The 70,855-nt window shown below is 45.8% G+C and overlaps 2 protein-coding genes across 17 annotated transcripts in view; one reads left to right on the top strand and one right to left on the bottom strand.

Annotated features, from left to right (window-relative positions):
- AKAP13 (A-kinase anchoring protein 13) overlaps positions 1-28,359 on the top strand; it is a 252,720-nt gene extending 224,361 nt beyond the window's left edge. For all 15 annotated transcript variants that reach the window (XM_083586086.1, XM_083586079.1, XM_083586080.1 and 12 more), the window contains 18 exons: positions 45-180; positions 1,301-1,410; positions 4,447-4,593; positions 5,619-5,869; positions 7,324-7,449; positions 7,799-7,916; positions 8,625-8,873; positions 10,488-10,564; positions 12,008-12,189; positions 13,754-13,836; positions 14,718-14,897; positions 16,318-16,479; positions 17,308-17,378; positions 18,031-18,075; positions 18,660-18,710; positions 21,078-21,527; positions 22,384-22,684; positions 23,825-28,359. In XM_083586086.1, coding sequence (XP_083442212.1) covers positions 45-180; positions 1,301-1,410; positions 4,447-4,593; positions 5,619-5,869; positions 7,324-7,449; positions 7,799-7,916; positions 8,625-8,873; positions 10,488-10,564; positions 12,008-12,189; positions 13,754-13,836; positions 14,718-14,897; positions 16,318-16,479; positions 17,308-17,378; positions 18,031-18,075; positions 18,660-18,710; positions 21,078-21,527; positions 22,384-22,684; positions 23,825-23,874 — 2,789 coding nt within the window. In that variant the 3' untranslated portion in view covers positions 23,875-28,359. The remainder of the gene's footprint in view (positions 1-44; positions 181-1,300; positions 1,411-4,446; positions 4,594-5,618; positions 5,870-7,323; positions 7,450-7,798; positions 7,917-8,624; positions 8,874-10,487; positions 10,565-12,007; positions 12,190-13,753; positions 13,837-14,717; positions 14,898-16,317; positions 16,480-17,307; positions 17,379-18,030; positions 18,076-18,659; positions 18,711-21,077; positions 21,528-22,383; positions 22,685-23,824) is intronic.
- A 3,632-nt stretch (positions 28,360-31,991) lies between these two features.
- Positions 31,992-64,969, bottom strand: KLHL25 (kelch like family member 25). Of its 2 annotated transcripts, none has more exons than XR_014541660.1 (3): positions 64,782-64,968; positions 40,083-42,025; positions 31,992-32,519 (listed from the first exon to the last, which is right to left on the bottom strand). XR_014541660.1 is itself a non-coding variant. In XM_083586605.1 (3 exons), the coding sequence occupies exon 2, from the start codon at positions 42,006-42,008 to the stop codon at positions 40,239-40,241; it is 1,770 nt and encodes a 589-aa protein (XP_083442731.1). In that variant the 5' UTR covers positions 42,009-42,025; positions 64,782-64,969; the 3' UTR covers positions 31,992-32,519; positions 40,199-40,238. The 2 variants fall into 2 exon arrangements, 1 of the variants encoding a protein (XP_083442731.1); XM_083586605.1 differs by having other exon boundaries at positions 40,199-42,025; positions 64,782-64,969.
- Between the last annotated feature and the right edge of the window lie 5,886 nt (positions 64,970-70,855).

The raw sequence follows: 70,855 nt of genomic DNA, 5'->3' as shown, positions 1-70,855 counted from the left end.
TGACTGTAACTAAAGAGATGGTGACAATATGTCCCCCTTTGCAGCCTCTCAGCCAAAGGAGAGACCTCGATCTGCAATTCTAGCCCCTGATGAGAACACCGTGACCTCCATGTTCAATAGCAGGCGATCCCAGCATAACCCTTCCCTTTCGAAAAGTGTCTCCATCCAGAACATTGCTGGGTAAGGGTCATTCTTTCTGGGCATGGTTTGATGAGTTGAACAGTGAGTAGAGGCACAGCTCAAAGGAAGAGCCTGTGAAGAAAATCCCAGGCTTAGTTCCTGGTTATTATTATTTTGCAATTGGAAGGATTTTAAGTGGCAGGGCTGCAAGAGAACCCTGCCTGAAACTCTGGAGAACTGATGTGAATCAGAGTGGAGAGCAACTGCCTAAATAAATCAGTAGTTTTACTCCTCTGTATGTGGTTTCACTTTGGGGTGGAGAAGCTACAGGCTATGGGCCATATTTGGCCCAGCACAGATTCCACTCTGGCTCTTTCTGCCCAACCCTGTCTACCTGCTGCTATATGTCTCTGTGTGCCATTATACGTAGGCTGGATTGACTACACAAAATAATCGCCCATGGGGGAACTCTTGTTGCACTGCTGGTCCATGCAAAAAGCCTCTACTTCTGCTGGTCCTAAACATTGTGCAAAGGATGGGTAGGACAACCCAGCTATCAATCACTGGGTGTCATAATGTCAGGTGATCAACAGGAGGTTTGCCCTGCCCACCTGTCCAAGTTGGCCCATAAGGATGGGGACAGATAACAATCCGGCCCACCAAGCCAAAAAGCTTCCTCACCCTTGTAAGACAACCTGGTGTGTTGAGTGGAGGTTCACACCTTCGTATGGTGAGATGATTTAAAGTATGGATGGGGAACCTGTGCTCCTCCACCAGGGTTTACTAGAATCCATCTCTCATCAGCCCTAGCTAGCATGGTCAATGGTCAAGGACAATGGGAGTTGGGAGTTTTAGTCCATCAATATTTGCAGAATCACAGGTTTCCCATCCCTGGTTTTGGATACCATAACCACATCTGGGCATATATGCTGTCTCCTGCTAGCAGAAGGATGTTAATAGTCAATGTGTTTGAATAATTGGAGATTTCAAGCAATAGATAGAGGTAGGAATGCTATTGGAGGAATGGGGGTTGCAGGGGAGAAGAGGGAGGCAGCTGCCCCTTCCCCATCTCATATCGCACCCTGCATTCCTCAGCGGAGACCCAGGTTTCCTGAGTCAGCTGTCCAGCAAAGGTACAATTCTGAATGGCCTGTTCTTTTCTGCTTCTGTGTCCCTCCAGAGTTGGGAACGATGAAAACATACTTTCATGGAAGTTCCTGTCCCAGTCAACGGACTCCTTGAATAAAATAAGCCGGGTGAACGAATCCATGGAGTCATTAACAGATGAAGGTAAGTGGCAGCAGTAAAAGAGGCTCAAGTAGTGATCATAAGAAGAGCCTGCTGGATCAGGCCAATGGCCCATCTAGTCCAGCATCCTGTGCTCACAGTGGCTGAAATCAGAAAGCAAGATTCAACTGCAAGTGGTCATGGTTTGAAGCTTCCTATGTCCTTGAAAACATCCACAAAATCAAATTAGGTCTATTGTAAACTGTCTCCTGATGGACTAGTTTACTATGTGCAAATATATTATTGCAGGCACGTCCAACTCCCAAGAGACTGTGATCTACTCCCAGTGAGGGTGTGGGAGAATGGACTGGAGCTGTTGAGCTTTTTGGGGGGACAACTGACAAGGCTCATCAAGACTGATGGGCTTTGTAGCCAAATAGCATCCAGAGGTACAAACTCCTGTGCCTAGACACAAGATTATTGCCTCAGTTAGAACTAGGCTCCAAATTTAATTGCGGCTAGCAATTATGATTAGGGGTTGCACTTTTGTAACACAATTCTCACACTCTTATATACTGGTCTGGTTTGCATGTCATGGTGATCCAGTGCTCATTCCTGGAGAGGCATTGCACCCACTTTGCTCCTTCCTGGGTTTTTTTTTATCACAGCAAGGCAGCTAAGCCAAGGTTTGATTTACTGTATTTACTCAAATCTAACCCTCGCCTTTTTTTTGGCCAAATTACATCGAGGAAAATTAAGGTGCACATTAGATTTGATGGCATATTTATATTCACCAGCAAATACTTTTTTTGTTTCGTTTCAAGGTTCTGAAAACTGAGGTGTGCATTAGATTTGATGGCTCATTAGACTCGAGTGAATACAGTACTAAGTCACCTGAGCCCAGGATCATGGTTTAGCATTTTCCTTCTTAACCACAGCCTAAAAATCATAAACCAAACCTTCACTCCAGATTGTGGATAAGGGGGAGAGATCTTAGCCACAATCCCAGATTTGAAAAGTGTGCTAAACTAAACCTTGGTTTAGTTGCTGCAGCTTACTAAGCTAAAAGGATGAGGGAGAAGAGTGGCTACAATCTCCTCCTTGGGAGACCACACGTGGTTTGGGTTAGTATGTGACTGCTGCCACTATGTGGCCTCCTATCTTTTCATAGTTCCCAAAGCAAATGATTACTTTTTCTGTTCAATCTCTGCGTAGGTTGTTTTGGACCTGGAAAGCAAATTTCTTTGTGCGCCAGGACATAGCCCATCCGTTAATTCATTTTAGCTAGGCACAGCTAAGACACACAGAATGGTGTCCTTTCAAGCAGTGAGCAGTGACTGCTTTGGTAGCAGATAATTTTTTCTAAAATTGTATTCAGAGGACAAGTAAGCAGTTTCCTGCTCTCTCTCGCTGCGCGATGTGCTGCTATGCTGGATAATCCTCGGCTCCAGGCTCATCTGTTAATTGCTTTCATAGCTCGAATTTGCAGGCTTCGCAGAGCCCCTTTCAACCATTCTGTTAATTTCACCAGAGTAAACAAAGGCGGATAAATTGCACCTTAATTACAATGCAATTACATGTCATTACATAAATGGTTCGCTCTTGGAGATATACACTGTAATTGCGGATTTACTAAGCATTAACTACCAAGTAACTTATGGAAGACTTTTGAAAAACAAAAGGGGGGTAAAAGAATTACATGGTTACCCGAATGGAGTTTAATGGTTCTACAAACGATCATCTCAATGCTCGGTAATGTGATAAAGACATCAAAGCGACCTTTAGCCAGTCAGATTTTACTGTGCAACAGCATCATGAATTCAAACCACACTGGCTGTATTCCTTCTTGCCTGCACTCAGAATGGGATAAAAAGGACCCTTCCCCCAAAATTATTGCTTGGGTGGGTGTGATATTGCTTGGGGAGGGTCCCCTTGTCCTGTAAAATGCACCACCCTTCCTTCCTCTGTTCATCTCTACTAGTTACTTCTCCAGTCCAATTCACATAATCATGCTTCCCATATTGGTAACACATAAATGCAAATAATGGCTGTAAGCTCTCCTTGTTTGGTTAACTTCCAAGCCCCTGGGGTGTTAAGCTGAAGGAGAGTAAGCTTCAGTAGGAGCAATTCAACTGAAGAGGCTGAGTGCAGATTTTGGAGACCTAATAGAGGCCTGGACTCTGCCGGGAGAGTTCCCAGGGAAGTCGCAAAATGCTTGCTGACTCTGCTGAGTCCTCGGTTGAGTCCTTACAAACCTAGGCAGGGCCTGATGCCTCCCAAAGCCTTGCCTCTTGAACTGAAGTGCACTAAATTGTGAATGGCGCATTGGAATGGCCTCAGTGGTGCTCTTGTCTTCCCCAGTGGAAGATAAGCAAGCCACCGGCAGAAAGAACTTGCTGGGGTGGAGATGACAGAGCCTCAATGCTAGCTTCCTTGCAGATGGATCTCTGTTACTTACTAGGAGAGAGCAGGTCAAGGTGTTGAGAAGAGTGAGGTGAAAGCACTGACAGAGCCAACCTAGTACATTTTCATTGTGCTGAACCGCTTCTGGGTGGTGGGTGGAACAGGTTCATGTGCTTAAATCCTGGCTCAGTAAGCCAGAATATTCATGAGCTCTGTGCACCCATGTTACCCATTTGCTCCCACTTGGCTCTTCTGTTCATGGAAGTGGGGAAGCAAACTAGGGAGCTGCACTTTCCCTTTATGTGTGAACTGGCCTATGAAGCTGTGATCTAAAGCTGGCTTCCAGCTCTTGGTTTTTGTGTGTGTTTTTTTGAATCCTTGAACCATAGTTTCCAGCTTCCTCTCTTGCACGAAGGGGCTGTATGAGAAAGCACAGAGGGTCAAGCACATCCTGGCTTTTTAAGCCAGGATTTGATTGTCTGAAGCTCCCCACCCAAAAGGTCTGAGTTGCTCTTCCAAAGTTCAGGATCCGCTAACTCAGATTCTGACATGTCTTCAAGGAGGTTCTATGAATTCTGCGGTCCTTAGGCTTCCTGGACATGTCTTGATAAAAGCATCAACCCTGCAGCTCAGCAAACTTGGGGATAAAAATGCTAGGAGCATTTGTCATTCAGATTTCCTCTCTCCACTACCCAGGTGCAGATATGAATGAAGGCCAGCTCATGGGAGATTTCGAAACAGACTCAAAGCAGCTGGAAGCCCAGTCCTGGAGTCAAGTCGTAGACGCCAAGTTTCTCCGGCAACAAAAGAAGGATGTTGTGAAGCGGCAAGATGTCATTTATGGTGAGCGTCACAATTTAATGCTAAGGCGATCAAAATTCTGCAAGCACAGAGACAAGATTCTGCAACCTTCGTACATTAGCAAAAGTGTGTGATTTCTCTTTTTTACATTTATTTCTTCTGCTAATCCCAGGAAGGGATAAGGTGGTATAGAGACAACTGAAGCCCCTTTCCCCCAATCTCATTCATTATTTCAGAAGACAGTCTCCCCCTCAGTGTTTTCTTTTTCTTCTAGAATTCATCCTTTAAGATTCTGTTGTTTGTTTTGCTGTCCTGTTTTATCACATTGCTACTGTTTGATGTGTGTATTCTTTGTAGATTCTTGTTGCCTTTTATATTGTCTGTGAACTGCCTCAAGAAAGTTCTGATTTCAAGTATAGGAACGTCCTCAGTTACTAAACCAGAGCTGAGATGCTTGGAGAGCCGAGTTCTGTGACCCAGGGATGGGGAACCTCTAGCTATAGCGGCAGATGTGGCCCTCCAAGCCTTTTTTTATCTGGCCTTCAGGACTCTTCACACTCTGTGGACACACTCCTAACTAGCCCTGCTTTGCAATGCCTTTGAGTATTATCACCTATGTTGAATGCACCCTTAAACTCAGATGATTCTTCATTCTTGTTTGGATGGAGGGTAGAAAAAGGTATATTATAGAGGGGATACCAATGTGATGCCATTTGAACATTTCTAGACTACAACTCCCATCAGCCCCGGCCAGCATGGTCAGTGGTCAGGAATGATGGGAGTTGTAGTCGGACAACATCTGGAGGGCAACACCTTGGCTATCCTTGGTGTGTAGTTAACTAGTCTACTATATAAAGGCAAAATTAGCATGGGTTGCTCTTTTGCTTCTGGCCCATTGCTGTCATTTGGTCACTGGAAACTTGCCTAGAGGAGACTGTGGCCATCAGGCTGGAAAAAGTTGTAATGGCCAGTGCTACATTTTGTGGCTTTTCTCTGCTTTGCCAGGCCCTTCTCTGCTAACACCCCCTGTGTCTGTCTTGCCTTCACCCCTCTCTGTTCTTCTTCAGAACTGATGCAGACGGAAATGCACCATGTCCGCACCTTGAAGATCATGAGCGACGTGTACAGCAGAGGAATGGTGCAGGAATTGCAGTATGAGCAGCAGATGGTGGAAAAAGTCTTCCCTTGCCTGGACGACCTGCTAAACATCCACACCCAGTTCTTCCAGCGGATTCTGGAGAGGAAGAAGGAGTCACTGGCGGACAGAAGCGAGAAGAATTTTGTCATCAAGAGGATAGGGGACATCCTTGTGAACCAAGTAAGCACTGGGAAGTGTATCTGAGGGCAGCGCAGGGCACAGAGCCTGTGTTTCAGTCCGCCTAATCTGGGTTGCACATGCAGCAAACTAAAAGCCATGATTCTGTGTGAGGAATGGCAGAATTCTGCAGCCTCTGTTGGCAAATTAAGCGTCTGTTTTGCACAATTTATTCTGCCAGGTGTGAGCAGGAGCAAATAGCTATATCAGGTCCTAAAGCCCCCATGTCGCTGCAAATCCTTTTTTTTTTTTTTAAATATTTTTATTTTTCCATAAAACACAATACAACAAACATAAACATACAAAAACAAAAACAAAACAAAAAACATGTATCATTTCATATCCTAATTTCATATCCTATCTTCCCCGACTTCCTCATGCTTCCCCTTTCTGTATTCCAAATTCTTATCGATTGTTCAGCAAATCTTCCCTTGTTTTAATTTAAATTTAGACTAATCTTCCTTATTTTCCTTGTCTTAACCATTGCTACATGTCGCTGCAAATCCTGCTCAGTAGGCTTGAGGCAGGATCCAGCCGTTCTAGTGAAGTCAAAGGCAGTATTTGCTTTGGCAAGCAGACCTTTTCGATTCCTCGCAACATCTCTGTGGAGCGCCCCAAATGATGCTGTACCGTGATGCATAATGATTGACACTTACATTATTTATTTTGAGATTATTTTAAACAATCATGTGCTTGGAGTCAGATAGCCCTTTTAGTGAATCCAGTGGAAAAACACGCAGCAGCAAAACCACAATGGGAGCAGAACTGAAGCACAACAGAAGGAATGGCATGTTTACTGAAGAAGGGGCACAACCTCAGGGAAGTCAGATTGCATAATTCATAGCTCTCTGAGGTCCAGTTATGACCCTAAATGTGTAAAAGGGGCTTTAAAAAACAAAGCTGTAACCCTTAATATTATGCAAAATTGTCCCAAGTTGATCACTGACATCATCGGGGGGGGGCACTATTAGTGGTCTCCCATGGATCAGAAACACAGCTTTGCATCAATCAGAAGTGATTCGTTCAGTGCTGTGGGCCCAGTTCTGTCGAACTTCCTCCCACTAGAAGTCAGACAGGCCCTGTCCCTGCTAAGTTCCAGGTGTCTGGTTAAAACCATTTTATTTCGGAAGGCTTTTGCATCATGGATGTTCTTCCTTTAAATTTCCAAGAGATTAAATTTCTAGGGCTTAATTTATGGGATTTTTATAGTTGTAAGACACTCTGAGACATAAGATGGTGAAAAGTGGGATATAAGTAAACAACTGTAAATGAATAAAAGCATTAATACCACCGTGAGAGCCACCACTTTCATTTTCCCACAAGAAGTGCTGGGATGTTTAGCACAAACCACGGTCTGCTGTGATGTTTCAACTGAGCGAGTGGCTGATGATTAGGTCGCCTTACCCACTTGGGGAGACCGCCGGTGAACTCTTAACATATGTTTTAACTTCTGGCAGTTTTCTGGGGAGAACGCTGAGAGAATGAAGAAAACCTATGGCAAGTTCTGCGGGCACCACAATGAGGCGGTGAATTATTTTAAAGACCTTCATTCCAAGGAGAAACGGTTTCAAGCATTCATCAAGGTAACACCGGTGTTTTGCAAATGTACTCTTGTGTAGAGGTGGGGTAGGGAACAGGGGGAAGAAGCATGCAGGTGAAGTTTCTTGTGTATTGTGCTTCCTCCTTAAAAATCGTCCAGATTTTTTCACCAAAGTCAACCACGTATTGCAAGGATAGGGAGCCTGTGGCTCTCCAGATATTTAACCCTGGGCTTCTAGTATCCAGTTTCTAGGCAGAATATGTGTGTGTGATCAAAGTGGGGTGAGGTAGGGATAGTTTGCAAGGAATAACTGCTCAGTAGCAGCAGCAGCAGCAGTAGGCTAATGGTGAGGAGTGTACCCTTTATCTTTCATTTCATTCTTCTTTCTCTAGAAAAAGATGAGCAGCTCTGTGGTGAGGCGTCTGGGCATTCCTGAGTGCATCTTGCTAGTAACACAGAGGATCACCAAATATCCTGTGCTGCTACAAAGAATACTGCAGCATACCAAAGGTAGGAGAAAAGCTGCCATTTTCCACCTTGGTGAGCAAATGGCGATATGGACCTCAGAAACCTTGGCATTTTATAATTGGGCTTGTGGCATAAAAAGCATCCATTGCAAAACATTTTAGCATCCCTTTGTGCTTGCTTGCTGAGAGACTGTTGTCTTCAGATATATTCTAGGTGAAAGAAAGCTGTCTCTACAGCAGCCTCCATTTCATGGAAATGGTCCTGCGGCTTCTGAAACCCTCATTCTTCTAAGTTGTTTCTGTTTAGTTCAATTGCACAAGTGTAGGTTTGTGTGGGTCTGCTGATTCTTCATGCTGCTTCTGGCAATGATCCCTGTTTAGGCACTTGTACTGTATCACGATGCTAATTTTACCTCCATACAGTTAGCTTGTCTCTCCACACCCCTACAAGCAAGGCAAGCAAGAGCCAAAAAACACTCTGGGTGTGAAGAAGGGTCAGTTGAACGGTTTAGCCAGGGGAGAGTTTGAAGGCCAGAGAGGGTTGGAGGGCTCCATTCGACCCCAAGCCCCAAGGTTCCCCACCTCAACTCTACACGAATTGAGAGAGATCTAAGTGTCACTGTCAAATGTGTGCTCAGCAAATAGCTGGGAGGGTCAGGGAAAGGGAACGTAAAAGAAGTTAGCTAAAGCTCAAGAGCTGGGTGATAAGAATTAAGCGAGAACTGAAAGATGGGTCTCCTTGTGTTTTAAGAAAACGACGAAGAACATCAAGATTTGGTGCTGTCCCTAAACCTGGTGAAGGAAGTAATCACAGCTGTGAACAGCAAAGTCAGCAACTACGAGAAGAAGATGCGCCTCAATGAAATCTACACCCGGACGGACAGCAAGTCTATCATGAGAATGAAGAGCGGGCAGATGTTCGCCAGAGAGGACCTGCGGCGCAGGAAGTTTGTCAGGGACGGGCCCATCTCCCTGAGAAATGCAGCCAGCAAACTGAAAGGTAAGTGAGCCCTGCCGTCTGTATTCCCTTCCTGTCCCTGCATATTGGATAAAGGTGTAATTTGTTGGACCCTCCACGCTGTCCACATTGGGACAGTCTTTTAAATTCCTAGATTGCATAAGCACAGCTGCTTATTTAAAAATGTGTGCCCTGCATTTGCCCCAGTGGATTTCCAAAGGCCTACAGTACTTTAAAACTGTTGTGTTGTAAAGAGAGGGAAAAGTCAGGACCATAATAACAGCCAATAAAGCCAGCAATATTGGCATAAGACTGCAGCAGCAGTGACCATCACTTAGCAGTGAAGCCCCATTAGCCTTTTGCAACTGCAATGCTTTAATGTGCTCTCCAAACCCCAGCCAAGATGAAGCAAGGTGAATCTCTCTAGGGTGGGAGATTGGATGTCACTGTTGCAAAGGTCCCATCCTGAGTAGCTGCCCACCAACAGGGCCTTGGGGGATGACCTTCATGCAGGGTTAACCCCCCAGGTGTTGCTGGACCCCAGCTCTTGTCATCCCTGACTATTTCCCCTATTAGCTGGGGTTGATGGGAGTCGGAGCCCAACAGTATTTGGAGGGTCACAGTTTCCCCCATCCCTGCATAGTAAGCTGCCTTATACCAAGTCAAACCATTGACCCACCTAGCTCAGTATTGTCTACTCTGACTGGCAGTGGCCTCTCCAGGATTTCAGAAGCAAGTCCCTCTCAGTGCTACCTGTAGGGTTATTTTTTTCCCTGCACAGCCATGTGATGCTTCTAATAGGTGCCACGTCCAGGTGGTACATCATACTTGCTGGACACTTGTTATATGGTACCTAGGAAACTATCTGAATAGCAGAGGTGGATCCTAAAGAATGAATTGCTTCTTGTACAGCGTGATTCAGCTGTAATATTGTTTAGCCTGGGGGGCTGTGGAAAGCAAGTTTGCCGTTGCCTCCTAAGTTGCTCCAGGATGTGCCACCTTCAGTTTGGGGTAAGGTTACCAGATTTTTTTCAATGAATCCAGGGACACTTTTCAACTTCAGTGGATTTTGTATGGGGACTGATTTGTAAATCCGGGGACTGTCCCTGGGAAACAGGGACGTCTGGTAACCTTAGTCTGGGGGAGATGGTTAAACTCTCCTTCTGAGTGAACTCTCACCCTGGAGCATATTGGTTGTCCTGTAAGCATCCAGCCATGTGTCAAGGAGAATTCTCCTTTAGTTTCCAGAAACTAGTATTCTAGAAATACTTCATGTGCAGTGAAATGATGAGCTGCAAACACTGCCATTGCTGCACCTTGTGGAAGAAACTTGCTGCTTGCGGCCACTACTTTTGGAGAAACTCCCCTTGACCTGACACTTTGGTCTTTTGATACTGATGGTCGAGGTGGGTGGATGGAGAGCTGCCTGCAGCCATGAGAGTTATACCCAGCAAAAACCACTCCTTAGAAAAACAGCATCTTAACACCTTTTCCTCTTAGGACAAAAGCATTGATTGTGAATAAGGAGAATTTGCGCTCTCCTGCCCACTTAGCCACCTCTTCCCTAATCTTCCAGGTCTCTCAAAGGACTTGAGGTTTAGAAGTGAGCAAGTGTTTGTGTGTTTTTACACGGTCTGTTGTGTTTTTCTTTGCCAGAGGTCCAGGCTGTTCTCCTCTCAGATGTTCTGATATTTCTTCAGGAAAAGGACCAGAAATATGTGTTTGCATCTCTGGTAAGATCTTTAGTATTTTCTAATCAATAATAATAATTACAATAACTATACATTTGGCTAAAAAATGAGTTGCTGAATCAAATATGATTCTTGTATTTAGTTTTTGTTTGTTTGTTTTTAAAATTATCTGCTCCTTTCACTCCTTTCTACCATTTTTAAGGAAAGGCACACAGCCTCTGAATATATTTGTTTGGGGGCAAAAAATTCCTGGCTCCTATTTTCTGTGTGTACATTTTCCTTAGCATCTTTCACATTTATTACTATTATTTTATTAAAGCACTTGCTCCCTTCTGGGCAAAGCTCACAGTTATTAAAAGAGCAAGAAAAAGCAGGAATAAAGCAGCACGTTAAAACAGCAGAACTGTACAGAATGAAATTACAAAATGGGATTTAAAAAGCTGGTTTTTAAAAATCTTTTCAAAAACCTATAATATGCAATGGTGCTTTTGATCTTTAAGGGGGGGGGAACCTCCAAAATGCCCAGTGGGGCAATGTCTTTATTAGAACCAACCAAAATGCCACAAGATTGCAGCAAGCGATTAAGTTCTCCAGAAGTCTTCGTTGCATTAGCTGACCTCAAGGCCATAACATGCAGTAGTGATTACCTAACTGTGCATTTCAAAAGTTGATTGTTCTCCTTTCCCATTCAGTCCTATCCTTTGCAGAGACACAGAAACGTATTTGGCAATCTGTGATGATGTTCCTGTGTTGGTATAAGTAAGGAAATATACTGTCAGGAAGCAACACACAGCTTAAGAGAGTCAGTTTCCGGACTCTCTGCAACACGAATGGGGCATCTGTGGCTCCCCAGATGTTGTTGGGCTCCAATTTCCATTAGCCGCAACCAGCATGACTGGTGGCCAAAGATGCTGAGAACTGGACTCCAGGAACTTCTGAAGGGCCACTGGTTCTCCTCCTCGGCTATACAATGAATCCAATTTTAACCAACATCTAGAGCCCCATTTAGGCTCTGATTTAGGGCAGCTTCATTATATAGTAGGTGGACTTGTGTTGGACAAATCAGAGCAGTAGTGAAGAGTTGAGCCAAGATGTTTTCCTAGTCCAAATTCTCCCTACCATTAAAACCTACTGAAATGCTTTAGTAAGTCGCTTGCTCTCATTCGCCACAGCATCTAAGATTGGCTGCAGGTAATGAAACTGATTTGTAAAAATGTTACATGGAAAAAATACGAGAGACATTACACATACTTCTGTAAAACAAGAAATTTTTTAATAAAACGAAAACAAAAACAAAAGATTGGCTGCAGGCTTGAGAAACTCCCTGCACCTGTGTGTGTGTTTAAACTGAAGTACTTTAGAGGGAGATATGTATTAAATAATCCATTGGTTAGGGCTTGTAGTGGTTAAGATAGAAAAGTAGGCCTGTCAGGCTGCATCAGATTGAAAGCTGATTGATTTGTTTCCCTCTCTTCTTCCCAAAAGGATCAAAAATCCACAGTGATATCTCTGAAGAAGCTGATTGTCCGAGAAGTAGCCCATGAGGAGAAGGGTTTGTTCCTTATCAGCATGGGAGGGAAGGACCCAGAAATGGTGGAAGTTCGCGCCAGCTCAAAGGAAGAGCGCAACAGCTGGATACAAAGCATCCAGGACACCATGAATACTATGTAAGCAGCTGGTGGTTGGTCTGTGGAATGCATGGGCATTGTGTGTGGAATGCAATTGCAAACAAGTTTAGGATTGGCTGTGTCTCTGTGGCAGGGTGGCATCAAGGTGGAGGCTGCCCTGGAGCATTGCACCAGTATTTGAATGCTCTTAGGTTGTGCAGGTCAGGGACCCACATGTCCCCTTTTGATGGTGTTGTGGTGCCATGTTGAATGGAAGGACCATAGATTTGGTAGAGCATCTGCTTTGCATGCCTTCCTCAGCAGCTCCAGCTAGTGCTGGGGCAGACCTCTGCTTGAAACCCTGGAGAGCAACTTTCCAGACAGGGTAGTGAGGGTACTGAGCTAGACAAGGGATGCAGGTGGCGCTGTGGTCTAAACCACTGAGCCTCTTAGGCTTGCTGATCGTAAGGTTGGCGGTTCGAATCCCCAACACTGGAGTGAGCTCCTGTTGCTCTGCTCCAGCTTCTGCCAACCTAGCAGTTCGAAAGCATGCCAGTGCAAGTAGATAAATAGGTATCACTGCTGTGGGAGGGTAAACAGCGTTTCTGTGCACTCTGGCTTCCGTCATGATGTCCCGTTGTGGCAGAAGCAGTTTAGTCATGCTGGCCACATGACCCGGAAAGCTGTCTTTGGACAAATACCAGCTCCCTCAACCTGAAAGTGAGATGAGAGCCACAACCCCATAGTTGCCTTTGACTGGACTTAACTGTCCAGGGGTTTTAACCTTACTGAGCTAGATGGACAAACGGCCTGATTCAGTTATAAGGCAGCTCTTCCTGTGTTCCTAAGCTCGGTGTCCTTGCATCACATTGAATAAAAGGGAGGAGTTCCAAAATTTCTGGCCAGCTTGAGCATTCTACATGCTGATTGTTGTTGTAAACTATTAAACAGGACTATATAGTAAGCAGGCATGCAAAAGACACAGATCCCTTTGTTGGAAAAAGGTCTATGTGTAACTGAGCTGTGTTGACACCATTGTTAAAGTTAATGAGGTATACAAAAGCAATTCTAAGATACACTAATCCACTGCATTTCTGCAGTTTAATCATCAATCAACCACTTTGCTTTTTTAGCCGCAGGCTGCTAAAACTGAATTGTTATATAAATAAGTAGCATCTGTACATACAGCTGAGTATCTTGTCTATATACGACTTTAAATGAGCATAAAACTAAATATGACTGATAGTGTCTTACTGTAAAGTTAAATAAACCAGGAAAAGATGTACCGCCAGACGAGAATTCAGTACAAATAGCAACAAAATACACAAATTACTAAATAATGCAAGTTACAAATCCATCCAATGGACATCAGTAGGCAAAATTGGCCACCTACTGGCCGACTTACTGTAATGTTTGTTAAAAGTTTGCTTATATTCAAGTCCAGGCATTCTAAACCTTGACAGAAATCTTGTCGCCTCTGCAAAGAATGAAAGCCTTTTCCTTCCTCCTAAAACATTTGCTTCCCACTGACACCCCAAATGAGCACTTCAGGGGTTTCAAAAAAGATGCAGAGATGTTGATGTTTTTCCTGCCCTGTTCTACTCTGATTTGGCTCTCCCTGCAGGGATAAGGAAGAAGATGAAGGCATCCCTAGTGAATCGGAGGAGGAAAAGCGAGTGCTCGACACCAAAGCCCGGGAACTGAAAGGTAAAAACAACAGAAGCCGTGGCCAAAACATTTGCCTAAAACATGCCATAAATGTGCAGAGCTGGGGAACCAATGCCCATCCAAATATGAGAGTTCTAAGCCCAACAGCCCCAACCACTGTGGTCAGTGATGATGGCACTACCTGGAGGGCCACAGGCCTTTTAGAAGCTACCCAGTAAACTTCACAGTGTTTTGATTCCAAATGCCCTGTACAGAGACCCAACCCGCTAGTTATAGCACTGCACTGGCTCTTAAACCTCTCCTCACTTACTCTATATTGACTCAGTTCATATGTAACACTGAGCCAAACCATGGTTTAGTGTGAATGTGCCGGGCTCCCAGAGGTAGCTCATTGTGGCCACTTGGTTCCTCCTCCAGTCTTGCTGCTGCTGTGAGCTGAACCACAGTTTTGTTTTAACTTGTCATCCAAACCCATGCTTTGTCTCGCTCGAGATAAACCTTCTGAAACTAAACCTAAGCCAGCTTTTGCAAACCTGGCGGTCTCTGGATGTTACTAGACTACAACTCCCATCAGCCTCATTTGTTAGCCAAGCTGGCTAGGATGGGTGGGAATCTCTGTCAAACATCTGGAGGGCTCCATGCTGTCTACACAGTTCTTAGCTGGAAGGAATAATAGTCTGACTAGGTACAGTGTTGGTTTGCTTTGCATCAGTTTGCCTTGCCCTGTCCCCTCATTTGAAAGCATCCTTTTCCCATGGTAATAACTTTCTGTGACCCGAGTTTCTCTTGATTCCTGCGATTCCCTGACTTGCCAGAAGGTGGGGCCTGGGTCTCAGTGATTGCGAGTCCCACCGAGTCGCCGAGGCACATTCTGTGTTCTGCAGCAATTCTTCGACTGACCTTCCCCTTCTACCCCACAGAACAGCTCCATCAAAAAGACCAGCAGATTATCACACTGCTGGAGGAGAAGGAGAAGATCTTTCGGGACATGACAGACTGCAGCGGGCACGAGGACAGCTCGGGGGCTAGGACCTTGTTCCGGGCCAACACGGAAGAAGCACCCAAGGGGGAAAGTGTGATGAAGAGTGTGATAACTGAAGGTAAGCTTCCATTCACTGCCCTTTTCCCAGAAGGAATTGTATATTCACCTGTAGATTCAGCCTTAGCAAATGCACAGTAGCTCAGGGGCGGCAGCGTCTGCTTCCAGGTTCCAGGTTCAATTCTGGCATCTTCAGGTGAGGGCAGGGAGCATCATCCCCTGTCTGGAGGCCTGGGAACTGCTGCCAGTCAGTGTAGACAATCCTGAGCTAGGATGCAGGGATCTAAACTGCAGCAAAGGTGAGACAGATCTAATGTGGCTAGACAGATTTAATTCAGGAAATGAAGTTGGAATTGGTCCCCTGTTTTGTCCACCACTTTGCCCCAAGTCAGGGGGCATAGTCTCCCAGCCAGGACACCTGTGCTTGGTGGCATGCGCACCCACACACCATCATTTCAAATCTCTCCTCAACCCACAACCCAATTCTTAATCCCTTAACCTTCATCCTTTTCTGAAACTTAAGCCTAAGCCAGCTTTTGCCAACCCGGTGTTCCTCAGACGTTTTGGACTCCCAACTCCCATCAGTCCTACCTAGCCTGTTGACTGTTGCAGTTATTAGATGTTGCTGCTCTTGGGGAGTTTTGTTTATAGGGAAAGTAAAGACTGATTGGGGACGCGGGTGGCGCTGTGGGTTAAACCACAGAGCCTAGGACTTGCCGATCAGAAGGTCGGTGGTTCGAATCCCCGCGACGGGGTGAGCTCCCGTTGCTCAGTCCCTTCTCCTGCCAACCTAGCAGTTTGAAAGCACGTCAAAGTGCAAGTAGATAAATAAGTACCGCTCTGGCGGGAAGGTAAACGGTGTTTCCGTGCACTGCTCTGGTTCGCCAGAAGTGGCTTAGTCATGCTGGCCACATGACCTGGAAGCTGTACGCCGGCTCCCTCGGCCAATAAAGCGAGATGAGCGCCGCAACCCCAGAGTCGGTCACGACTGGACCTAATGGTCAGGGGTCCCTTTACCTTTATCTAAAGACTGATTGTCGAAAGGTCCCGATACATAAGCACATTTATGTTGGCTGAGGCTGATGGGAATTGTAGTCTTAACACTTCTGTAGGGCACCAGGTTGCCAAAGTCTAGCATAAGCATTTATAATTTCATTTGCACGTGTTCTTGCCCTGTTTCTCTTGCCTCAGTCGCCCTTCCTCCTTGTCTCAGTGCAGATTGGGAGTTTTTCTGGGTGCCAGGGACTTTTCATCTTAATGTTACTCTCTCTGTAAAGCCCTGTGTGCTTTGCAAGCATTGGATGAATCCTCATGATGTCTAGCTTGAACGCAGGTGACTTTGCAGACTCCCATAAGTCACCCACCACTGCCTTCACAACTTAGTTTCTTCCTAACATTCAGATCTGCCTTAGCAGGTTAGCATGGATGGAGTTTGGTCATATAATCAACTTCTTCTGGTTGCTTGCTGCTTCTCCTTTCAGTTGAGCTGTTGCAAGGGTTGGTGAGCAGGAGCCTCGGAAGTGCCCTTGGGCAACAGATGAGCAGCCTCACCTTGGAGCAAGAGGGCGTGGGACCCGTCTCCCTCCCCAGGAGGGCAGAGACATTTGGAGGATTTGACAGTCACCAAATGAATGTCTGCAAGGGTGAGTATTACCATGGTGTTCCCTAGAATTCACACTGCTTTTGTGTTGGGCTTTGCATGCCCATCTGCTCCTGAACCTGCATCCAAGGTCTTCATTTTAATTTGCAAATTCCTGAAAAGTTTCGGTCTGGGGTACCTTAAGCTGGGACCGCCTGAACCCTTTTGCTTCAGCTCGATCGCTGAGATCACCTGGAGTTTTGCTCCGTATTATTTCCAACAGTGATTTCAGGGTTGGCAGGGACCATTTCTTTCATGGATGACAGTATTTTTAAATTCCTCCTGAAAGTCAATAATGAGGGAGACAGACATACCTCACCCAGGAGGCCAATCCACTAATAGGGGGCTGCTACAGATAAGGCCCTTTCAACTGGACATACAAAACTTTTTTCTTTCTTTTTTGGTTTCTGAATGTACACAGAACAAAGAATCCCTGTATGGTGTCACCCCCTGCCCCAGGAATATTCCATGCATATGCAGTGCAAATTATACAGTCAAATATTAAGCATGTTTGTATAATACTTAGAGTTGATTGTACAAGTTAAAGTATTTTCTGTGCTCCATCTTAGCAGATTGCCTCAGAATATCGCCACTATTTTCTGAAATAGTTAGTGACCTGTAATTCTAGGTGTGTGTTTGTGTGTGTATGATTGCTGTGAACTGCTTTTTAAAAAATGATTTTTACAAATTTAAAGAAAGTGGAGGACTTCCTTTCAAACAAGGATGTGGAGAGGTGGTTCTAGACTGCCCTCAGCTCTATGGCTGGAATATTGCAATCATTCTATGTTTTTTCCTGAGCCTAAGGAACTCACGTTAACACCTGACTTTTCAGGGGTGGAAAAGGTTGAAGGAGACGATGTGCAGGATCTTCGGAGGACAGAGTCGGACAGTGTTTTGAAGAAGGTATGGAACTGAGGAGGGTCCTTCACTTAACAGTAGATGCATTGCCTATAGGGCTGTCAATGGCTACTAACCGCGACAACAGTGTGGGTGCCCACCCAGACAATTTCCTTGGGGCTCATTCTGGCTCATTCAGCAGCGCCTTGTTTTTCCTCCTGAAAAGCATGAACTTTGAGGCCTGATACTTAAACAAACAAAATAAAAAACAATCACCGTTCTGGAAAATTAAAACCCCTTCACATAAAGCCTTGTTTTTAATTATTTTATTTTGTTCACACTGACTGGCAGAGAGGGTCCATCCAGCCCTACCTGGAAGTTGAGCGTGGGACCTTCTGCATGCAAGGCAAATGCTCTACCTCTGAGCTGCAGCCTTGTCTCCCCTTTCTAAAGAGTTTGATGCAAAATGGACTAAACACCCGATGCGAGGCATGGGCAGGCAACCTGTGGGCCCCCAAATTTTGTTGGATTTCATTTCCCCACAGCTGCAGGCACCGTGGTCAATGTGTCAGGGATGATGGGAGTTGTAGTCCATCCATAAGTGGAGGGTCACAGGTTGTCTCCTCCTGGGGCTCAGTGTTGCTGCCTGAGGCTGACTTTGATCCTTGCTATCTTTCCTCTGCCTTGTTCTCATTAAGACTGTCTGATCTCTTCCCAGGGAGGAACAGCTAACTTGATGTTTGTGCTGAAAAGGAACAATGAGGTAAACATTCCTGTTCTCACTTGGCCTTCTTTGCTGAGCAACACAGCCAAAGGAACCTGGTCTCTGCTTTTCAGGATCACGGTTTCCAAAGCAGCATGCAACACAATTAAAAACAACCAAAACGTTTTAAACCAGCAAGGAAATAGCACAAAAACTTGATATCCAAAGAATATGGGTGCTTCCAGATGAGGGTCTAATCTGCAGATGTTTTGTTGCAAGAAGACTTTAAAATAAATAAAAAATAGCAGATTTCCCCTGGAAAGGATATCCATACTGAGTTTGTGGAAGGGGCAGGATACGGGCTTGCATTTTGATGCCAAACACATTGTGTGGACACTGCAAAACAATTCTGCATGCATGAGGAGCACCCATCTCACAATAAACACCAGTCTAGAACACTCTGTTGTGTCGGATGCTTGATCAGTGCTACAGAGGCTCACTTGAGGTTTGCTAATGGTTGATCAATAGTAGAGTGTGCCCTCCCTTCTGCCCCTCTTGGGCTAAAACACTGCAGCAGATCAGTGTCGCCAGTAACTGAATCAGCAGCTGACAGCAGCTTTTTTCTTTTTCTTCTTCTCCTGCAGCAAGTTCTCCAGAGCATCACTCACCTCCACAGCTTGCTGGGTATGTTGCAGGTAAGTAACTCCCAGGAGGAGGGGGTGGAGAGGAATATGTCCATTGGCCAAGGGCTCTTTGCTGTGTGGATTCTCCGCTTGCACAATGCACCATGTAATATTGGCTTAAAGTCTTCACAAGCCCTCTCCATATCAGAAGGGTTGGGGTGCTTAGGATTAGACTAAGCTTCCCTCTGCTGGTGCACTTGCTGGAAGGATGTTGGGGGAGCCCTCAGTTCTAGCAAGGGGTCCAGCGAAATAAGGGGTCTCTCCCAGAAGCAGGGATGATTATGTGCAAGGGAAGAGCATGGCATTGGTGTTGTCAGGGTACAATGCCTCTTAAGCCAGCCCCGTTGCGTGGAGAGGTCCGATATAGAGGGAGCTGCCTCATACCCACTCGGGCCATGGGCACAACTAGCTCTGTCTTGTCTACACCATGGATAGGAAATCTTTTACAAGCCGAGGGCCACATTCCCTTGCTGGCAGCCTTCTGGGAGCCACATGATAATAGGGCCAAACTGGGCATGGCCATAAACACACCACTTTTAGTCTCCATCCAGGCAAATAAGAGGTATTATCACAGTTCAAGGACACATTGCAGCCAGGCAAGAACACTAGAGGGTGCAGGGCAGGACCAGAGGACAACATGGTACAGTGGTATCTCGGGTTAAGAACTTACCGTATTTTCCGCTCTATTGGACGCACCGGACCACAGGACGCACCTAGTTTTTAGAGGGGGAAATCAAGGAAAAAAATATTATTCCTCCCCCCCAGCCCCAAAGAGCAACGGACAGGCTGCGCGCTTCCTCTTTAGCCTTGAGCAGCATCTTTAGCCTTGCACAACGGGATGAATCGTGCCCGCTGTCCACCAGGGCTGGACTAGATGACTCCTGGGGTTCCCTTCCAACCCTGCAATTCTGTGACCTCGGAAATTGTTGGGGGTCTCCACCACTGGAGGATTTTAAGCAGCGGTTGGGGAACCATCTGCCTGGTGTTCTTTAGCTGTGATTCCTACATTGTGAGGGGGCTGGGCTAGATGACCCTCAGGTGGCCCTCCCAACTCTATACAGTCCTACACTTCTGCGGCAGGAGATCCACAGCCACTTCACACAATGCCCACTCCCAATTTTCATTGGAGAGACATGTGGCTTCACTGTCTAGGTAGGTACCCCCCTACCGGCCACTCTTCCCTCACCCCACTTAAGCCGAGGGAATTCCTGCCAGAGAAGCTCCCTGGTGAGGCAAGGGTTAAGATCTACCTCTGGTAAATGGCTTTGTATCCTCCCTCTTTCCCTTTTCTATTCTTCTTCTATGCTAGTTCCTTCTCTTGTGTTTTGTTTAATCTGTTTTTATTGTATACTAAAATAAAAGCTGCAAAGTTTCCTTTTTTATAATATCCCCCCTCCCTCCAAACTAAAACGTTAATCTAGATAAAAACACTGATCCAGAGGAAAATAAGGGGGTGGAGAAAGGACGAAAAAAGAAAAAGAGGTAGAGATAGAGAGATTTTTAAAAAGTTGGCTTCCTTAGCCTTGTGCAGCCTCCCGCGGCTGGAGAGGCGCGCACGGCTAAAGAGGAAGCCCGGGCAGCAAGCGGGATGGATCGCGCTCGCTGCCCGGGCTTCCTCTTTAGCCTTGCGTGCGCAGGATGGATCCCGCTCGCTGCCCGGGCTTCCTCTTTAGCCTTGCACAGCCTCCCGCGGCTGGAGAGATTGCGCAAGGCTTTTCTAGAGGAGGGAGAAGGGACTGACTGGCCGTGTCAGTCCCTTCTCCCTCCTGGGGAAAAGCCTGCAAGAGCTGTGCGAAGCTTGTGTGTGGCTCTTGGGGGCTTTTCCTGCTTGCCTCCCCCCCTGCATTCGCTCCATAGGACGCACAGACTTTTCCCCTTAGTTTTTAAGACGGAAAAACTGCGCCCTATGGTGCGAAAAATACGGTAATTCGTTCTGGAGATTTGTTCTTAACCTGAAACTGAAGCACCACTTTAGCTAATGGGGCCTCCTGCTGCCGCCACGCCACTGGAGCACGATTTCTGTTCTCATCCTAAAGCAAAGTTCTTAACCGGAGGTACTATTTCTGGGTTAGCGGAGTCTGTAACCTGAAGCGTTTGTAACCCGAGGTACCACTGTATAGGGAAGTGACATGGCCTGAGTAGAACCCCAAGTTCAGATATAGAAGTCTAGAGAGCCACATGTGGGCTCAGGTTCCCCATCTCTTTTCTACAACACCTGGTAGTGGCAATCCAAGGAAAGGAGTCTCTTCCTGTCCCTTCAGAGAAGCGTCTCTCCGTGCCCTTCCTGGAGAGAGCAGAGGTTGAACTGGAGGGCAGGGCGTCTCCTGCATGCAAAGCCCCAAGTCCCAGCCTTCCTTAAGCCTTCCCTCCCTTCCACAGGCTGTTGTCGTGCAGCAGGACACCTACATTGAGGACCAGAAGCTTCTCCTGACAGAGAGGGCCCTGACCCGCAGCTCCCTGCGCCCCAACTCCCTGATCGAGCAGGAGAAGCAGCGCAGCCTGGAGAAGCAGCGGCAGGAGCTGGCCAACCTGCAGAAGCAGCAGGCCCAGCACCAGGAGGAGAAGCGGAAGAGGGAGCGGGAGTGGGAGGCCCGCGAGAAGGAGGTGGCGGAGCGGGAGGCCCGGCTGGCCCAGCGGGAGGAGCAGCTCCAGAAGGGGCACCACAGCCTGGAGAAGGAGCAGGAGGAGCTGCAGCAGAAGAAGGCCACCTACCAGCTCGACCTGGAGCACCTCCGCGCAGCCCAGAAGCAGCTGGAGAAGGAGAAGGAGCAGCTCAGGAGGGACATGGAGCAGATCTCCCAGCTGCGGGCAGAGCCCAACCACAGTCCAGTAAGTCACCTTCTCACTCTAGCTTTTGGCAAAGGCAGGTACATATAGGAAGCCACCTTGTACTGAGTCCGATCCCACTGGCCCACACCAGAAGACTTGAGCCTTTTCAGAAACCAGACCCACCTTCTAACAGGAGACCCGTTTTGGTTATTTTTGTAAAACTTCGTATTTGTATGGCCGTAGTGCTGCAGCTGTGACCCATCTTAGACCCAGTGCTGGGTCCTTACTTACCAGTTGAAGACCAGTGGGGCAGCTGTCCAGGGTTTCGGGGTAGGAGAATTCCCCAGCCCTATTTGAGAAAGCAAAGCTTTTCTCCCTCTCACTTAACAGTAGATCGTGGGGGCATCCAAGGAAGCTTCAGAACAGATGAAAGAAAGCATCTATTCGCACCGTGCATATTAAGCAGTGAAGCTCACTCCCACTTTAGACAGTGATAGCCACCGAGTTGGATGACTTGGAAAGAGAATTAGACAAATTCATGGGGGAGAAGGGCTATCAGTTGCTGCTAGACGAGATGGCAGTGCTGCGCCTTCACAGCTGGAGGTAGTCATGCCTCTGAATATCAATTGCTGGAAACAGCAGGAGAGAAGGGTGTTCTTGTGCTTGGGCCTTGCTTGGTTTCCCACAGGCCATCCTGTGATCTTTTCCTAGTGGAAAATTGTTGCAGAACAGCCAAATCACCTGCAGACTGCTCATTGCAAAACAGTGTCACACGGGCTTAAAACATCCAGTAGGCAGCCTTGTTATTTTCATGGCGAGGAGGGATTCCTCCTGTCAATGTGATGCCTGGACTGCTGGTGCCGCCGCCACCACACCTGTTTCACTTCTACCACTTGTTTTGCCTCCTGCCTTGCAGCTTTCCAACCAGCACGGCAAGATGACCAGGACACCTTCCCTTCCCGTGCCCGACGACTCAACTTCCAGGCAACAGGGCCATTTGGAGAAAGAACTGTCTGCGTCGCCCAAAAGGAACAGCCTCACAAGGACGCACAAGGAGAAAGGCGCTTTCCACCTGCTTGGCACGACGACATCGAGCCAAGCCAACAAGGCAGCTGACGGACAGGGTCAGGTGCAGAACCGCCTCTTTGGCTTGGCCAAGCCGAAGGAGAAGAAGGAGAAAAAGAAGAAGGGCAAAGGGCACCGTTCTCAGCCAGCTGGTAAGCAAAGGGCTCTTTCCACCTGCTAAGAGGTCTTCATGTCACTTGGAGCCAAGGGAGTTAAGACGCATGAGACCTCCTTCCACCAGCTTACCTGCAGTGGTTGCTGGTGCCCATTGAGACAGATAGGGCAGAAGGCTGGGAGGCCCAGCGGTAGGTGGTGCCGGGACCAATTAATTGTAGCTTTGTCCCCATCTTCCTCTTCCCTGCTAAGTTGTACAAGGGCAACACTGAGACTTGAGGAGGAGGAAGCAAACAGCCATAGTTACCCCCTGAGCCGGTTGTAAGAAAGAAGGCAGACAAGTGGGGCACTGGTTCTGGGCAGACTGAGGTTAGTGGGGCAGCGCCCCATTTCCCATAATCGACCAGCCCTCACACCTGGAAAGGAAGCAACTATGTGGAGCAGGGAAGGAAGAGGCAGCAGCAGGCAAGCCCTGTTTGGACACTTAGAAGAAATAAGAAGTGGGGAAGGGGAGGAGGTGCCTTTTAAACGATGCAGGCAATCTTCTCCAGGGTCCACTGGCGGAGGAAGAGGAGTGCGGGGGGAGTGCACCGCCCCCAGCAGAGCAATCCTGGCAGGGTGCCATTGCGGCTGCCCCCCCCCCCGGTGCTGGGCACCACGCCCCTGCAGGCAGCATGCCCCGCCCCCAAGACACATGCCCCGCCCCTGTGGGTGGTGCACCACACCCCCAGGATGCGCCCTGCCCCTGCCTGCTCTCCGCCCCCTGGTGCCGGAGCATGAAGCTCCACCACTGCCAGGGTCATCTGATTCTCAGGGCCATTTGGGTGCACCATGCCTCGATGTGAACTGCTTGCAGTTCTTTCCTCCAGGGCAGGCAGGAGAGGATTGGTTCCTCTGTAGCTCCTGGCGTGCCTTGGAAAGGGAATCAGAAATCTGCCACTACAATAGCCTGTCACTACTGCCTGCTTTGAAGGCGCAGGTTTGTTGCCCAAGGAAAGATTTGTTGCGATACCCAGTGGTGGGGTTGAAAGCAGGTCAGGAGCACCTTCAAGGTTGCATTTGGAATATTTAATTTGGGCATTAAGGTCTTCACAGCTATGAGCAGGGAGAGCAGGAAATACGTGCCCCTTCTGCATGGTACTGATGTCGTTTGCTTGTGATTTCCTTCCCTTGTCCAGAGGCTCAGTCACCAGAAGCGGCACCGGAGGGCGAAGAAATCTTCTGCTGACCCCACTGTTCCACCTCCTGCAAGGATGTGGCTGCCCCGTGCTGTGCCCTGCAGAGCGCTCTCCAGCACAGGGCAGATGCAGCAGCGGCTCTTGTCTGCCTTGAACTGAATTGTCCTTGCAGCGCAAACCCACCTGCGTGCCTACAATTTGCAGCCTGCTCCCAACTGCTGGCTTTGCCTGTGTCCTGGATCCATGACCTTTTAAAAGGCAGCAGGGGAGGCAAAAGCTTCGGACTCTGGGTGTGGCCAGACTGGGCGGGCTTGGTTTTGGCTGCACGGGTCTCTCTGAAAGGAAAAGAAAAGCATCCATTCTGTGTGCAATGCTGGCTGTTAAGAGACACTCCCTGCTTCTGTTTTCATCTCCAAAGATTGGGAAAAAAGTGCATCCTGGGTGGCAGCTTGGCTGATCTTCTATTGGGGAAGTCCACCAAAAAACCATCGCCCTCTATAGCAAAAGCATGGGGCTCTTTAATGCAATGTTTTCTACATTGCCATATATATAGATAGTACTGTATATATACTTATATATAAATATAAATATAGAAAATGTAGCTGTATATCCGTTGGGGTATGCTTTAATTCTGTACAGAAAAAAGCTGGCTGAGCTTAGCTCTTCCCTAAAGGTTTAGCTGAAACTGTTCAGGGACTGTGTTGATATTAAATATCTCTTTACTTGTTGGCACTCTGTTCAAGTGCTTCTGTCACTGGCAAAAACACCTTCTCCCCCAAAATATCCATCTGTGTGTTGGGGAATGGACTCAAGGCCACATAGCGGCAAATTGGCCAACTCAATTAGGAAGGTGGTTTCCCATTAGAGAGGCTCTGAGGACCTGTTTGCACACAAAGTAAGTCGTGCCGCAGGATCCACACACAGGTGCATTGTGGGAATACTGGAGGTACTTGGCTGGTTCATAGTTCCAGGGACAGTATCAGGGATCTTCTGCTTGATAGAAGCAAAAGTGTAAGAATGGATTTGAGCTGGCTAAGGCTACCAAGTCAGAGTGAAATATGAACAGGCAATCTTTGAAAATTGAGAGAGATGGAGTGTATGTTTTAGGGACAGGGAAGGGGAATCTGTGGCTCTTGAGAAGTTGCTAGACTCCAGTTCCCATCATCCCTGACTGCTGGCCATGCTGACTGAGGCTGATGGGAGCTGTAGTCCAACAACTTCTTAAGAGCCACATGCTCCCCTTCCCTTCTTCAGAAGCCACTTCAGGAAAGCCTCAACAGGCCAATGTTTAAATCACAACTACTCTCAAGTCCCTTTTGAAATGAGCACAAGGGAAGACCTGACTCCCTGGCCCAAGAACACCTCCTTTCCCAGAATGCAGCTCTCCCATCTCAGCCTTCAGTATTAATAGTAGTTTCAACTAGAAAGCCACTAATTCTGCTTTCTGATTTTCTCCAAATTTGCTGGTTCATCTCTTTGCTAGAAGTGCTACCTTCATAGCCATTTTGAAGGGTGTTCAACTGGCGGCAACCTGGGTGGGAAATGAGCCATATATGCAGAAGTGCAATGGCCTTTCACTTACATGCATAGCGGAGTCCACTGTAGCCTCTGAACATTCCTCATCTGGTAAGGGGAACTTGGCGGGTGAGCGAACGCTGTGGCCTTCCAGTTGCAGTAGGACTCCAACTCCCATCAGCCCCCTGCCTGCACAGCCAAATGGTCAGGGATGATGGGTGTTGTAGTCAGACAACTGCTAGAGGGCCACAGTTTTGCCACCTTTAAGAATTGCAAAGTTCCAAATCTGGCATCACAGATCGCGTCAGCGCAGACCATCATTTTGAGGTGGAAGAGATAAATAATGCCCCCCCCCAACTGATAAAATGGTTCCTTATGACATATGAAAATACTTGGATTTGTTTCTCGGACTTAGCACCATGTGATATGGGTGAACCTTTGACAATTCCCTTTGCAACTTGAACCCTGTGGGTTGGGGGAATCCATTCATGGCAAGTTTCCCAGCTTTTAAATGATTGGGTGGCTCAGCCTTTAGGAGGGTTTGGTGCATAGTTCGTCCTTCTTTTCTTTTTGGACTCGAGTTAATTCTTCTGGCCATGCACACTCCAGTGTTTGAGTTGCAGACTGAGCGTCCTTCACTCTGGTGAATACAAGCATAGTGAGTCAGGCCAGATCCAATGACTTCTTGACTATTTGGCGTTGCTCCACCAGTCACACTTAATGGGTGCACCTGCTGATTCCTGTACAGGTGATGCTTTATCAGGTTCAGAAATGCATCCTGTGAGACTGGTGCTTTCTGTATGGAATCTCAGAAAGCTGTTTTTCCTTCTGCAAAGCAAGCGGTGACCCTGAGTAGGTGAAGAGATTAAACTGCATCCTTCATTGCACTGGGAGCAAGAAGGCAGCAGGGCAGAGAGGGATGCAGCCCCAGTGGAAAAAATTTTGGAGTTGGTGTGTGAAAGGACTTTCTCCCCAGCACCTTGTGCCAATGCAAAAAGAATTGTGGAACAAGCTGGCAAAGTAGTTCCTTATGTGGTGATGCCAAGGGAAGATGAAAGGTCCCCTGTTATGATATTTTTTAATAATATAGGCTCCCCAGAGTTTACTCCTGTAGACTGGAGAAAAGGGCACAAATAGTGCTCTCTCTCTCTCTCTCTCTTGCCTTGCCTCTGCCCTGCCAAATCCCTGAAGCATTTTGAAAGCTTCCTTTTCCTACCATGTTTTCAGACTTATTTTTTAACGAAAGGTTTGCACTATTGTCCTGATGCCTTCTCCCTTTAGAGCGTCTCAGGATTTGTGTTGGTTTTTTCCCCATGCAAGAATCTTGCGCGGAAAAACAGAGAAAACTCTTTAACAAGCCTTCAGTGCTGGGACCGCGGCAGGTACGTCGGGTCTGTCTTGGCCAGCAACGGAGAACCTCCCTCAGCCTGGCTGAGTCCAAAAGCTCTCTAAGCAATTCACTCTCCAAAAGCGCAGCAGGAGGCAGCTGTGGAGGTCAACTTTTTATTATTGTTGTTACTTTAATTATTTTGTTGTTGTTGTTGCTTGTTCTCTTGACTGCAAGCTGGGCTTGCCATAAAAATAAATAAATCTTTCTGTTTGTTTGAAAGAGATCTGGATTTAAAAAGAAGAAGAGAGAAACGTTTACTGAGCTGTTTTGTCAAGCCCAAAGTGGGGTTTTTTTGCTTCTGTAAATATTAAATCGATAAATAAAAAAAATAACCTGTAGAGCATTGAATGCAATTGACCACTGCTAGGGAACAACCTCTAAAACCCAGTGTCTCTTCGCCACGTTTCAGAGATCTAAAGGCAGGTTGAAGGCAGATCACTTCTCACATTGGATATGCTCATCCCATTTTCGGTGCTGCTAAATGAGTTTTTGCAGGCTGGGGTAACTTTTTTTCCTTAAGTTGTTTGTCCAGAGATGGCAGTGAGAGAAAATGAGCATGTATAGGACACAGAAAGCAGAGCCTGCCTGGAACCACCTTCATTCCTCTCAAAAACTATTGTCTCCAACTTTATTTAATTATAGCAGACTAGCTGTTGCTGCTCAGCCTTCTACCCTCCATCCCCTTCCCCGTCTGCGCTTTACAATCCGGTTTTCATCCATGCAAAGGACCACAATCCACAGTGTCTGTATAGTTTCCCCTTTAGCAATGCAGCTCAGTTTTAAAGCTCAAGACGAATGGTTTAATCTAGTATTATTAATGTCCGTGGGTCATTGCATGGATGCTGAGAGGCACCAGAGGCTGGGAGCAAAATGGAATGCCATTTCATGTGGTAACATTTTAGAAAAAGAAAAGTTTCTAAAAGTCTGCTGCAATTGTTCCTTTTCTTCACACAGAGAGGAGTCCGGTGTTACATACATGTAAAAAAAAAGGAGATGCATTTGTGTATTTAAATAAAATCTGTAGGTGTTCAAAGGTTCCTTCTATTCAATTATTCTCTGGTTCAGCTTTCCTCAATCTGGTTCCTTCCAGTGGGAGTTGTTGTGACCCAAACCATCTCAAGGCCACCAGGTTGGGGAAAGCTGAATTATATATGGTTAAAACAAAGGTATGATAATTCCTTTCTGACAGTGAACGAGTACATTTGCATACTTGCCAGAAAAATGTATTATAATGATATTGTCCAAGCATTTGGACTTTCTCTCTCTCTCTCTCCCACCCGCCCCACTATCTAGGCTTGTATAAGGGTACCTGTTTCATATTTCTGGTTGAAAGTAATGTTTAAAAAACACACTTTAAAAATAGAAACATACAACAGTGAAGAGGGTAAAAAAAACCACCAACAACCTAAACTGCTATATGTTAATTTGTAATTATGTAAAAAGTAGGTTACTGATTGTAAAATTTTACAAAGCTCCCCCCCCCCTTGTAATTTGCAAAAAAAGAAGAAAAAAAATCAGATTTTTGTAATAGCTTTTATTTATCTGCCTTCCTTATTAATTAATGAGAGCAATTTCTTGTAAAGTCGTTTCCCCCTCCCCTCTAAATAAATCTTGGTTTTAAGTCTGATGAGTTTCTGCCTGCGTGTGTTTGTTTGTTCATATCAAATCAAACTGTGTTGAATGAAAATTTTCAAAGCCTTTCCTTTGAACGCCTGGATAAGATACTTCATTTTCTTCCCATGCAGCAAAGGAAGAGAGGAAGGAAAATGTAAGTGCCCAGAGTGAGGGTGGTAGGGATGCCTTCATGAGGCTCTGGGTAAGGAAGAAATAAAGAACATAACAAGAGGCCTGCTGGATGAGGCACAAATGCTCATCTAGACCAGAATCTTGTCTTCATCGTGGCCTTGGGGGGGGGGGTGCTGTCAATGGCAGCCATTTTGTGCTGGCACCTACAGCACCTTTATCAAAGAGTACGGTTCGGGCACCTCATTTCTTCAACCAAAAATAAAAGCATTGCCTACGGGCCTCTGCTTGGCTGCTGTGGGAACAGGGTGCTGGATGAGATGGGCCTTGGGTGCGATATAGTAGGGCTCTTCGCAAGTCCTTATGGACCACGACAACTCACCATGGGAAGAGTGCTTTAGGCCATAGGAAACTGCCTTAGGTTCATCAGTGCATCTGGTTCTGGACTGCGTCTGAATACCAGTCTCGGGGGATCACAAATGTGGGGTTTCTGCTCTTCTTGTTGGGTTTCACAGAGGTTGGCTGCTGTGAGAATAGGCTGCTGGGCCTTTGGTCTAAACCAGCAGGGCTTTCCTTATGCTGAGCTCTTGGCTCAGTTCCATTCTAATGCTTCGCTCCTTTCTCTTGTACTCTTTGTGTGTGTGTGTTTGTGTGAGTAACCTGGGTTAACCCCTTGAGCTGGGTTTTGGAGGCCTCTTTTTGTCGATGGAAGGGAGCCAGTGGTGGAGCACATCACCTTTGCCTGGGAGAGCCGAGGACACGAAGAATGCTGGCAGCATGAAGATGGGATTAGTTCAAGTAGGCGGCTGTTGGGATTGCTGGAAATGACAGCTGCTTTGGTTGTGACCTTGCCACAAGTTGCTCAACTTGGGATTCACGTGGCTGTTTCGAGAGGCAGTCAGTCCCTAGCTTTGCTTCTTTTAATGGACCCTGATGAAAGGGAAAAGATGAGCGTGGACAACGCCATTTTGTCCTCCGCTTTTCCGTGTAATTCTTACACAGCGTAGGACGTTCGCACTTTAGAAACCCAGCACACAGAGCAAACCTTGAAATCGATGAATTTGCAGCCCTTCTCGCTGCTGCCTGGTAATGAGCTGGCAAAGTTGGAGACTAATAGGCTTGGGCTATGAATTTTCACTGCTGGTAATATTCATCTTTTTATTACGAATCTCACTTTCACTCTGTAACTAATGAGATGGATTTAATGTCCTGATTTGGGGCCTCCAGTATTCTTGGTGTCGCATAACATGCCAGCACCCTTAACTAACTAGTTTCCAAGATTATTTGCCAGGCCGGGGGTGGGGTGGTGGCAATGTCTATTGAAGTAGTCTCATTGTGTTTTCAGTGTACAGTGGTACCTTGGGTTAAGTACTTAATTTGTTCCGGAGGTCTGGTCTTAACCTGAAACTGTTCTTAACCTGAAGCACCACTTTAGCTAATGAGGCCTCCTGCTGCTACCGTGCCGCCAGAGCCCGATTTCTGTTCTTATCCTGAAGCAAAGTTCTTCACCTGAAGCACTATTTCTGGGTTAGCGGAGTATGTAACCTGAAGCGTATGTAACCTGAAGTGTATGTAACCCGAGGTACCACTGTATGTTACAAATGGGGCCTAGTACAGCAATGGCCACCTCATGCTTCTGTGCATCATGGGAGATAAATTTGAGCAGGCTGATCTGACAGGACGAGATGCCTATATTCTGCTACACTCATGTCCCAGGAACGATGCCAGAGATTGATCCCTCTTTTCAGTCAACTTGGATGCAGCATCTTAACAGACGGGACTTGGGGCATGAGAAAGGGGTAAGCAGTTGACCCCGAAAGGCAGACAACCCATCATTGTTTACAAAATGCTCTTTGTTTTCAGCCTGGAGAATAAATCTGGGGCTGGGTATTAGCATGCAGCGTTTCTTTCCCCCTCCCCAAAGCATTAACCAAAATGTCCCTCAGGCTGAACCTTATTATTCAGCTATCGCAAAGGCTCTTTTGTGCCCCCCTCCTACTTAATCCCTTAGCAACAGACTGTGGGGGGCTACTCTTGCTTTTGCCAATTGCCTCTGAATTGGATTTTTGGGCCAATACCAGTCTAAAGATTAAAGAGGAACAAATAACTTCTCATTCTTTTGTCCTCCAAAGTGATCCAGTAACACCCCTCTTCCCCCAACCTTCTCCCTGCCAGGGCCTTTCAAGGCAGAAGAGAAAAACTAGCTTTAAAAGACCCAAAACGTGAATCTGTTGTTTGTCTTTTGCAATGCATCTAAGTCTCCTTTTTGAATTGTTGTTTTACCTGTGCAATTATCTGATTGTGCATTTTAATTATGGATATTTGTAAACTGCTTAGGAGCCTATTTGAGCATTCAGTGACATATAAATAAATGTATTTATTTGTGTTTTGTACGATTATAAAAACAAAACAAAACCCCAAACACATTGGTGCTTGCTTAAATTCTTTGCAGAGGAATGTTAATCTTTGCATTTAGAATCTTGGAAATTAAATATGTTTGCATGTGTTTGAATTCCTTTGCATAATTTAAACAACCTCTTCAGATTTAGGGTGTTTCTTTTAAAAGAATAATGCGTTTGCATAAAATAAATAATTGCAAAGAGAGGAGTGCAGAAGTAGCTCCATAGAAGAGGAACAGAGGACAGAGAGGGGATCCAAGAATCTTAGGTGATATAAATGGTTTTCCCCCCCCTCACCCCCCATGTTATCCTCACAACAACTTAGTAAGGCAGGTGAAGCTGAGAGACTATCCGGCCCAGGTTTTCCCAGTAAACTTCAGAACTGAGTAGAAATTGGAACCTGGGTCCCTTTCCTAACCTATCCTATCCCAGCTACACGACACAGGCTCCCATCTTTGCGGCACAGGAGTGGGACACTTGAGTGATATTTGTAGGGGGTACCAGTGACAAAATGGCTATTGCAGAGTGTGTGGCATAATATAAAATGGAAACCACACCTAAGGGAGCAGACCAGGTGCAGTCGTCCCATCGATGGGAAAAAGGAGCTACCACCAAGCTCACTCACAGAGAAGCTATTTGACCTCTTCGGAAGAAAGGGCGGGTGCCCAATCCTGGCATCTGGTGAAATGTGGGCACATTTAATGCATGATAGGCTGAGTGCCGGTGCAAACAGGAACAGAGTAGGGGGAGCCAAATCATGAGCTGTGTATTTTTGAGGGCATATTTCATGGGTGCTGAAGGAGGTCCTAGCAGGGACAATGAGGTGTTGTGGGCACCAGGGGAAGACCTCAAGGGTGCCCCTGTGCCCACAGAGGTTGCCTATGTGCAAGGGCTTAACTCTAACCCTCCCAGGTTCTGCAGCAGGGCCTCAGTATTTGTCCCTCTTCCCACCCAACCTCGCTTTTGCCAGTGTTGCACTGCTTCGTTCAATTTCTGTGGCGGTGTTTTGCAGGCTGTACCATACCAGGGAACAGTGTGTTTGTAATTACCGCTTCACTAGCCCTGTCATTATCCCTACATCAGGTGTACTTCAAAAAGAAGCAGCCCCGTCCAAAGCAGACAGCTTCCCAAAGAGCTTTTATTAAAATTGTCGGAACTCCTGGGGAACCATCAAAGTAGTACAAAGGAAGACGTGCTTCTTTTTTCCAAAACGACTCAACGCAAATCTAGCCCTTGCAGAGGTGCCTGTGCTTTATTCATGTGGTGCAGCCGAGAGACGAGTTTCTGAAGTCCTCAAAAGGCTTCCTTTGTCTGAAGAAAGATGCTGAGGCTTTTCAGTCCCTTCCCTTACTGGGCTCTCTTCCAAACCCAGCCGATGCCAACATGGCACTCGTGTGGCGCTGGCAAAGCTGCCGCCATCGAAGGATGTCCACAGTGTGTAGCTCCCTTTACCTTTGAGTGAACCAATATGATTTGCTCAGGCTCACCATCAATCCATCCATCCATACTTCTTGGAGCAGCCTGACATCCCTCCCCATACTGAGGCAGCGAGAGGAATGAGCCCTGTGGGAGGCAGTAGACAGCAAAGCCAGTAGCCACTTGTGCAGATTCCAGTATCACTACTGACATACAAATTCAGTGTCGCTATCTGTGGGGAGAGAGGGAATAACACATTAATATCCTGACCACACAACTACTTATGTGCTCCCTTGAGTCCAAAGTATCTGGAGGACACCCGGATGGGGGAGGCCTCTTGTTTCCAGAAAGGCTTTTTGGACAATAAACTAAAGCTTGCAGGAACCACCTCAGAGAAATGGACTGTCCAATCTTCATTCTCTCAGTCCGCCTCCCAGTTACCTACCAACAGTGGGACTATTTGCTTTCCTTCTCCCAGCTATCTGATCTCATGTGTCAGCGCAGCAGCTGGCGATTTGAGCACCAGCAAATTGAGCTGCCCTCTGCGAAGCAAAATGGCACCAGTCCAGAGCTAGTCCTCCATCTTGTGTCCAGAGATTAGAACTGCATAGCAACTGAGTCCCGTTGCTAGGGTAGCACCTTATGTATCTCCAAAAGAAGTTGTCAGAAGACCACGGGGATTTGCATTAAATGTGCTCATTTTTTAGCCATGGACAAACCCCTGGAAATAATTACTATAATATAAATGGAAATGCCCATTTAAGGACGACTCTGACCAGGTGTCCTGTTGGCCAGCTCAGTCTGCTTTTCAGGTGCAAACTCTAGATGTGCAACCTAAAGGCCCCTGACGCCTTCCCTTCTTTGATGTTTTATTCTGTTTTTTCTGTTGGGAGCTGCCCAGAGTAGCTGGGGAAACCCAGCCGGATTGGCGGGGGGGGGGTAATAAATATTACTACAGTGGTACCTCAGGTTGAGTACTTAATTCGTTCCAGAGGTCCATTCTTAACCTGAAGCACCACTTTAGCTAATGGGGCCTCCTGCTGCTGCTGCGCCGGCGGAGCACGATTTCTGTTCTCATCCTGAAGCAAAGTTCTTAACCTGAAACACTATTTCTGCGTTAGCGGAGTCTGTAACCTGAATCGTATGTAACCTGAAGCGTATGAGGTACCATTGTACTACTACTACTACTACTACTGCTACTACTACTACTATTATTATTACTGTTACTATTATATCTCAAGGATGGGTGAATTGTGGCCCTCCAGAAGTTGATGGACTCCAGCCCCCATCACCCCCAGCCAGCAGGGCAAAAACATCTGGAAGACCACAAATTTCCCAACACTGTTTCAGAAGTTACTGTGAGGCCTAACTCCTTGTCGCAGCATTTAGATTTTCAGGACTATGTTGCTTCAGGACCTGTATTTTACGTTTTTGGTTACCGGAGCTTGCTAAGATTTTGATGACTGGGCTCTTTGCAAGTGCTACTCTTTTTCATGTTTTTAATTATACGTCTTGCCATTTTACGTGTGTGTGTGTTGTGTCTGGGTTGTTTGCCGCCTTAAGCACAGGCAGAAGAGCTGAATGCAAGTTAAGTAAATTTTGTTTTTGATAACAACGCCCCCCCCCATCCATTGAGTTTGTTTAGTTCTAACAAACTAAAACTTCTCTTGTTCCAGTCGGCATAACTTCATTTTGTACATGCTCAGAGTCACTGGGCTGAGGGGGCCAGAATCTTTCAAATCAAAAAACTGGCAACATGCCTTTGATATGAACTGTTTGAGTGACTTAGTTCGCTTGTGAAGGGTACTGAGTTGTGAGAAGACCCCTATTCCCTTCAAAGAACTACAATTCACAGTGTGGTTTAATAACCAATTGGCCTTCCTGGGGAACCCTGGGAATTGTTAAGTGTGAGGTGAATAGGTGTGTGTGTGCCTCCTAAGCACTCGCAGCACCCATGACAAACTACAGTTCCCAGGATTCTTTGAGGGAAACCATGACTATTTAAAGTGGAAGGATACTGTTTTAAATGCACTGTGCAGATGGGGTTGAATGCTGTATATTCTGTGGCTTCTGCGGGGGATTGCATGCTCCTAGTCCTCATCAGACCATTAGGACTTTATTTGGGGTTTTTTAATGCAAACTAATATATATTCTCTCCTGCCAACCTAGCAGTTCGAAAGCACGTCAAAGTGCAAGTAGATAAATAGGTACCGCTCTGGTGGGAAGGTAAATGGCGTTTCTGTGTGCTGCTCTGGTTCGCCAGAAGCGGCTTAGTCATGCTGGCCACATGACCCGGAAGCTGTACGCCGGCTCCCTTGGCCGATAAAGCGAGATGAGCGCCGCAACCCCAGAGTCCGCCACGACTGGACCTAATGGTCAGAGGTCCCTTTACCTTTACCTAATATATCTTCTGCATACCTGGAGAGTTCCCTGGCACATTCAGAAACCCCTATCCAAGATGATGGGCACAGGAGCATCGTGTTAGGAAGGAGTGGGGTTGCCTTATTGCTGTGTAAGAGTACTCTGTGCTGGTGCTTGTGTCGTACCTATGATTTCAATCCAGGCTTGGCTAGAGCTTGGTTTGCACAACACCTTGTTTCCAAAAGGCAGCCACTCCCACCCAGCTTGGCTTGATAAACAGGCTCTGGAGACAACCATCTGCTCGGCAGAACCAGCCCGTTTTCTGTAGCCAGTCTTCTCCCACCCAGGTTACAGAGGACATTCCAGTTAATTCCTCCTTGCGAGGCAATGCACCTCAAGCCCGACAATGTGGATTCGCAGCAGCTGAGGAATGTTGAGGTGACGATTGGCTGAACTGCTCTGATGTCAGAGGCAGATGGGGCTCCAGCTTTCGTTGGCGGAACTGCTCTAAAATTAAAGGTCCTCTGGCTCTTTGTTGGATGAGCTTGTGTAGAAGCTACCAAGGAGCAGAGCAGGTGAGGAAGGGTAGAAATGGAGGAGTCTGGAAAAGGAAGATGATGCAAGACAAAGGGAGCCTAAAATGGATGGAAAGGGAGAGGAAATCTGGGATGCCGAGAGCCGTCAGTCACACATGTTGAAGTCCCTGACAGCCAAAGAACTGAGTAACACAAGATCCCCCTCCATCTAGGTGAGGACTGCTGGAGGCTCTCAATGGATACTAGATGGGGAAGGGCTGTAGCTCAGTGGTAGAGCTTCTGCTTTGCATGCACAGGGTCCCAGGTTCAATCCCCGGCATCTCCAGGTAAGACTGGGAATGTTCCCGGCCTGAAACCCTGGAGAGTTTCCTCTGTCAGATGCAGTATGCTTTGGCAAACCAGTATACCTGAAGGAGCATCTCCACCTCCAGCGTTCAGCCCAGACACTGAGGTCCAGCTCCGAGGGCCTTCTGGCGGCTCCCTCCCTGTGAGAAGCAAAGTTACAGGGAACCAGGCAGAGGGCCTTCTTGGTAGTGGCACCCACCCTGTGGAATGCCCTCCCTTCAGATGGCAAGGAAATAAACAACTACCTGACTTTTAGAAGACATATAAAGGCAGCCCTGTTTAGGGAAGTTTTTTAATGTTTGATGAATTGTATTTTAATATTTTGCTGGAAGCCACTCAGAGTGGCTGGGGAAACCCAGCCAGATGGGTGGGGTATAAATTATCATCATCATCACCATTATTATTTTATTATTATAATTGCTGGAAACCACAGGTGGTCAGAGTCCTGCTTGAATGCTTCCCATAAGCATCTTGCTGGCCACTGTGAGAACAGGATGCTGGGCTGGATGAACCTTTGGTTTGATCCAGCTGGGCTTCTCAGGGAATGGAATCAGATAGGACACAAGTTGGTACATTAAGCAGGTTGCTTGCTTTTACAGCCCCAGAGGAGAAAAACAAGATTTCTACAAATGGAGGGAGGGAGGGAGGAAGCAGGTGAGTTGCGTGGTTGGATCTTGGGCAGATCCAAATGCAGAAATGTGCCAAATGAACTGGAAATGCCAGAGTACCTGACTTGCCAAACAGCCAGCTTCTTGCAGAGTTTCACGGCTGGCAGCTTTTCATTGCAGATGAGTCACGGGGAGCCGTCTATAATTAATTACTCGTGGTGTTTGAACTCCCTGAGGCCCATGGGTTGCTTAACTGTAAATGGGTTGATTGGCAAAGGAGCCACAAGTTCAGCACCACAGCCTCACTCTTCTTCCAAGCTAGGCCAACAAAATCGTATTAGTTTGGCAAATGGTATTCGAGGCCAACCTTTGCTAACCTGGTGCCTTCCAGATATTTTGGCCTGCAACTCCCATCCGCTCCCACCGATTGGAATTGTGGTCACCTGCAAATCATGTGGAGGGCACCAGGTTGGGGAACGCTCGTTTAGCCTGTGGTTTTTACATAGTAAAACAACAAGCGAAAAGGAGAGTTTTATTGTAATAATAATAATGATAATAATGATGATGATAATAATGATGATAATAATAATAATAATAATAATAATAATAATAATTTATTATTTATACCCTGCCCATCTGGCTGAGTTTCCCTAGCCACTCTGGGCGGTTCCCAATCGAGTGTTAAAAACAATACAGCATTAAATATATGTACAGTGGTACCTTGGGTTACATACGCTTCAGGTTACAGATTCTGCTAACCCAGAAATAGTGCTTCAGGTTAAGAACTTTGCTTCAGGATGAGAACAGAAATCGTGTTCCAGTGGCGCGGCAGCAGCAGGAGACCCCATTAGCTAAAGTGGTGCTTCAGGTTAAGAACAGTTTCAGGTTAAGTACGGACCTCCAGAATGAATTAAGTACTTAACCCAAGGTACCACTGTAAATGGAAGAGGTTGGAGGTAATCATGTGAGCATCGAGGACAGCAGTGGGATGGTGAGCCAATATAACCTGAAATCCATTTTTATGGAGCACTAGCAGCCAGTTCACAGCACAGAAATCTAGGACATCGTGCTGTGTTTGGAAAGCATATCTGGGCTTTACTTTCACAATGTTAATCAGAGTTAATCTGCAGAATTACTGCCTGCGCAATAAATTAGTGTCACACGACGTTCTGGTCAGCAAACGAGAATTCATTCTGAAATATGATCTAATGCGATTAACACTGGGGAAAGGCAATCCAGGTCACATTCCTCCTTTATAGCCAACATTATTACATATATACATTACAGGGGCAATGGTTTAATTTGTCGATATCATCATAGATTATTCCAGTCTCTTTTTGTTTTGTTTTAAATCACTTCTAAAGAAGAGAGAGGACAGGCTTCTGGGGGTACTGGCAAGTGCTGATCCAATTCATGCAGCAGCTCTTGGAGGCCAGAAGGTATGGAGAAGTTGAATGGATGAATGCTTGCTGGTACTACAAGGAACTCAAGCCCTTAGGGAGCCAGTTTGTCAGAGAGAATGCCAGTTAAGGCAGAAGTTTGAAAACTCCAATCTGTCCCCACCACAGCAGCAAGAACTTCCAGCAGGGAGCTTGCTGCTCATCTCTGGCTCAGATTTACAAACCTCCAAGTAAGAGCTTGAAAGGTTAGGACAACCTTCCCAGCCTGGTGATGTCCAGATGTTTTCAACTACAACTCCCATCAGCTACTGGCCACACTGGTCAGGTCTGATGAGAGTGCCCCTTTATTAAGAAGTTGCGATTTAAGAGTTGCATATCTTTTCACAACAATGTTTTGCTTTGAAATGGAGGCCCTCTCCTTTGCAAAAAAAGGCAAATATCATTCCAGCCCCAGTACTAATTTCAGGGGACAAGCTCTGTTTGTGAAAACATACTGGACCCTTCCCGTCTTGCTAGACTGCAACTCCATCATGGATGAACGCTGACTACACTCGTTGGGGCTGATGGGAGTTGGTGTCAAGCAACATCTAAAGGGCCAAAGCTTTCCCCATCACTGACGTTAAAGGTATGTGTGTGCGTGTATATTCATGTAAATGGTAAAGAAACAGAAGTGTATATTTCAGCAAACACTTCATCACTGTTTTTCCAGCTGTTTCAACTTTGATTTTTCACTGCTCTTTGGCACAATTTTTGCTGCTAATCTGCATTGGGGACACAACAGTTTTGCTTATAAAAAGCCCAAGAACCTATTTGTCAGCAGAGGTAGCCTGAAATCCCCAGTAAAATCTGGCCCAAACATTTAAGGTGTAAAACTATGTCATTCTCAACCCTTTTAGGGCAGATTATCCCCTTGAAGGTGGTTTGAAAACCTTGGTATTTTGCTGTTCAGGAGGCTTCCCATTCTGGGACCTGATGTTATTGAGGGAAAGTGCAGGGGCAGAAGGAAAGGATAATTACAAACTAATATGTATTGGTATGTGAGAGCATTTTGTGACAACTTATACCCAGCTGAAACAACTTTCCTGGTGGAAACCTCTCTCTGTTAAGAATGGCGAAAGCTTGGGCCTTTTTCTTCTGGGGAAGAAAACCACCAGCCATTATCCTCAGCACTGACTGCTGCTGATACAAGCATCCTGGCCCTTCATTACGTGGGACGCAGCTGCATGGCAGGCCCATAAAATTAATCTCCGGTGTGAAAGCAGCTCTTAAGGGGAAGCCCTGTAACCCGAGCTGGAGAAAAGATGGACTCCTCAATGCGTTCTGCAGCAGTATTTAATAGCTAAGTAGTTAATTAGATGCTGAAGTGGCTGTGTCAGCTGTCAGGCAGTGCTGCGTGGAGGGGAGGGAGTGGGCAGGGGCAGCAGCAATGGGGTGTGAAAGGACTGGAGGCTGGAACTGGGGGAAACACAGGGCAGTCCCATAGCAGCAGCAAGCAGCTGCTTCATGGCAGAGCAGACCTCTTCTTTCTGTGTTAGAACCCCAAAGAGGACAGCAAGCTTAACCAGGCCTTCTCAAGCTCATTGATGTGGTTGGTTCATATGGGGAAAGACAGTCCTTGATGGAAGGCAGTTCTGGTCTATTTAAGGCTTTGTAAGTCAAAACGAGCATTTTGAATTGGGCCAGTGGCGTAGCGTGGGTTGTCAGCACCCGGGGCAAGGCAAATAATTTGCGCCCCTTAACCCGTGGATTTTAGTAGGGGCAGAGAGCTGCAAGTGTGAGCGCGCTCCCTGCAGATGTTGCGCCCGGTCCCCCCTGCATCCCCCACGCTACGCCACTGAATTGGGCCCAGGTACCAATTGGCAGCCAGTGCAGCTGGGCCAGGACTGGCGTCCTGTGCTCAAAACATCTTGCCTCGGTGAGTAACCCGGCTGCTGAATTCTGAACCGGCTGAAGTTTATGAACCGTCTTCAGTGAAAGCCTAACATGTAATGTGTTGCAGTAATCTGGGAAAGAAACCGTGTTTTGAATGCGTTATAAACATGCAACACTACTAGATGGTACAGGAGGGTTAAAAAAAAAAATCAACACAATTTTCCATAGCGTTTTTCTTTTCTTTTGTTATAACGATTTAATTTCTGACTTATTTATAGCGGGGTTTTATCCTGTGTGCAGACTCACCCCTAGATGTTACCAGATGACAGAAGTTAGGCTATTCCTGTCCAGATAGGTAGGGGTGCAGCTGGGCTACCAGCCGAAGCTGATGGCAAGTGCTCTGTGCCAACGAGCCAACTGAGCCTCAAGCCACAGCAAAGAAGTGTAACCCCCCTCAAGAGCTGGCAATCACTAGGGCATTTTTATTTCTGCTTGGAATGCTTTCAGCACAGTTCCTATCCAGCCCACAAAAAAGTCTCTAGTTGTTGCTTTTATAAACTCACCCTAGAAAAGTTGAAGGCCTGTATAATTTGTCTTAAAACAACAAAACTCAAAAATAAATAAATAAATGTTTGTCATGGTACCAGAGCAAAGACGCCATCAAAATACACACCTTTGCAGGGTTGTCACATCTTTTATATTTGTTAAGCTTCTGGGGTTCCTGTCTAGAAGTCCATGCAAAAGAGGAATCTGCAGGCATCAGCAGAACCTTCCGTTAAGATACCTTACCTCCTCAAGCTCCTCAGTTCTCGCCTGCAGACTGTGTGCCTCAAGCCGGTAAGTGTTTCCAAGTGCTAACAAACGCTGTTGGGATGAGAGAGTAAGGCACAGTGGTAATGCAGTTCCAGGTGTCCGAAGTCGGGTCGTAACAATCCAGCGTCTTGCACCTCTGGGTCCCAAAGTAGCCACCCACCACATAAAGCTTGTTCCCAGAGGCCAAAGCGTGGCAGGACATCCGCTTGGCCGTCATGTCCCCAATCCGCGTCCACTGGTCCGTTTCGCAGTCAAAGCGGTAGGCGGAGGCCGCCGTGTACTCCGTGTCTCCACCCATGATAAAGATCTGGCTACCCAGGACGGCGCCCGCCGTGTAGCGCCAGGGCTGGGGGCACTGGGCTTTGATGGTCCACCGGTTCTCCAGCGGGTCGTAGCACTGGACTTTGGACACCATGTCGCGGTGGATGCTGGTCCCTCCAAAGACGTAGAGCTTCAGCCTCGCGCTGACGACGGCCGCGTTGCTGACGCCGTCCCTCAGAGGGGCCACCATGGTCCATTTGTTGGCGAGAGGGTCGTACTTCTCCACCTGCTTCAGTGAAACGGAAGGAGAAGCTGGGAAAACCCCGGCCACCGCGGTGTGTCCACCGACGACGTAGAGGCAGTTTTCCAGTTCGGCTGACCCATGTCCAAACCGAGCGATAAGCATTGGGGCAGCTTTGGACCACTCCTCGTTCACTGTGTCGTAGACCCAGACATCCTTGGAGACCCCGTTTTCGGAGCCCCTGCCTCCAGTGATGTAGACTTTGCAGCCAATGGCGCAGGCGCTGAACTCTTTTCGAGGGCTGGGGAGGTCGGCTTTGGGGATGATCTCTTTCGCCTTGTGGTCTACTTGGTAAACCTTGTCACACATAAACGTCTGGCCACCTAAGATGAGCAAAGTGTGCCCAGCCTTCCGAGGCCTGGCACAGGGGCTGGTGACCACCCCATCGTTCTGCAAGATCTTCTTTTTGCACCAAAGAGCTTCATCCATGATTTGCTTGTTCTGGTCTTCTGCCGTGATCAGCTCCTCGTAGGTCATGGCTTCCTTCAGGCACTCGGAAGGCAGCAAGGCCAGTCGCACGTGCTTCAACATCTCCGGGAGGAAAGACTTCCTCTTGTCCAAGTCATACTTCACCCACTGCATGACTGCCTTGAAGACCTTCTCCTCATCCTCAATTTCCAGCTCGTCACTGGAAATCAAGTCCAGCAGGGTGTCCTTGGAGAGGTTATTGAAATCTTCGTTTCTGTGGACTGTCTCAAAGTTGACCAAGCACATCCTCCAAGAAAGCTCATAGAGCCTCTTGCATTGGTGAGCATCTGAAAGGACCATCATGCCCAGACAGTTGGAAGGGTGCAGGTTCTTCTCAAGGAACTCGGCAGCTGCATCCCTGATGTCCTGGAACTGCAACATGTCACCGGCTTCCAGGAGGGACTCTGCATTCTCCTCGTTGATTATGATCTTGGAGGAATAAGCATAGTCCAACAGCAGCTCCAACACCTCCGGGTGCAGGCTATCGTCGAAATTCACCTTGTCGCCCAAGCTCTCGCGAAGGCCGTTGCTAAACATGGCTTCGAAGTACCTGCTGGCAGCAGCAAGCACAGCCCGGTGACATGGAAAGGACTTATTTCCGGCCCAGAGGGTGACATCAGTGAACTTGCAGTGCTTCCTCATGGTGTTGAGGTGAGACAGGACACAGTCTGGATGGGAGGCTTTGTGGAACAGCAAGATGTTCATTGAACCAGTGCTCGTTCGGGATTTACGGTTTTCATGGACGCTGACTGACATGACTACTGGACTGCTATCTGTAGGAAAATGAACATAGAAATTCTGAGTTTCAGAGGAATGAACAGATTGGCACCTATTGCTTTTTCTTACCTGAGATCAGCAATGCAGGCCCACCTCTACAAAAACCAAGAATCATGGAGCATGGGCTATCAAGACCCAATGTGGCAGAGTGCTTAGAAAGTTCAACTAACAGTAGGGAGACCCAGTTTCAAGCCCATCCTCAGCTGGAAAATTCAGCAGACAACGTTGTACTAGTCACAGTGTCTAGTCTGCCTCACAAGCTTGTTGTGAGGATAAAGTGGGGGGGGGGGCAGGGAGACACACATTTTGTACGTTACAAAGAGCCATTCAAGAAAATGAGCCAGAAACATGTATTGCATATTGCCCCAAACAAATGCAATGTTTTGTTTCCGTGGAAGTATGCCTCCAATTATGAGGTGCTGAGGGTGAGCATCTGGGAGAATGACTCAATCTATCTCCATCAGTCAAAAATTTTTTAAAAATTAAAAACTTGTCCAGTAGCACCTTAAAAAGGTAAAGGGACCCCTGACCATTAGGTCCAGTCATGACCGACTCTGGGGTTGCGGAGCTCATCTCACTTTATTGGCCGAGGGAGCCGGCATACAGCTTCCGGGTCATGTAGCCAGCATGACTGAGCCGCTTCTGGCAAACCAGAGCAGTGCACGGAAACGCCGTTTAGCTTCCCGCCGGAGCGGTACCTATTTATCTACTTGCACTTTGACGTGCTTTCGAACTGCTAGGTTGGCAGGAGCAGGGACTGAGCAACGGGAGCTCACCCCATCGCGGGGATTCGAACCACCGACCTTCTGATCGGCAAGTCCTAGGCTCTGTGGTTTAACCCACAGCACCACCCGCGTCCCTTAGTAGCACCTTAGAGACCAACTAAGTTTGTTCTGGGTATAAGTTTTTTGTGTGGATGCACACTTCTTCAGATCCAACAGTGACATCAATGAAAAGCAGTTATCTACATCATGAACGTTATCTACATCATGAACAAGAGCCGAATAAAAATCTGCATCGGGGTCTGTTGTCCCTGTAAATCCTGCCACCTAGGCAGTTGCCTCAAGGGTAGGCCTGCCCTGGTTGAGGCCTTAAATCCAGCTGAACTAGGAATAAGCTTGTCAGCTGGAAATCCAGTGCAGCCTAAACTGCTTATCTCAGTAGATCTCGTCATGGGATTGCCCCCTTCGGCTAGTTATTTACTCTCTAAACTTCAATCCCTTCATCTGCAATATGGGGCATCACAATACTGACTTAAATTAACAGGGTTGCTGCAAAGATTCCAGTTAGGGAATGCTTGGAATACTCGAGTGTTTCAAATAAAGGTTTATTATTCATCATCCTTGCTATTAAATTTATTGTTATTTTTATCACTTTATTATATTCTTGATTTTTAATTCTACTCAGATTTCCAGCAGTTAATAAATCAGAGACTGCACCCTTTTGACATGTGCTCTGCTCAGTTTTGCAATCCAAACACTGAAAAATCCTGTTAACATAATTTTCTCAATTCTAACTGTACATGAACCGTGGGGTGTCAGGAGGGATTCATTTCGCAAGAAATCATTCTTTTTTTCCCCAAAACAAATATGAAAATAAATGAAAATTTCACACCATTCTCCCACTGGACATTGAAGAAAAATAAATCTATACTCTGCATGCAGACAGGCGCTCATAAGCCTGGTCAAGGGAACAGTATATTCAGAGGAAAGGGCACTGGGCTGTTCTTGGCTTAGCCTGGCTCATGCTGGCTTTGAGTGGAAGAAGAAATTACTGCAATTTCCAGGCAGGCTGTATGGCTTCTTTATAAAATAGGTGGCTATTAGCAGGGTGCAGAGATTTGAGCCTGTGTTTCTGCACAGTCTCGTGCTCCCAATTCTGCCAGACTCATTTGCTTTGCAAAAAAACAGGTTTAAGCTCCCATCAGGGAATTGGGTAGGCCTACCTGTCTACCAACTGGTTTAAAACAAACAAATAACTCCCAAAGCCGCCCGCCCAACTAGATGGTTATTTAGAGTGTTTTTGTATGGGTATGACAGTCTTCCATCTCTTGGCAAGCTACACCCATAGCATAACAATCTTCAGGCTAACACAACATGAGTTAATGGAACCCCATGAACAGCTGGCAAATCGACAGCTACATCTCTTGAAGCTACTCCACTGAAATTGTCCTCCATCTAGAAAGCAACCATAGCAAGGTCGCAAGGTCGCTGCATTTTCACCTCACTCTATCTCTAAGAAACTGAAGGTGGTGCACACATGGAAATACAGTGGTACCTCGGGTTAAGTACTTAATTCGTTCCAGAGGTCCATTCTTAACCTGAAACTGTTCTTAAACTGAAGCACCACTTTAGCTAATGGGGCCTCCTGTTGCCACACCGCCGGAGCACGATTTCTGTTCTCATCCTGAAGCAAAGTTCTTAACCCAAGGTAATATTTCTGGGTTAGCGGAGTCTGTAACCTGAAGCGTATGTAACCCGAGGTACCACTGTATAGGAAGCTGTATTCTGAATTAGACCATGAGTCCAGCTAGCTCAGTAGAGCCTACACTGACCTACAGCTGCTCTCCAGGAATTCAGGCAGGGAGACTTTCCCAGACCTACCTGGAGATGCTGGGGATTGAATGTGAGGCCTTCCACATGCAGGGCAGACACTACCACAGAGCTATATCCCTTCCCCAAAAGAAAGTTCACACACACCCCATTATCCTTGCAACAACCTTGTGAGGTAGGTCAGGCTCAGAAATAAGTGTCTGTCCCAAGGTCACCAGGTTAGTTTCCACGGTTGACGAGGGGTTTGTCTGTCATGGGCTTTGGCCAGAACAATAAACTTATGAACTAGGACAGATGAAGGATTTGAAGCTGGGTTTCTTCAATACTCCCAGTCACTACGTAACACAGGCTCAGCCTCTGAAAGCTCCATCTAAAATATTTCAGACAGCAAGGCTTGGAGAGATGTTTTTTAGTATGCATCTTTTATTTTCTATTTTAGTATGCTTTAGTGACCGATGTGTAGAAAACCAGGGTACAAATAATACTTTGGGGGAAGCCATGACTTTCTAAGCAGGGACACGGGTGGCGCTGTGGTCTAAACCACTGAGCCTTGGGCTTGCCGAGTGGAAGGTCGGCGGTTTGAATCCCCATGACGGGGTGAGCTCCCATTGCTTGGTCCCTGCTCCTGCCAACCTAGCAGTTCGAAAGCACGTCAAAGTGCAAGTAGTTAAATAGGTACCGCTCTGGCGGGAAGGTAAACAGCGTTTCCGTGTGCTGCTCTGGTTCGCCAGAAGCGGCTTAGTCATGCTGGCCACATGACCCAGAAAAACTGTCTGCAGACAAACGTTGGTTCTCTCGGCCAGTAAAGCAAGATGAGCACTGCAACACCAGAGTCGTTCGCAACTGGACTTGACTGTCAGAGGTCCTTTACCTTTTTTAAAAATGTCTTTCTAAAGTGGTATTGTAGCGCTCAGTGCCGGATTTACATATAAGCTAAACAAGCTATAGCTTAGGGCCCCACTTTCTTGGGGGCCCCCAAAAATGTTAAAGGGAAAAAACTGGATGTACATTTCCAAAATATAAGATTAAAAACAAATAAAATAAAACCTACATACAGCAACAGTGTTTTGTGTTGTGTAGGCTCCTATGATGTAAGTAATGGGCCCTGCCTGCTAGCCTGCTCCCTCCCTAAAATATCACTGGTTTCAGTTCAACAATTACTTTGATAAAATACATATTTTGTTATGTGCAAATGGCTTTAGATACCTATTAGGTCCATAAATTACCATATAGCATATATTCAATACAAAAAAAACCAGCGGCAATTTGTTGTTGACAAAGGACAACTGGACAAATAAAGGGCCCCATTACCTTCAGTAGCTTAGGGCCTCATCATACCTAAATCTGGCCCTGGCAGCGCTTACGGTAAATGTATGGCATGAATGGCATGAGTGCTCCCATCTCCTCCATGGAGATATGACAAATTGCAACTGCAGTCAGCTGACCATGCTCCCCACCCTCCAGGGCTTGACAAACCCTTTTGAACTCAGCCTGCAGAAATAATATTATTATTTTTCTTTAAAGGCAGCAGTGCTGGGGAGTGTTTTCCAGCCACAACACATTGCCAGCAGGCTGTGCTCAGTTGGAGGGTCACAAATTACGCAGGCCCACCTGGTGGTCATTGGCTCCTGGCAAGCCAGGCCTCTCACCTGCTGTTCTGAGGTGACTCATCTGGATTCCAGACATCTTTCCACTTGCTACAACAAGGCCTTGCCAAGAGTTATTTACCCACACAAAGAATTCATCCCCAATTTGGGTTTGTTTTGCTGCAAATTGCCCACATTGCTCACTCCCGCTGACTAGGATCTAGCTCGAGGGAACAGCCTATTTTATTTTATTTTTGGCCACACATGCAAGAAATAAAGAGGAAAATTACAAAGCTAAAATCCCAGAATAATAATTGAGGGGTGGTTTCCCCTCCCTTTTTCTCCCTCGCCTTCTTGGTACACATTCCCAGATGATAGGTAAAGAGACTGGTGGTTTCAATTATAATGTTTCTGGGAATGGAAAGAGACTCAAATCCCCGGGGAAGAAACTTGAGGGGGGTGGGTCACTGGTGTGGGGCATAAATGGGGAGATTTCTGGACATTTCTCCAGTACATTTTTTAAAAATGCATTGTTTCAGTAAAACTAGCAGCATAATGAACGAAGGCAAGATAAATAAAAAAATGGACAACTGGAAGGAATATAATGCCCATCAAATCTAACTTGCTTTTATTTTAGGTCAATAGAGTATTCCTAGGAAACATGCAGTTTTTCAGGCGTGCTAAAATTACTATGTTTGCAGTGCCTTCACCCCGCCCCCCCCCCCAGCAAATATAAATAATGTAAGGGAAGTGTTTGTTATAGAGCTCAAATACCTGAAAATATTTACAAGTAAAGCTTTGAATTTGTTTGCTTATAAAATTTAAACTGCATGCATCATGCTTTACTAAATTTCCCACCACCAAACAAATATTTCAATTCAGCTCCTTCTCTACCTATCGGGAGAGTTTTCCAGATACACAAGGAAAAAAGAAGCATTGTGTAAGTATTCCTTTCCTGCTCACCTAGGGGTAACTTTTACTCCTTTACAGGTGGCCACCTGAGTGCTATTTGAACAAGCCTGGCTCTATGTGCAATGTACATTATTGGAAAGCGCTTCTGGCAGGGCTCTTTTGGCAAGATTGAGGTTCCCGTTGCTACAGAGATAATCAAGCCCACCAGAGCTCTTGCTTCTGCTACTGAAGGGCTGATTCTGGGGGTAACCAAGAGTCATCACGAAGACATAAACTCTGAATTAAAAGTTTGGGGCTTAGCCCAAGATTTGATGGATGTGCGCAGATGCGAGAGGTTTTAGCATCACCAAAGCAGCAACAAATGAAATATGTATGAATCTACTCAAAGGCATCAATTTAGGCATCTGCCTCCTCAGGCACCCACACAACCCAGTAAATACCTAGGCTTGTGCAGAGAAGTGAGTTAACCAACACTTTCATTTTCCCCAGCATGCAAAAGCACCCACTTAAAGCTTTCACTTTCCTGTGCTGATCTCTGAAGGCTCGGAGGATTTGAAACAATTTAAAATAAAACACACTGTTAAACCTTGCAGAGTGGAGTACGCACTGCATACTTTTATTGCCTTTAAACTAGTCTGAATCATGACGGATTTGCAGATGTGGCACTGAAGCCGCTCTGGGTGCAAAGGCATTCAGCTGATGTGACGCAAACGATTTTCACCACAGCACACCAGTGCATAGTAATACTTGAAATTAATAGGTAAGAAGGTAAAGGATCCCTGGACGGTTAAGTCCAGTCAAAGGTGACTATGGGGTTGCGGCGCTCATCTCGTTTTCAGGCCAAGGGAGCTGCCGTTTGTCCACAGACAGCTTTCCGGGTCATGTGGCCAACATGACTAAACCGCTTCTGGCACAACGGGACACTGTGACGGAAACCAGAGCACATGGAAATGGCGTTTACCTTCCCACCGCAGTGGTACCTATTTATCTACTTGCACTGGCGTGCTTTCAAACTACTAGGTTGGCAGAAGCTGGGACAGAGCAACGGAAGCTCACTCCATCATAGGGATTTGAACCGCCAACCTTCTGATCGGCAAGCCCAAGAGGCTCAGTGGTTTAGACCACAGCGCCACCCAGCCAAGAAGTCATCTTGTCAAGCATCCTGACACCCACAGTGACCACTCAAATGCCTCCACAGCTCAGTGGTGTAGCACCTACATGCCACAGAAAGGGCCCGTGTTCATAACTGTGTTGGGAAAGCCATGACTGTTAAAGCAGAATAAGAATGCGTTAAATGTGTGGTATGGATGTGGCCTCTGTCTTGTCAGGATTCTGTTGCTATTTAGTAGTTCGCATTCCAGGCATGGGCTGCAGTGTTTGGAACTTTTTTAGTTTAGAAAAAAAAGTGAACATGTTATGACATAATAGAAGTTTATAAAACTGCATGGTATGGAGAAAACAAATGGAGAAAACCTTTTCTTCCACTCTTGTAATATTAGAACTTGTGGGCATCCGGTGGATGTTGGAATTCAGGACAGATAAAAGAAAGGACTTCTTCACACATTGCATAGTTAAACTATGGAACCCGTTCCCCCAGGAGGTTGTGATGGCCACCAACATGGATGGCTTTAAAAGATGGTTGGACAAATTGATGGAGAAGGTGGTTATCAATGGCTGATAGCCATGATGTCTATGCTCTACCTCCATGGCTGGAGGCAGTAATGCTTCTGAACACCAGAATGCTGGAAAACACAGAAGAGGGAAAGTGTTCTTCTGCTGTCCTGCTTGGGTCAATGTGAGCACAGGATGCTGGACTAGATAGGTCGTTGGCCTGATCCAGTAGGCTCCTCTTGCGTTCTTACGGTTTAGGACATGAACAGCCTCTCCTGGTTCAGATGTTACACAGGAAACAGAGCTTGGTATCATCAGTATATGGGGGCCACCTTGTCTCATACCTAGCAGGTTCATATCAATATTAAACAACAAAATCACCCATGGTGACACCTGCAGATCAATTTTCTGTGGGCCAAGGCAGTTACCCAATACTACTCTCTGTAAGTAGACAGAAACAAGGTTGCCCACCCTAGTTTTAAGAGAAGGGCAACTAATCCCTGCATCATCATTTTTGGCTGCAGAACCTTGTTTTCCCCCCTGTCATGCAAAGTCAAACAATTATATAAAATCTCAGTCTATTAATCAGGCAACAGCCTAAACTGATGCGATCCAAGTCTGGAAAAAAACAACCCTCCCGAGGCTTGGTTCCACAGCGGATTCCTAGCCAGGTGTTGACTTTGATCAATCCTTAACCACTTGATTATATTCCACCCATTGAGTTTAGTTTGCAAGAGGTGGAGTTCCCTTAATGTCTGCCCTCGTCATCCTGTGTGGCATTTAGCAGCTTCTCCTCTGGAGAGTGACTCAAGGGGCAAAGTGTTCTGTAAACACGAGAGCTAATTATTCACCTAATCTGCCAAAGATGAATATGCCGGAGTTTGAAGCCACCTGGTTCAAACTTTTGGGCAGGGATCAACAGCAAGCAAGATGCTACGTTGGGGAGCAGAGGGGGAATTTTGCTGAGGACAGCTAGAAGCAAGATGACAAATACAAATAAGATAAGGGAATAAATCCTTCTGTCAGCACCGCCTTTAATTGCCATTTCAATGCCAGCTTGCATTGTACAACTTATATGTTGTACAGGATGCACGCTAGCACATTCAGCTAACATGTTGCAGGCACAGATCTACCTACTTGCCTTCCAGTGGGAATCCCCACCTCACCCCACCCCTGCCCCATCTTGGGTGACTTGTGCACGGAATTCCTGTTTCATTGAATAAACACATGGGAGGAATAATCACCCTCAAACATTTCTATGCTACTTTCAAGTGTTAAAAGAACTTCACATGCTTTTCTAGTTGCAACCCTTATTACAGGTTTGGGGAATCTCGGGCTCAGGAGGCCAAATATGACCCTCAGGATTTTCTTCTGGTAACACCCCCTACATCCCTGTTTTATACTCTCCTTAAGTGGTGGGTTGCTCGGTCCCTGCTCCTGCCAACCTAGCAGTTCGAAAGCACGTCAAGTACAAGTAGATAAATAGGTACCACTCCGGCGAGAAGGTAAACGGCGTTTCCATGCGCTGCTCTGGTTCGCCAGAAGCAGCTTAGTCATGCTGGCCACATGACCCAGAAGCTGTATGCCGGCTCCCTCGGCCAATAAAGCGAGATGAGCGTCACAACCCCAGAGTCGGTCACGACTGGACTTAATGGTCAGGGGTCTCCTTTACCTTTTAAGTGGTGGGAATGTGTCTTTGAACTCTGACAATGCCTCTTCCTTGCTTGGATATAGCCTATAGGCCAGTGGTGGCAAACTAGCCTATAGGCCAGTGGTGGCAAACCTATGGCACACATGCCAGAGGGAGAACTCAGAGCCCTCTCTGTGTGCACATGCGCCATCACCACAGCAGAGCGCCGGCAGAAGGCAAGGGCGGTGTGTTGAGTCCTCAGCTCAACTTGGGCAGCCAAGCAGCCACCTTCCTCCTCCTGCTGTTATGAGGTTGAGGCTTTACACACCCTCTGGCCGGGGCCAAAGGGAGGCGCTGGGCAGGGTGCTCTGGGCCCCAGCAGCCTCGCCACGCCATGATCGCCTCCCACTTACTGGCATGCTTCTTCACCGAGCTCAACCACAGCCAAGTGCAGCGGGTGAGGGTGTGCCCTGGGACACGCTGGACACCCTGCGTAGGGGCCAGTCAGGGCTGGGCGAGGGAGCAGGGAAAACACTGTTGGAATTTATTTTCTCTACAAGCTGCTCCGGCTGCTGCAGAAACAAATATTTTATCCTAACACTGAAGATGAGTATCTCATAGAGAAGACAAACCCGGTCTCGTGGCGGTGATGTCAAAACATATTAACTACACTTACCTTCATGAAGTCAAACAAGGGTGCTGAGAATGGGTAATTGTTGGGTTAATGAACGGCAAAGAGATCTATATGCATCTTCTCTTTCAATGCAAACACTGAGAGAGAATACCTAGACTTCACACAAATTCCCCAGATAAAATGCAATGCAATATGGTAACCAGGTACTTCTTTCTTAAGGGCGAAGTAGGAGTCAGAGTAGTGTCAGCTAATGCAGATTATGCACCAATTCAGGTTAAATTGCCTTGTTGGCATTTTGTGATAAATAAGTGGGTTTGGGGTTGCAGTTTGGGCACTCGGTCTCTAAAAGGTTCGCCATCAGAGCTATTGGGCAAAGATAATTTTTGTATCAATTACTCCACCCTCTTTTGCCTCTGGCCCCTCTCACCACTCATGTGGCCCCTGGAAGGCTGCCGCAGAAGGGAATGTGACCCTTGAGCTGGAAGAGGCTCCCCAACCTTGCCTTACAATAACCAAGGGCCTTACAGATGTTTTGGACAACTCTCAGCACCCCTAGTTAGCAGATGGGAGGCCAGAGGCTGAGAGGAACAGGCTTGCCTAAGGATTCCTAGTGAGCTCATGGCAGAGGCAGAATTCAAAATAGGGTCTTCCCGATCCACAGCTCAGTCTTTTGGCCATCGTGCTACACCAGCTCTCTGGTGTGCCACATGTTCTTCATTTTTAAGGGCGCTGGTGTTATACAAATATCAACCCTGCTAGACTTTCCTGGAAATCAGGGCATTCTGAGCTTCGTATGTGCCCAAGTTCAGTTTTGTGGGTAGGGTGAAATAGGGTAAGGCAAAGATGTCGATTTCAGTTTCTCATTTTTCCGAATCTTAAATTCAGTTCTCCATATGCATATGAGATTTTTTTTAAAAGAACTTCCAAAAATTCATAATCATTTTAATTTCTCCTAATATGCACATTTCCTCTAATATACTGCACTTTTATACACTAGTGTATATTTTTGTACACTTTACTTGGCTGGAGATTGGCACTGAAAAGGTCAGAGACCTGCAAATTTCAAAAGACAGCCGTGTTTCAGTTCACATATGTTTCAGAAAGTGTGGATTAGGTCAAATTTTCCTTGAAACGTGAATGGAATTTCTCCCCCATCCATGCTGTGGAAGTGCCGTGATCATTTTGAGGAGTAGGAGTAAATCTCTCTATGTATAATATAAACCTCTGTCTTTATAATGCAGCATAAGAACAATTGGCACCTCTGGGACATCCAAAGGTCATTGATACACCCAGCCTCCAGCTGGACATTCCCACTTGCTCCATCCCACGGAGGACCAGAGCCTTTAAAGAGGGAATTTTTAGTCAGAAACCAAATCATCTTCCTCCAGGCCTTTCTTGCAGCAACACATTTCCCCACGGGCCACTGCAGCTGGTTGGGCCTAAACAGATGTTTGTTGCTAATTACACCCTCCCAGTAAACATTTAGAAAGGGAGGAGTAAAAATAGCAACTTATACTTAGCACGAAAACAGGGAACTGATGGTGGCAAAACTCCCAGAAGCTGCCAAAAATGGTTTTGAAAGAAGCATCCCATCCCATTTACAAGAAAAGATATTGTACCTTTATAGGCGGGGGCTGCCAATTAATTTTAGGTAGGGAACGTCCTCAGTTCCGCAAGGCTAATGCAAGACAACCAGAGAAGAGAGGGTGGCGCTCCCTTGGCCAATGCTCTCCGAAAAGGCCGTCCTGGCTTACCCTTAGCAGCAAAGGGTGTTCCCCCATTTATATTTTAAGCAGCACAAGTTTGGGTGTAGCCAACCTCGCCTTCAGTCTGAGCAGCTTCCTTGGGCTCAAATGAATGCACTTTGTTAAGCTCTTTAAGTATTGCAGCCAAAGCAATGATTTAGGTAGTCTTATGGAACAAAGATTAAGGGACACGGGTGGTGCTGTGGTCTAAACCACAGAGCCTAGGGCTTGCCGATCAGAAGGTCGGCGGTTCGAATCACCATGACGGGGTGAGCTCCCGTTGCTCGGTCCCTGCTCCTGCCAACCTAGCAGTTTGAAAGCTCGTCAAAGTGCAAGTAGATAAATAGTTGTCCGCGACTGGACCTAATGGCCAGGGGTACCTTTACCTTTACCTTTATGGAAAGGAGAAAGAACCCCATTGAAAGAAGAATGGATATTGAAATTGATGAACTATGTTGAAATGGCGAGACTGACTGGGAAGATCAGATACCAAGAGAACAAGAATCTAAAAAAGAATGGATTATGTTTGTAGAATACATGAAGGAGCACTGTAAGCACCTAAAAAAGTTAGCAGGATTGGATTAGCACTTGTAATATAATTTGATAAAGGACATCAACGAGGAAAATTAATAGTTTGGATAAATGTATTTAGACGCAGAAACGAGAAGAGATAAATATTGGAAACCAGGGAGAAGAGTGGGGTAAAGTCCAGGGGTTAGAAGAACCCCCATAAAGATACTAGGATTGTGGTGTAATGCAAAGAATAATGTAAAAATCTTTTTAAAATAAAATTTATTAAAAAAAAAGATTTAGGTAGTCTTAGAAACATTTTACAGACTGCAGTTGCTGCAGGACCACCAGGGAAATGAAATAGATGGTGTATTTTAGTGCAGGGGTGAGAAAGCTGTTTCAGCAAGAGGGCCACACTGCCTCATGGGCAACCTTCCAGGGGCCACTGCTGGGCAGGCACAGAAGTAAAAGCACATGAAGCAATGGATAGAACTCTTGCCTTTGTGACGTTACAGGAGCCAGAATCTAGTACTAAAAGGGTTTTAGAACTAATTCAAGAATTTGGTCAAGTGGCAGGATTTAAACTGAACAAGTTAAAAACTAAGGTTTTAGAGAAGAATTTAACACCGATTGAAAGAGAGAGGTTTCAGAATGAGACAGGCTTGACTGTGGTTAAGAAAGTGAAATATCTGGGGATTAATATGACAGCCAAAAATGGGAACTTATTTAAAGATAATTATGAAAAATGTTGGATGGAAGTGAAAAAAGACTTAGAAATTTGGTCGAACTTGAAGCTTTCACTGTTGGGTCGTATTGCTGTGATAAAAATGAATGTATTGCCTAGAATGCTGTTTTTGTTTCAAACATTGGAAATTGTGGACAAGATGGACTGTTTCAAGAAGTGGCAGAGAGATATTTCTAGATTTGTCTGGCAGGGCAAGAAGCCCAGAATAAAATTTAAGATATTAACTGATGCAAAGGAAAGGGGTGGATTTGCCCTGCCAGACTTTAAACTTTACTATGAATCAGCAGCTTTTTGCTGGTTGAAAGAATGGCCGCTTCTGGAAAACACAGACATTTTGGACTTAGAAGGTTTTAACAATGTATTTGGATGGCATGCATATCTGTGGTATGACAAGGTCAAAGCGCATAAAGTATTTAAAAACCATATTGTCAGGAAAGCATTGTTTAACGTTTGGATAAGATATAAGGACTTATTGGAAAATAAAACCCCAAGGTGGCTGTCACCAATGGAAGCAAAAGCCCAGAAAAAGCTCAATATGGAGGCCAAATGGCCGAAATATTGGGAAATTTTGGAACAAGAGGGAGATAGACTGAAACTGCAGAGTTTTGAGAAACTAAAAAACAAAGTGCGAGATTGGCTTCATTATTATCAGATAATGGAGGCATATAATTTGGACAAGAAAATTGGCTTCCAGGTGGAAAAATCAAAATTAGAAACAGAACTGTTAGAACCCAAAACTAAGATTTTGTCAAAGATGTATAACTTGCTGTTGAAATGGAATACTCAGGATGAAACGGTGAAATCTGCTATGATTAAATGGGCACAAGAGGTTGGACATAACATTATGTTTGCTGACTGGGAACAGTTATGGACCACAGGTATGAAGTTTACGGCATGCAATTCCTTAAGAGAGAATATTATGAAGATGATATACAGGTGGTACATGACCCCAGTCAAGCTTGCAAAAATCTATCATTTGCCCGATAATAAATGTTGGAAATGTAAAGAAACTGAAGGTACATTCTTTCACCTTTGGTGGACGTGCCCAAGGATTAAGGCTTTCTGGGAAATGATCTATAATGAAATGAAAAAGGTATTTAAATATACCTTCCTGAAGAAACCAGAGGCCTTTCTTCTGGGCATTGTCGGCCAATTGGTGCCAAAGAAGGACAGAACTTTTTTTATGTACGCTACAACAGCAGCAAGAATACTCATTGCAAAGTATTGGAAGACACAAGATCTACCCACTTTGGAAGAATGGCAGACGAAGGTGATGGACTATATGGGATTGGCAGAAATGACTGGCAGAATCCGAGACCAGGGAGAAGAGTCGGTGGAAGAAGATTGGAAGAAATTCAAAGACTATCTACAGAAATATTGTAAAATTAATGAATGTTAGAATGATGTTGGATAGAAATTAAGTGGTTTCCAGCTGTAATGCTTTAAGAGAATATGAAAAAAGGGTTATAAATAGGTAAAAATCTAATGGTAAGGATTTGCTGAACCAACAATTTGAAGTGGAATACAAAAAAGGGAGGTATGAGGAGGTCCGGGAAACAAGCTAAAGGAAAATAAGCAATGGAAAATCTGTGTGTTTTTAACTATTTTTATTTTGTATTTTTGTTATTTTTTTCATTTTTATTGTAACACTTTAAAAAATCTTAATAAATATCTTATATAAAAAAAAATAGAACTCTTGCCTTTGTGTACTAGGTTACATTCCAACCATGCAAAAATCAGAGGTTGCTGTACACGTCTCTCTCTATCCAGGCAAGAAAGAAAGAAGTGCTGTCATAATCTCAGAATACTTCTAGACAGGAAAAAACATTCAAGGAAGCAAAACTGCTAAAAGGGGGGGGCCTGGAAAGAAAGGGGTGTGACATTGGGAGAGTCCCAATGGTCAGAGAGACACCAGGGGGCCACATTTGGACAACCGTCCCCAGCCTGAGAGTCATGGGAACTATAAGAAAGAATTTTCTGGCACTTTAAGCTTCCATGGGTTACGGACTAGAGTCCAATTCACTAGATGCAAGTGGATCTGATGAAGTACAGTCCACGAAACCTTGCACCATAATATATGTCCCCCTATCTAAGGTGCCAAAATACCCTTTGTCCGTTGCACTGAAACACAAGTAATAATACCCCTCAGGAAATGGAAACAATAGTTGGGTGAGCACATTCAAAACTCTTTAGAAGAGATCTGCACCCCTGAGCTGCGCTGCTGGGGATCCTCAGGGAGACGGTGGAAGCAAAGAGGGAAACCTCAATTCTGTAAGCAGAAATGCTTCTTCATGTGTGTGCAAATGAGGCATGTATTTGTACCTCTAGGGACTTTCTTTTCAAAGTTTGCTCTATTGTTGATTCAAAGTCAGGAACACTGTGCTGAAGTCTTGCTGCAATGCAGCTCCAACACTTTGATGCTTTCAGCTTACTGACCGCTGCAAATTGCCATTGTTTTTTCGGAGGCATTAACAATGTCCAAGTCCTGTCTGGCCAATGTACTGAAATAGCCAGGAATATCTATTTCGAAAGTATGTATTTAAACTCTAGTTTTGCTAATCTAACAATCACCAGGTTTCTTTTAACTGCTGTTCTCTAGCGCAAGGAACCTCTTTGTTTTGTGTTTAAGACTGGAGACAGATCTAAGATAACTGCTGGATTTTGTTTTCAAAACCAGGGCATCAGATGTTGTGTATTTCTTCATCCAGCACAAAGCCTGGCTATTGGTCCATCTCACTCAGTCCTGTTCCCAATGACAGGCAGTGGCTTTCCAGGGTTTTAGACAAGGAGATTTTAATAGGACCAGGTCTAGGAATTGAACCTGGGACCTTCTTCATGCAGAGCAGATGTTTTGACACTGAGCTACAATGCTAACATGAAGCTGTGCTTGCTGAGGCTGATGGGAAAACAGTCTAAAACAGCTGGAAGGCCCCAGCCTGGGAAAGGCTGGCCTATTCTAGTAAGCCTGCTACTTCTTCCCACACTCTGCCTTAAGGCCATTCGCTTTAACACCAATGAGTGTCTCCCCATCATCTGCTTCCCTTAACCCCCCTGCTGATGAAGAGCTCCGGATCTCAAAAGCTTAGAAGCACAGGAAGCAGCCTTGTACCAATTCAGACCATTGATCCATCCCAAACCTGTATATTTCACAGTCAGCGGCTCTTCAAACTGACTGTCAGCAGTTTTCAAACAGGAGTCTTTTCCTGCTCTTCCTAGAGATTCTGGGGATTGCACCCGAGACCTTTTGCATGCTAACCAGATGCTCAGCCACTGAGCAATGGAGGCCTTGCTCTCTGATATTTTCAGTGGTCTAATTAAAGACACTACCTTACTATGGAATTTCTCAGGGGGCAGTGGTACATAGGTACCTTTGCTTGAAGTTGAAAGTTACTCTTGATTGGAGAGGCACACAGCACTTAGGCTATGCCAAAGGCAGTGTTCGAAATTAGCCAGGCACCAGGTCTCAACCACAGAGCCCAGGGCTTGCTAAGCAGAAGGTCGGTGGTTCGGCTCCTGTTGCTCGGTCCCTGCTCCTGCCAACCAAGCAGTTCGAAATCATGTCAAAGTGCAAGTAGATGAATAGGTACTGCTCTGGCAGGAAGGTGAACGGCGTTTCCATGCGCTGCTCTGGTTTCTCCAGAAGCGGCTTAGTCATGCTGGCCACATGACCCAGAAAAACCGTCTGCAGACAAACGTCAGCTCCCTCGGCCAGTAAAGTGAGATGAGTGCCGTAACCCCAGAGTCATCTGCAACTGGACTTAACTGTCAGGGGTCCTTTACCTTTACCTATCAACCACTTGTGACCAAGCAAAGATGCCTGGGTGACAGGATGGGGCCTGACATCTCCACCATCTGGGGATCATTGGATCTGGACTGTTTTCACAAACTAATACCCTGTCCTGTATAATTCTATGAGCTATATTTTACCTGCACAATCAGAATGAATTTCTGGAACCAAACTGCTTTTTCTGTGCAGCCTGAGCAGGAACAGCTACCGTTAAGAAAAAGAGGTCAGAATAGGCCAATATACCGTATATGTGGACTCTCACTGGATCAAGTGACTTTTCTTCTTTAAGTTCTCAAAGCTTTTAACCTAGTTCAAGGTCATCTGAACTTTAATTGAGAATCAATCATAATCAGTCCATCATCTGAAAAATAAGACTTTAGAGCCATCTTGCCCCAATTTTGGCGACTGTAACCTTGGTTTTAAGAGCCATTTGGTGCCTAGACTATATAGCTGAGTTTCTAACACTGGAATGGAAAAGAGTTTGTGCCACAATATGACTCTAGTGGTCCATAGGTTAGGAGGCCATAACACCATGCCCTCCCCCTATTTCACTCTGGCCTTTATGAACACCCTGCCTAATAAATCAAAGGCACCCATCTCCGCCTCTGGAATGAAGGGCAAAGGCAGGCTGGCCTTTGGCCGACAAATCAGAATTTGAAGCCTCTGCAAGTTTGCAAAGCAGACAAGTTGCAAAGGCTCAGCATCCCGCAATGAGGCAAAAGGACTGCCCAGCATTGGCAGAAAGGGCTCCTTGGCCAGCCGAAGCACTGCTAATTGTCACTGTGGGGATGTAAACTTGATGAGGAAAGACACATTGATGTGATTGTGGTTAAAAGTCAAGTCGGTGGTTGTGGGCTGATGCAACAAGTTGATCCCAAATGCTTCCTAGCAGGCAATCCAGCAGAACGGGGTCCTGTTAAGCAGCATCAGAGCAATTTAATTTACTGTTGGCGAGGGAAAGGAAGAAACGCAACTCTCCATAAACAAGCTTCAACATTTGCACTTCCAGTTCACCTGCCCTTTTCCTACAGTACATCCAGCCAGCAGATTCCCAAGCATCCCTGGCAACAGCTGGAGAGATGCAACCTAAATAAATGCAAGCCTCATCTATTTGGCTTGGGATTGTCCTCAACGACTCAGATCTCCTGTTGCTTGCTGCTGGATGTTTTCCTTGTAGGCTTAAATTCTTGGCTGCTCCTGGTCTCAAATGATGTAAAGTATTCTGTATTCTACCCTCAGGCAATCTGGTGTGTGATGTGCAATGCTGCACCTTCCGAACCATAAGATTTTCAGTTTTTAATAAAATGCAAGGCCATAGTCCTCAGGATTGAGGGGATGCATGAATCACAAGGGCTGCCAGTCATCTAAGAACTCTAAAGGTGTACATAGTTCCAACAAGTCATTTCCCCTGGAAGGCAGAAACACAGGTACTGTTGCTTTCTCACGTGTATTTGCCTGCACATCCAGATTTTAGTCAGATGCTTAGATCTGGGCCTTTTCAGCTGTGGCACCCCACCTGTGGCACAATCTCCCAGGGAGCTGCTGCTTTGGTACCCTTCTCTATTCTGTAGTGTGTTTTTGCCATCGTGTGCCCTTACTTTTCTCAGGCCTTTTAAAATATGGTTTTATTCTGCTGCTCTTACACTGTTTTACAGCTTTTGCAGTTTTCACAAGTCAGTTTTATTGTTCCATTAGGAAAAAAGGACACAACAGACATTCTCTGCAAGCTGCCTTCTTCAGGAATACTGACAGGAAAAATTCACCTCTTTTAAGTTAGTAGATAAAACAACAGATATGGATAAACAGAGACACATGTCTACATTGTACTCAGGCTGCAGAACTAAATATTTTAGGCCCCAAATCTTGCTCAACTTGGCACAGAGGCTAGATTTTCAAGCACAGAGTATATACCATTCTGCGGCACGTCCTTAATTGTAGCCTGTCCACACATTTAACCTGGTCCTGTCTATCTTGTTCCACTTGCTCCCGACTCTGATTGTTGCTTAAGAAGTTGATGAACCAGCAAATTGCTTTGGAATTATGGAGATGAGGCTCACAGTTTGTGCTTTAACTAGATCAAAGGAAGAACACTGGTGGAGAGAAGGGAGCTTTTTAGCCAGGGTGGCCCTGGTTCAGACCTCATCTCAGGCACGAATCCATGGACTGCCTCCAGAAATTGATAGCAGCTCTCATTCTCAACCTCCCCCCCCCCCATGATTTCAGAGTCATAATGCTCGCTACCTTACAGGATCATTGTAGGGATAACTGAAAAACTATAGCCAAGTGTTAAAAACGCAGCAGTTTCAGTAATACATGCTAATCACAATTTCTTTTTTAAACAACAACCTTTGTATCCCATCTTTCAGCTCTTGAGCTCATTAGCATACATATCTCTCCATCCTCCTGCCAACACACCCATTTTATTTGATTTATTCAAAGCCATTTATATTTTTAAAGATCTCTAAGCAGTATACAATAGAAAAGCAAAGACTGTCATTAAAATAGAAATGGAACAACAACCAAAAAAACTCCAACAAAGCAGCAGCATCTTATGTTTCATGGAAAGCCTGGACAAAGAGATAAGCTTTCACAGCTAATAGTTGTTGCCTCATGTATGGCAGAGGGAAGGGCATGCCACAGACCAGGGGTAACAGCTGGAAATGCCCATTTCTGTGTCACTGCCCTATGATATTCTGTAGAGTGCCGTGCCATGAGTAGAATTTCCCCAGATGATCCAAGTCAGTGCTTCCCAAACTTGGGTCGCCAGCTGTTGTTGGACTACAACTCCCATCATCCCTAGCTAGCAGAATCAGTGGCCAGGGATGATGGGAGTTGAAGTCCAAAAAAAAATTTGGGAAACACTGATCTAAGTGATCTTACAGGGGCAAGGAGTCTTTCAGGCAACCTGGTCCTGAATTGTTGAGGGCTTTATAGGTTAATAACAGGTACCTTAAGCATGGCCTGCTAGCTGATCATCAGCCACTGCAGTTCCTTCAGCGCAGGTGTAATATGCATATCCAGGTATTCCACTTGACAACCTGGCCACAACATCCTATCCAAGCTGCACCTTCCAGACCAATCCCAAGGGAAGCCCCACAAAGTGCCTTTTATCCTCACGTTAATTCTCTGAGGTACGTTAGGTAGATAGGTAGATAGATAGGTAGGGAAGGACTGCCCCAGGTTCAGCCAGTGAGATTCATGACCAAGTGGGGACCTGAACCCTCACCATTACAACACACTGGCTCTTAGTGTGGAGACAATGAAATGTACATGCGCCTATGTACAGAGTTTACGGCTGGATGTTCTGAGCCCATGCACACAAGGTTTGCTCCCACGACCAACTAAGTGTGTGTAGTTTGGGGCTGGCATTTGCCACTATGATCCCGTTTCCCTCTCTATATATGGGTTCCGTTTATCCAGATTAGTGTTGTTTGTGAAACCATTCCAGGCTGGCTTCAGGTCTGGTCATGGCACTGAAACTACCTTGGTCACCCTGGTTGATGACATTTATCAGGGGGGAGGGGGGAGAAGTGTGACCCTGCTCACCCTCCGTGATCTCTTGGTGGATTTTGATACTGTTGACCACAGTATCCCAGTTTTTGGATTCTACATGCTCTAATGGTGGAGATTGATACCGATGAACCGGACGAATAGCGATATGATCAATGGCTTGACAACATGACAATATTAGCAACATATGGACAAACTGCTTATGGATGCAGACTTTCACTAGATAAATATAATGATATTTGGAATGAGTTTATACAGAATATATTAGGTGGGGTTTTTTTATATGTATTAAGATAATAAGTTATAAACATATTTATACTAATGTATGGTAATGTAACTGACTTCCCCCCTTCTTCATTCTCACACTTTTTTTTCTCTTTTTGGTCACTATGTTTTTATAAATGAAAATCTTCTAATAAAATATAAATCACAGAAAGTCATCATGGGATCTCGTTTGTATCCAGAGGTATTGTGTAAACCACCCTGGGACCATTCCTGCTCAGCCAAGAAATTAACAGTGTGACCTTGGGTCAGTCACAGTCTTTCAACCTAACCCTACTTCGCAGGGTTGCTATGAGGAGAAAATGAGGAGGAAGAGATTCATGTATGCCACCTTGTGCTACTTGGAGAAAAGGTGGTCTATTAATATGATATACCTAGACAGCATCTTAAAAAGCAGAGGCATCACCTTGCCGACAAAGGTCCGTATAGTTAAAGCTATGGTTTTCCCATTAGTGATGTATGAAAGTGAGAGCTGCTGGACCATAAAGAAGGCTGATCGCTGAAGAATTGATGCTTTTGAATTATGGTGCGGGAGGAGACTCTTGAGAGTCCCATGGACTGCAAGAAGATCAAACCTCTCCATTCTTAAGGAAATCAGCCCTGAGTGCTCACTGGAAAGACAGATCCTGAAGTTGAGGCTCCAATACTTTGGCCACCTCATGAGAAGAGAAGACTCCCTGGAAAAGACCCTGATGTTGGGAAAGATGGAGAAGGGGACGACAGAGGACGAGATGGCTGGATAGTGTTCGCGAAGCTACCAGCATGAGTTTGACCAAACTGCGGGAGGCAGTGGAAGACAGGAGTGCCTGGCGTGCTCTGGTCCATGGGGTCACGAAAAGTTGGACACGACTAAACAACTAAACAACAACAAAAAGATAGGAGGAAGAAGCTGACATCTCATGCCATCTCCTAGTCTGGTGATAAGTGGGAAGGGAGGCAGGCTGAGGTTGGTGGGGCAGTGCTCCATTGACCCCAAGGGACTAGCCCCCACTGCCTATAGGCTGCCTCCAGGATTGCAAGCAGCAAGCCCCAGTGTTGGGCACACTACTGTAAACAGGATAGGCCTTTGGTCGGATCCAGCAAGACTTGTAGGTTATTAACTGGCAATGATTCTCCAAGGTTTCAAATGTGGTTTTTGTTTTGTTTTCTTTGCCACTTCTTCTGCAAGAGGTGCTTTCTTATAACCTGGGGGTGTGTCAGAATCTGAACCTGGGCCCATCCCCACACGAGCTGCAGCACTGTGCTGGAGACAGGAGGGGATTACTGCAATGCATTGTGCACAAGGATATCCTTTAAAAAAAAAAAATGTTTGGAAACATCCACTGGTGAAAAATGTAAGAGCCCTACAGAGGCCTCTGCATGATTTTGCTCTCGTGAGATCTCAGTGGACCCCGAAGCCACCACAGCCTCTTCTCCTCCCTTCTCTTGCAGAGGCATCAAAGGGTGCCTGCCTGCCCAAGTGCCCCTTGGATTCTGCTGCCTGAGGCAGCGGCCTCCGTCTGCCTCATGGAGGGGACGCCATTCACCAGTGAAATTTCAGACCTAAGTTAGTCATGTTCGTTAACATAAAAAATAAACTATATTGGAAAATGTACTGTTGGAAAATAAATCAAGATAGCAGGGATAAAGGAAAATTCCTGATGTGAGGGATGAAGTATGTAAAAAAAACAACCACCATAGCCTAAATAGCAAGCAATTCAAACTAAATTAGCCTGAATCAGGTGCTTCTGCATACAATGGCACACAACACACACACAAAGGTTCTCTGGGTGTCACTTTTCAGCCAATCATTCTTTTTTTACTAGCATGCATGCCCTCCAAAGCAAGATCCATTGTTTGCTGCTGAATAAGATTATAAACGGCTTGGCTAAGTACTGCAGGAAATGGGGGCTTTTTGCAGTAAACAGCACCCTGTGACCCAAATATCACTTTCAGTGTATTTCTAGCTATATGCAATTAATGAACAAACACATTCAGTTAGCTAAGCTTTCTGCTGTCTCTTAGTCTCACACACATAATCGTCTGATATAGGTCACACAATATATTCTTTTCTCCCCCACCTCCATGCATGCGTGTGTGTTTTGATATATATATATATATATATATATATATAATCTCAGAAGAATTTGGACAACAAAAAAGAATGGTGATTGTGGATTTTAAAGCTGTGTCTTAGCTCAGCAGACAAAGACGACATCATTCCAGAGTGTCATATACCAGCATCAGCAGGAAAGCTAGGTATTTAATGTAGGGAAGCAGCAATCCGTGACCCTAATTAAGGTCTCCCTGGGCGTTCAAATGCACTCAAGAGAGCGGGAAAGGGTTCTGGAAATAATTATGTTGCAGTGCACATCACCTTCTAAAAGCTATTCTGTAAAGTCTCCCTCCTCTCAAAACCACAGACACACATTAAAAGACACTCATATAGAGCACGCATCCGTCCACAATAACCCCACATTGACTTTCGGAGTATATTTTAAAACAACCAGCTCAAGAAAAAAGATGGGTGTTAATTCAACAACCAAAAAAAAGCTCAGAACCCATACTGCGAACCGTAGGCTTGTCCTGGTATTATCCTAACCTCACATGCCATCATATAACTATGTAGTAAACAAAGGAGTTCATGTTTTTAACCAGAATCCGCAAGAAAGCGTTTCCCTTCCAACACCATGACTATATATTAAGAAAGATGTCAATGTTTTTAAGCTAGCATGCATTTAAAAAAAAATAAATGTTTCCAGGCCAAAAGGTTTTGCATCAAAAGATAAAATAATCGGGATGGGGGTGAGAATAGAACCCACCTCTAGTTTTAAACTCGGACAGCAATACTGATTTTGGACGCGTTGCGGGTTGTTTTTTCAAAGTCTGGGTTTTTGCACCTCCTGATCGCTCTCTCTCTCTCGCTCTCGCTCTTTCTCGCCCTCCCTGCCTTTCTGGTTATTTCCAGCATTATTTGCAAATTGCTTAAACCCTGCTCGCAAAACCCTGGCAGGCAGCAACTAGCAGAGCTCTCTCTGCGAACCCCTGACCTCTGGCGCGGGCTCGTCGGAGCTGGATTGTCCAGGCTGGGCTCAAAAGCAACCTGCTCAGAGGTAACAGCAGTGCCCCCACTTGGATCTCGTTTGCATCCAGATCAGCGCTCTGTATGTTAACTTCTCCAGTACCGACTCTTCCCTCCGGTGTGACGCCTCTTCGCCCCCAAGAAGGATGCTTCATAAAAGAGCGCCTATCAAAAGTACAGTACTCACCTTCAAGATCTCTCCAGGATGATGGTTCACTTTGCAGATCACAGTAGATCCCTCCGCTGATTAGCACTCATGCCCTCTCCCCCGCCACTTAAAAGTAACTCATTCACATGATACAATGTAATGGGGAGGGGGGGGTGATCAAAGTAACTAGTTTCCCCAAACAGGAGGTGGAGGTTGCAGCCTACGGTGCAAAGCAGCCAATCAGAGGAGGGAGCATTGTGACGAGTGACCCGGCCGCGCCAATCGATGCGTCTCCTGGGAGAGAAAAGGCGAGTGGCTCAGCGCTTTGACTCACCAATCAGATGGCGGGGAAAAGATTCTTGGGTGGAGCTGTAGGATTGGTCTGAAAGTCTCCAAAGGGGCGGGGGGAAACCAAGGAGTACAGTACAGGCTGGTTGTTGTTGTTTTCATTAAAGGTGTAGGCGCCTCTAAAATAGAATAAAATCAGTGCTGGTTAGAGGGTAACATAAATCGGGGCTTCTATCTTGAGACGGGGGGTTTAAATGGCAACATCCCCTTTAAAAAGCAGGTTTTGATTGCATATTTTTTATTGCATAATTCAACAGTTTTAGTCAATTTGTGCCCATCTGCAATCAAAACAACCCCTAAACTTAGGTAACTGCATCGATTTGCATCAGTCTCTTATTACACTTGTCTTTTTTCTCTTTTCATCCCTTCCTTCTGTTTCCCACCCCTCACGTTTTATTTATTTGTTTATTTATTACATTTACATCCTGTCTTGCTTTGGAAGAACTGAATGTGGCATGCAAGGCTCCCTCCACACTCCTCAGTTCATCCTCAAAACAACACTGTGCGGTAGGTTATTTTATTATTTATGTCATAAAATTCATACGCTGCTTGATTTTTTTAAAAAAAAACACACACACAAGTTAAACTAATAAAGTTATCAATAAAAATATTATGAACAAAAATTTTAAACATTCAAAAGTTAAAATCAACCATAAACTAAAAACAGATTAAAACACAAATCAATATTCTAAATAGTTGGCTAGACTATATAGGCTAGGCTGAGAGACAGCCCCAGTCCAATGTCATTCAATGTGTGCTTCATGGCTGAGTGAGGATTTGAACCCTGGTCTCCCAGGTCCTTGTCCAGTGCTCTAGCCACTATACCACACTGTCTCTCTGACAGACTGTCATATATCCTGACAATTCTTGTTTTGCCCTTGGCAAAAGTCCCTATTTTCCTGGCACTTGTCCCTGGTAGATTGCAGTGCTTCTATTTCCACTCTTATTTCTGTGGGTAAAAAAGGTAAAGGGACCCCTGACTATTAGGTCCAGTCGTGGCTGACTCTGGGGTTGTGGCGCTCATCTCGCTTTATTGGCCGAGGGAGCCGGCGTACAGCTTCCGGGTCATGTGGCCAGCATGACTAAGCCGCTTCTGGTGAACCAGAGCAGCGCACGGAAACGCCGTTTACCTTCCCACCGGAACGTTACCTATTTATCTACTTGCACTTTGACGTGCTTTCAAACTGCTAGGTTGGCAGGAGCAGGGACCGAGCAACGGGAGCTCACCCCGTTGTGGGGATTCGAACCGCCGACCTTCTGATCAGGAAGTCCTAGGCTCTGTGGTTTAACCCACAGCGCCACCCGCGTCCCCTTATTCTGTGGGTGCCTTACTACAATTTTGTCAGAGTAAGTTGCTAGACATGTCATTGTTAGGGTCCTCTTCTTCTCTTATTATTATTATTTATTCAACTCATACACCGCCCTATACCCGGAGGTCTTGGGGCTGTTACTAGCATCGCCAGAAGTTCAAACTCTGAGCCAGCGGCAATTTCAGCATTAGACGGAGTTTATTTTTATACCTCACCTTTCAGGTTACAAATCCTTCCAAGGTGGCTCGTGGCAAAATATGAAATAATAATTGTAATAAATATGGCTAAAAGCAATATCAAATACGATGGTGTTAATTAGCTGCTTACCCTCCCCTTTTCAGATAATTTCTGCCCAGCTGCTCCAGTCTAGGAAAGATCCATCAAGGAACATAAATGCAGCGGTTGTTAATTCTGAGAGCAGATTCAATGGGCTGCCCCTCAAACAAAACCCTTGCCTCAGCAAACTCTAGCTAACCCAGCCTGCCATCCACATCCATGGATAGGGGAAAATTTATAGTGGCTGTCTACAGAGAAAGCCAACTAAGGAAATAGCTGCAAACCTTTCAGGAAAGAGCCTTGTCTCCGAAGGGGCTTTCTTGCCCCATGATGAGTAGATACACCCTGGTGCAGCTCTTGGACTTCAGCATCGCCGCCCCTTTTTTGCACCAGTAAGACAGAGCGCAGGATAATAAAGCCCATCAGATTCACTTAACCGTGAGCTGTTTGCTCTTTGCCATCTCTGAATGGCTTCCCCAGGCGGCACTGTTAGGACAAAAGATTGCCCAACAGCAATTTTAAGAAGCATGGAGATGCTGATGAGACATTTTGCCCTGAGTGCCTATTTGCAACTGTTCCCAGGACTGTGCTTGGAGTGCATAATTCTCAAGGGAGCAGCCTTGTCAGTTTGAAAAGCTGCCTTGCATTAGGGGCCAGTCAGTTTTCCTTCTAGGCGAAATGAAATGTCAATTATCCCTTCTCATTGTGAGCAGCAACAAGAGCAGCTGATGATGTGGCCTTATATGTTACAGAAGGTGGGGAAGACCTCTAGATATTGCTAGACTCCATCTCCAATTATCTCAGACCATTGGCTAGGCTGGCTGGGACTGGTGGCAGCTGGAAACCACAACAATTTAAAAAGATCCTGTTGAATCAAGCCAGTGGCTCATCTAGTCCAACATCCCATTCTCACAGTGGCCAACCAGATGACTGTGAGAAGCCTTCAAGCACGACCTGAGCCCAAGAGCATTCTCCCCTCCTGTGGCCTCCAGCAACGGGTATTCAGAGGTATACTGCCTCCATCACTAGAGAAATCACATAGCCATTAGGTTGAGTAGCCATTTATAGCCTTCTCCTCCATGAATTTGTCTAAACCTATTTTAAACCCATCCAAGTTGGTGGCCATCACTTCCTCCTGTGGAAGTGGGTTCCATAAGTTAACTATGCACTACATAAATAAGTACTTTCTTTTATTTGGAGGGCCCTGGCTTCTCCACTTCTGTATTAGAGCATTTTTGCAAGGAGCATCAACCTGACTGATTTTGCCTGCTTCAGTAACCTTGCCAGTCCTGGTTGAGTCCTCCATTGAGGTAAGTTGACCTTCCTCAACCTGGTACCCTCCAGATGTTGTCACATGGTCATGGTGATGTCTTTCAGAATGTGAAATTCTCTTCTACGATATTGCTAAAGAAGTAGCCCAGATGCATTTTGGTTTCTGCCCATTTCAGGAAACAGAACACCAAGATGGGGTTGTCATGGAATCTATTCAGGATGTCATGAAAGAAAATAGATAGCAAAAAGGCATCCAGGCCCTTGACTTGCATATTGTTACAGGCCACTCCAATCTCTACCGAATGGGGAGAGATTCCAGGGGTCTTCCTTTAGAAAAACAAGGCACAGTGGAGACCGCAGTGTCTTTAAGATATATGGTTTTATTTACACATATATGCATCTTAGCTTTGGTGGAGGGAATGCAGAACAGTACGCCCCAAGTTTGTCTCTTGTTGCTTCTCCCATAGCTTCAGCAAGCTTGGGTCCAGAGCAGAAGCCAGCTCCCCAGTCTCTGGGTACAACCTCTCCCAGGCAGCCCGCATGGAGTTCTGCCCCGCACTCCCTTCTCACTCTTTCCAAAAACCACATGCAGAAGGGCACTTTCCCCCTGTGGTGACATCATGCCCCTTGTACCCTTGGCAACCTGCCCCTCCCAACTCTTTTGTCTTTGTCCACTACTCAGGGCAGGGGGAACAACAATATTTGCATTGTCAGCCAGGCCCATTACTCTGCTCTCTTTGTTTCTTAATGGCACTTCTATCGGGCAATCTCCTGAACAGGGAAACCGGTATAGCCTGTATTTTTACACTATGCCTGGCATCTTCTGTTAATACTCCAGATATTAGCTAAATTCTAACATTTACTAAATTCAACAGTTTAAGGGGACCTGCCCTCCCTTTAACTCATAACATCATCCTGTGAGCGTTCAAATACTGGAACAATGGGCCTCCCCAGCCTTGACCTTGCTGCTTTGCCCCTGCACTGTCCAGGTTAGTGGCAGTGATGCTGATGTTGAGAGAACAGCTGCACCCCACTGCCTCACCACTTCAGGACAAAGACAGACACAACAAAGCACTGAGTTGCCAACTTTAAATGGCATTTCTCCTCTGCCTCTATGGCTGCAAGCACATTGATATTAAATATAGAACCAGGAGCACACTTTCACATGCAAAATGACCGAGAAGGCACAACAGATGGCACTGGAGATGGAAATCTGCATCTGCTCTCTGTAAGAGCTGCTAATGGGGAACTAATTAGGCATTCACAAGGAGTGGTGCCCCTTGACTTTGGGACAATGGCCATGTTTATATGATGGGGGAGAGCCTCTAAGGAGGATGTTGAAAGTAATCAAAGATTGACATTGTGTTTGGGCCAAATCACACTGATAGCTTAAGACTAGCAACGGCATTGCTTTGAAATGCATGCAGTCTTCCCACGCAACACAAATGAGGTTTATTTTATTCTTTGGGGTGGGGGCAGCAAAAGGGTAGCCCGCTTCCAAGGGAAATATTTTAGCATAATCATTCCCTCTGCTGTGGAAAACAGCCTCCATTCTTCTACAGACACTTCTCCTTTTCTGATATCAGTTCCAGATAAATTACTTAAATTAAGGCTTCATCCACACAGCAGTGTATTCCATTTCCCTGATGTTTCCCTGTTAATTTCAACATTATATTTAAGCTTTTGCATGGTGTAAGAGCCACTTTTGGAAATCTAGTGGAATACAGTGGAAGTTTAGTGCTTATTTAAGTGTTGCTAGCTTCTAGGGAAAAAATTAAATCTGTTTGCAGCCCCCTTAACCCAGAACATCATGGGACTTAAGTGATGAAAGGGGCAGTATGCCAACATACAGTTATTTCCTGCCATTTTAATGGGTGAATCATGGGGCAACAGAAGTAGGCATGTGCGGTAAGGGAGTGGAAGTAGTGACGTTTTTAGACCAGGGGTAGCTAACCTGCGGCCTTCCAGGTGTTGTTAAGAGCCCAACTCCAGCCAGCATGGCTAATCATCAAGGAAGATGAAAAGTGCTGCCCGACAATATCTGGAGAGCCAGAGGATAGTTGCCACCTTGATCTTATGTGATCAGATTTTATGTTGCTGTTTTTTTTAAAGGCTGTGGAGGAAAAATATATTTATTGCATCTTGCTTTTCTGTCAGCTGGCCCTAAATCAAAAGAACTAGTCAGGGTGGACTGCTGGCAACTCTTACTTTGATGAATTTATTTGTGTACTTCTGCAGCTCATACCTTTAGGGGAATTTCCCCTTTGCTACATGATGAAGGAATTCTTATTTACTGTAGAGAGCCCTCTAGTGAAGGGAAAAAATCCTAGTCTGAAACTCACAATTTAGAGGCTATTTCACACTGGATTCTCTAAGCTGCAGGTATGCTTGAGAACACAACTTTTTTTCTGGGTAACTGGTGCCTGATGCAATTACTTTGTCATTACTTTGCTGTTTCCACTGTGGCTATGATTGGAAGCACATTTAGAGGGAAGCAATAGACATTGGGGAAAAAACTTTGTTTCAGATTAAGATGTAAGAGTTTTCTGTTTCTTCAAAGGCATAGGCTGAAACAAAACCCAGCTTTACAAATGCAAATGCGCAAACAAACACTCTGGAACATTAATAAAACAAAACCTCACCAATCTTTGCGGCAGAACATCGTAATGTAAGTTGCTCCAATGTTACTCAACCTTGCAGAGCAATTCCATATGTGCTTACTCAGAAGTAAGCCAGAGTTCAATGGCGCTTACTCCCAGGTAAGCACTGCAGGGTTGCTGTCTAGGGCATCTTCCAATGGAAAGATTGGATTGTCATATATCAAACGGTGAAAATCAGGACAGAAAAGTTGGGCTTTTTTGAGGCCTAAATTGTTGAGCTTTTTAAAGTTTTGCCCAAAGTTATTTG

This window comes from Podarcis filfolensis (genome assembly GCF_964270895.1).
Source record: "Podarcis filfolensis genome assembly, chromosome: 14".
In the NCBI taxonomy this organism is placed as follows: Eukaryota; Metazoa; Chordata; class Lepidosauria; order Squamata; family Lacertidae; genus Podarcis; species Podarcis filfolensis.
The sequence above is the reverse complement of the archived record's forward strand: the minus strand, read 5'-3'. Positions and strand labels throughout refer to the sequence as shown.

What these genes read in the sequence shown, in the direction of transcription:
- KLHL25 (XM_083586605.1), bottom strand. Translation starts at nt 42,008, where the DNA reads ATGTCAGTCAGCGTCCATGAAAACCGTAAATCCCGAACGAGCACTGGT.